The sequence below is a fragment of the Bubalus bubalis genome, chromosome 16 (assembly GCF_019923935.1).
Source record: "Bubalus bubalis isolate 160015118507 breed Murrah chromosome 16, NDDB_SH_1, whole genome shotgun sequence".
Lineage (NCBI taxonomy): Eukaryota > Metazoa > Chordata > Mammalia > Artiodactyla > Bovidae > Bubalus > Bubalus bubalis.
This window is the reverse complement of record NC_059172.1, coordinates 29,875,329-29,947,037: the sequence shown is the minus strand read 5'-3', so window position 1 is coordinate 29,947,037 and position 71,709 is coordinate 29,875,329. Positions and strand designations below refer to the sequence as shown.

Here is a 71,709-nt window from a genome sequence, read left to right as displayed (position 1 = left end):
GGCCAAGTTTATCACCAGAGAGCTGGAAGCACCTAGGGGTTCCTGCTCGGTTCACTCAGGAGGAGGCAGCTGACCTGCTCCAGTGGGGACGTTTTCAAAGCCTATAGTGGGGAATCCCTCCCGAGTGGCTGCTGGCAGAAGGCTTCACAGCCCTGCATTGTGGGCCTCTCCATCAGGCTGCCAAGTGATGCTCACCAGGATTCTCCAAAGCCAGTCACCAAGGAGAGAGAGAGAGCCTGAAAGGGAGCCCAAGAGAGAGAGAGAGAGGCACTACTACCTTCTAGTACCGAGACCTGAGTCACCGTCAAATCTGCCTTATTTTATCTGTTTGACGTGAGGCCCTGAGCCCAGTCCACTCTCCGTAGGAGGCTGTGACACCTGGAGATGAAGTCATTGCAGGCATCTTGCAGGCGCTACCATAGAGACAGCCATCGAGCCCTCAGAGAATGGACTGGGCAACCTCAACACTGTGGTGTTGCAGGAGGCTGTCTGCCTGGAGGACACAGGCTGAGATGCTCACACAGCAGGGCCCCAGGTAGGGCAAAGGTGTGAGCACAGGTCAGAGGTAGGAATCATGGCTGTGAGCCCAGGCCTGGCTGGGCTGCAGTACAAGGAGACCAACAGACTGAGCGCACCGGGATAGGGAACGGGGACAGACTGGCTGGACCAGAGGGAAGGAGATACCCCTCTGTCGCTGCAACCGTGGAGGCCACGCATTGAAGACCTCAGTCCAACAAGCTAAGAGCAGAGAGCCTGATCTGAGAGGAGGGCTGCCTACAGAGGTACCCTATTAGGAACATCCGCACTGGACTCTGTGTGGACAGAAGTTTCCTTTCATGCATTCAGCACTGACGCTGAGGTGTTTGTTAAGCAGATGGCCTCCCCAGGGAAACAGAGATCCAGGAGCTTCACAGCAAGGGTCCTGTACGACACAGCACCTGCTCCCTGACACCCCGTTATCACCCTATCCTGCCTGAGGGTCCTTGCCTTTGTGGGAAGATCTCCCACCAACACACAGGCCAACTCAGACAGCCCGAGGAGCGCAGGAGCTGTCTGCTGTGGTAGAGAGGCTCAGAGGTCCTCAGGAGTGTCCTCCTGAAATCAGGCTGCCCTTTGTTCTCAGACATCATTACTCACAGGGAACAAATGGCCTGTTGGGGCCCTGCCTGGTGACAGTGCTGGATGGTGACAACAAGTGGGGCAAAGGTCAGCCAGCAGCCACCTGGCCTGACCCAGCCTCACCCTCTCGGGGGGGACTGGGCTTTGCTAGAGATCAGGAGGAGGCAGAGGTGGGAACATGGGAGCTGCTAAGGGAGCCAAGGCAGAGAGGAGGGAGTGGGCAGAGCACATGTGGGAGAGAATTCCTGGTGAGGGTCAGGGTCAAGTGAGGTTTAGGGAACAGGAGGCTGAGGTTTAGGCCTTTGGGCAGCAAAGTTCTATTGAGATAGAGAGGGAGCAGGGCAGACAGGGTCCCTGAGGATGCCTGGCCTGCTGTCTGGTACCGGGGTCCAGCCCCGGTGGATCCAGGGAATTTGAAGTGGGGACGGCGTCGGCGAGGATCAGGAAACAACTGCTTAATTAAACTTTAATTAAGGATATAAAGAGTAATAGAATAAGGATAGCTCAGTGAGGAAATTCAGTGGCGAAAAGAGGCTGAATAATTCAGCCAGAAGGTGAGAGAAAGAACGACATGGGGAGACCAAGTTTCGGTGAACAAAGCCTGCACTTTATTTTCCAAAGTAGTTTTTATACCTTAAGTTATGCATAGAGGATAATGGGGGGGCGGGGGGGGGGGGGAGTCATGCAGCAAGCCAGGCTTTCTTCCTGCAAACTTATATGCAAAAGCTTAGGTGATTTGCATCATCTTCTGGCCCGGAGGCCTGTTAACATTTTAAGACCGTTTCTTCAGAAAACTTATTTTTCTCTAAAGGTGATTGGTCAGGAGCCACCCTCCAAAAACGTTAGATAAAGTTGCATTCCTACAGAGCAAAGGTGTGGTGGGCTATAACAAGAAAAAGAATTAACTCAAGGGTCCAAGGTTACAAACATTAAAGCTACTACTTACACCAATTATATTAATCAATACACTGCCAGGGACACAGCAGGTAAGGGATATGGAGACTTAGCAGCAAACATTGGCCCAACAAGTGAAAAACCCTTCACCAATACAATTTCTAATCAATCTTTTAACTGCTCAAAGGAATCTGTATTTAGACAGTTTAGAACATCTCATGCCTCTCACAGTTGGGAGGCTCTGAGCAATCACATGTGGCCGGAAACCTATTCAGGCAGGCTAGAGGACTTCCAAAGGAGTTTGTAGGTTGAAACACTGTCACACCCAGGAATTATTAACTGGAGCTGTAAGCTAACTCTTTTTTCAGAGAGAGGTAGTGGGGCACAGCCCCCCGTAAAGTCTGAGGTGTAGGTGAAAGCACAAAGCAGAAAGCAGGCAGACTCTGGTTTTGGGGGTAGATGCTCGAGAATTTCCAGGGGGACTCCTGAGGCTCGATCCCGCCTTTGTGTATGCCAAGCCTCCTTCCTCATGACCTTTGCCAAGGGCGGAGCTCACTCCCCGCAGTCTGGGGTCTGCCTCCAGTCCTGGGGTCAGGAATTCATCCCCAGGTTAGGAGGAGCCCTGGAAGGTGATTGAGCTGGAGCGGGTCATGGGCCAGGTATAAGGGCAGTGGATGCCTCAGGCTGGACTGAGCATCTGTCTTGGTGACTCCACGGGGGGGCAGAGTCAGCTCCCTGAGCAAACTGCTCAGTGATTACCTACTTTGTGCTGGCTCTGGGTGGATGCTATACATACAGTATCTCAGTGTAACTGACAGTGACTTCCTCATGCAGATGCGGTTGTATCAGAGGTTAAAGACCTTTCTAGAATCCTGGTCCCAATATAAAACCTGCTTGCACAGGTGTCCTGCTCTCACCTTGCCTACAGTGGCCTCAAACTTGGCCGAATTTTATCCTGAAGACATCAGTGGCATCAGTTGTAGCCGTGGACTCCCAACACACCAGCGCGGTGTGCACCCACACAGCCCACAGCCCCTCCATCTTCACCGAGAACCGAAGAGGGTCCAATCAGTGCCAGGGCTTCCTCATCCCTTCTGTTGATAAATGCCTGACAGTGCTTTTAAAGACCTGAGAGGGTTTGTGTCTGTCATGAGCTAGGTTTGGGCTTTTCTTAGATTCCATGCCTTCCTCTCACTCTCTGCCAGAGAGCTGACCTGAGTGTCTGCTTTTTAACGAGTTGAACAGGTGCCATGTCTATCAAGTTACGTGACTGAAAACAAATGGAAATGAGAGGAAGATTCCTTTTTCCAGCAGATTTAAACCTATGGCTGATTTATGTTGATGTTTGGTAGAAATCAATACAATATTGTAAAGCAATTATTCAGTTAAAATAAACAAATTAAAAAAAATAAAAGGGACCTTGAATAGAATAGAAACAGCATTGAGCTCTGGTCTTATCTGTAAATGTCAGGGTTGAGGATCAAATGGGACCTCCTCCCTCAAAACATGTTAAATATGTCTGAGATTGGTGTTGGAGTTGACCTAGATTAGTGTTTCTCAATATGTTGTGGTAAAGGACCAGGTTTTTGTATTATTCCTTCTTTTCTAATCTGTCATGGACTTATCTATTTGTAAATGTGATATAAATTATTTTAAAAATGAAGCAAGAAAACAAATAGTACAAATCCAATAATTAATTATTGGTTTCAATGCACATAGAACTACTCTGTCACATTGCTCTAAGGTTTCTGAGCAGTTACTCCCCACCTCCATACTTACCTTGTCTGGATCCAGTAACAGGCAGCTCGTGGACAAGGCAGGTCCTCAGACCACACAGGAGCTGCACTGCCCCAGGAAGTACGGTGCTGCCTTGTTGTTGGCCTGTAAAGGAGGGGGTGGGACTTCCCAGGGGCACTAGTGGTAAAGAACACGCCTGCCAATGCAGGAGATGTTAGAGATGCGGGTTTGATCTCTGGGTTGGGAAGATCCCCCAGAGGAGGGCATGGCAACCCATTCCGGTACTCTTGCCTGGAGAATCCCATGGACAGAGGAGCCTGGCAGGCTATAGTCCATAGGTTGGACTATAGGCTGCAAACAGTTGGACATGACTGAAGCTACTTAGCACACATGCATGCAAGGTTGTGAGGTGAGGGGCACAGAACCCTTGGTGGACTGCTGAGCACTGTACACTGGTCACTAGGGGCAGTCATCTTAGCCTCTAATACTTGGTGGGATGAGGGGCTCTGGGAAAAGAAGGACTTGCCTGAAGTCACATGGCTGGAAAGTGGCCAATGCAAGACTGGTCTCAGCTCTCATCTAGGGCTCTTCCAATCTGTCTTGAGGGAGGACCCTGGAAAATGCCTCCCAGATGCACCTTCAAGGAAGGAGGGGTGGTTTGAGCTGCAGAGCTGCCTGCACAGGGGCAACTGATCCTAAGATAGACCCAGGTAGGATGTCAGCCTCGGCCACTTTAGCCCAATTCAGGACCACTATGATGGGCCATTTTGGTTCACCATTGCCCACTGCCCAATTCCACTGTCTTCCCTCCTCATAAAGTTTTCACACAGAGGAAATGCAACAAATAAAGTCATGTTCATCATTCATGATAAGGAAATGGAAATCAAGACCCCAACTGGATATCTCTCTACACACCAGGAAATAAGTGTCTGAATTTACCAACAAGGAGAGAGGATCTGCATCCATGGGACACTGGTATATTTCAGGTGAGATGTAAACTGGTGCTGCTGTTTACGGAAAACCCTGGCACTACTCCTCCCCAGCTCGTGCAGTCACACACCTTTTGACCCAGCAGCCCCTCTGGCTGTTGAGTTTATGGGAGGGAGAAAGGGCACAGAGACAGAGACCAGTGAGAAGACCAACGTCAGAGTCGATGAAAGAGGCTGGCTGTAGGGGCGAAAACAAGCTTTCACATGCAAGTCATATTAAAATCTACAAAATAACCTGTGATAAAATAATATTCAAATGGCCATCAAAGTTTTTTTTTTTTTTTTTTGGCATGCTGGTCTTTTTTGCAGGAGGGCTTCTCTTTTGTGGATCACAGGCTATAGATCGTGAGGGCTCAGTAGATATGGCATGTGGGCTTAGTTGCCCTGCACATTTAGAATCTTAGTTCCTTGACCAGGGATCGAAATCATGTTCAGTGCATTGCAGGGTGGGTTCTTAAACACTGGACCACCAAGGAAGTCTGCACAGTAAACATTTTAAAATGTGCTTCACCACCTTTAGGCATGAGGAAACCGCTGTAAACACAGTGAAGAATCTGAGGAGCTCAGGCACTCAGACAGTGGAAGTCCTAACCTGTGAACCCCAAGGAATTCCTTGTGTAACCACTTTGGAAAGCTCTGACAAAATGTGGTCCACTGGAGAAGGGAATGGCAAACCACTTCAGTATTCTTGCCTTGAGAACCCCATGAACAGTATGAAAAGGCAAAAAAATAGGACACTAAAAGATGAACTCCCCAGGTTGGTAGGTGCCCAATATGCTACTGGAGATCAGTGGAGAAATAACTCCAGAAAGAATGAAGAGATGGAGCCAAAATAAAAACACCACCCAATTGTGGATGTGACTGGTGATAGAAGCAAGGTCCGATGCTGTAAAGAGCAATATTCCATAGGAACCTGGAATGTTAGGTCCATGAATCAAGGCAAATTGGGAATGTTCAAACAGGAGATGCCAAGAGTGAACGTTGACATTTTAGGAATCAGTGAAATTAAATGGACTGGAATGGGTGAATTTAACTCAGATGACCATTATATCTACTACTGTGGGCAGGAATCCCTCAGAAGAAATGAAGTAGCCATCACAGTGAACAAAAGAGTCTGAAATGCAGTACTTGGATGCAATCTCAAAAATGACAGAATGATCTCTGTTTGTTTCCAAGCCAAACCATTCAATATCACAGCAATCCAAGTCTATTCCCTAACCAGTAATGCTGAATAAGCTGAAGTTGAACAGTTCTATGAAGACCTACAAGACCTTTTAGAACTAACACCCAAAAAAGATGTCCTTTTCATTATAGAGGACTGGAATGAAAAGTAGGAAGTCAAGAAACACCTGGAGTAACAGGCAAATTTGGCCTTGGAGTACAGAATGAAGCTAGAGTTTTGTCAAGAGAACACGCTGGTCATAGCACACACCCTCTTCCAACAACACAAGAGAAGACTCTACACATGGACATCACCAGATGGTCAACACTGAAATCAGACTGATTATATTCTTTGCAGCCAAAGATAGAGAAGCTCTATACAGCCAGCAAAAACAAGACTGGGAGCTGACTGTGGCTCAGATCATGAGCTTCTTATTGCCAAATTCAGACTTAAATTGAAGAAAGTGGGAAAAACCACTAGACCATTCAGGTATGACCTAAATCCAATCCCTTATGATTATACTGTGCAAGTGAGAAATAGATTTAAGGGACTAGATCTGTTAGACAGAGTGCCCAATGAACTATGGACAGAGGTTCATGACATTGTACGGGAGACAGGGATCAAGACCATCCCCAAGAAAAAGAAATGCAAAAAAGCAAAATGGGTGTCTGAGGAGGCCTTACAAAAAGCTGTGAAAAGACGGGAAGTGAAAAGCAAAGGAGAAAAGGAAAGATATACCCATCTGAATGCAGAGTTCCAAAGAATAGCAAGGAGAGATAAGAAAGCCTTCCTCAGTGATCAGTGCAAAGAAATAGAGGAAAATAATAGAATGGGAAAGACTAGAGATCTCTTCAAGAAAATTAGAGATACCAGGGGAACATTTCATGCAAAGATAGGTTCAATAAAGGGCAGAAATGGTATGGACCTAACAGAAGCAGAAGATATTAAGAGGAGGTGGCAAAAATACACAGAAGAACTGTACAAAAAAGATCTTCACGACCCAGATAATCACAATGGTGTGATCACTCACCTAGAGCCAGACATCCTGGAATATGAAGTCAAGTGGGCCTTAAGAAGTATCACTATGAACAAAGCTAGTGGAGGTGATGGAATTCCAGTTGAGCTATTTCAAATCCTAAAAGATGATGCTGTGAAACTGCTGCACTCAAAATGCCAGTTAATTTGGAAAACTCAGGGATTACAGGCTACAGGACTGGAAAAGGTCAGTTTTTATTCCAATCCCCAAAAAAGGCAATGCTGAGGAATGCTCAAACTACCGCACAATTGCACTCATGTCACACGCTAGTAAAGTAATGCTCAAAATTCTCCAAGCCAGGCTTCAGCAATACGTGAACCGTGAACTTCCTGATGTTCAAGCTGGTTTTAGAAAATGCAGAGGAACCAGAGATCAAATTGCCAACATTCGCTGGATCATTAAAAAAGCAAGAGAGTTCCAGAAAAATATCTATTTCTGCTTTGTTGACTATGCCAAAGCCTTTGACTGTGTGGATCACAATAAACTGTGGAAAATTCTGAAAGAGATGGGGATACCAGACCACCTGACCTGGCTCTTGAGAAATCTGTATGCAGGTCAGGAAGCAACAGTTAGAACTGGACATGGAACAACAGACTGGTTCCAAATAGGAAAAGGAGTACGTCAAGGCTGTGTATTGTCACCCTGCTTATTTAACTTCTATGCAGAGTACATCATGAGAAAAGCTGGGCTGGATGAAGCACAAGCTGGAATCAAGATTGCCTGGAGAAATATCAATAACCTCAGATATGCAGATGACACCACCCTTATGCAGAAAGTGAAAAAGAACTAAAGAGGTTCTTGATGAAAGTGAAAGAGGAGAGTGAAAAAGTTGGCTTAAAGCTCAACATTCAGTAAACTAAGATCATGGCATCCAGCCCCATCACTTCATAGCAAATAGCTAGGGAAACAATGGAAACAGTGACAGGCTTTATTTTTGGGGGCTCCAAAGTCACCACTGCAGATGGTGATTGCAGCCATGAAATTAAAATACACTTACTCCCTGGAAGGAAAGTTATGACCAAGCTAGACAGCATATTAAAAAGCAGAGATATTACTTTGTCAATAAAGGTCTGTCTAGTCAAGGCTATGGTTTTTCCAGTAGTCATGTATGGACGTGAGAGTTGGACTGTGAAGCTGAGCACCGAAGAATTGATGGTTTTGAACTGTGGTGTTGGAGAAGACTCTTGAGAGTCCCTTGGACTGCAAGGAGATCCAACCAGTCCATCCTAAAGGAGATCAGTCCTGAGTGTTCATTGGAAGGACTGATGTTGAAGCTGAAACTGCAATACTTTGGCCACCTGATGTGAAGAGTTGACTCATTTGAGAAGACCCTGATGCTGGGAAAGATTGAGGGCAGGAGGAGAAGGGGATGACAGAGGATGATATGGTTGAAAGGCATCACCAACTCAGTGGACATGCTGCTGCTGCTGCTAAGTCGCTTCAGTTGTGTCAGACTCTGTGCGACCCCATAGATGGCAGCCCACCAGGCTCCGCTGTCCCTGGGATTCTCCAGGCTAGAACACTGGAGTGGGTTGCCATTGCCTTCTCCGCAATGGAAATGAGTTTGTATAAACTCTGGGAGTTGGTGATGATCAGGGATGCCTGGCATGCTACAGTCCATGGGGTTGCAAAGAGTCGAACATGACTGAGCAACTGAAGTGAACAGGGGTTAATAGCCAGCCGCCCATTGGTCTGGCTAAGCCATGAGAAAATCACCATGGGAAAAGAATAAAAGCAAAATGTAGCAATAAAGAATAACCCAAATAAAAATACATCAGGTTGATTAGTTGGGGTCAGCATACCCTGCTAAGCTAAGGAAAAACGTAATGTGGACCTTGGAACACTGGGTCAGCGCAAGTTCAGAACGCTGCTTGTGCACACACTAAGATGTTTTCCCAAGGCATATGTGGGTCTATGACCTCCAGCTAAGTGATGGCCCTTGTACAAGAAAATAACAAAGATAGTTAAGTAATCAGTAAAATGGGAGATGTGACTGGGGGCACAGGAGGCTGACTTCATCGTATCACAAGTTATTTTCTGCTTGCCAAGACACTAAATAAAAGTGATGTGGCTCTGAGGAACAGGGCTCTTGATCCAAGAGGTCTTGAGTCCCCTGGTTCCATCTTTCCAACTTTAATTCTGTCTCTAGTTACTTTAGCCCAAAATGTGTGTCGACCACTTTTGATCCCTACCTGCTGCTCTGGCTGCAGTGAGTGGTGCCCAACATGGGGCTCAATAGTGAAGGATCACCGAGAGCGAAGCTAAAGTTGAAATATCGGCACACGGTCTGAAGAAGAGTGGGGTGAGGCCTCCAAAAATTCCCCCTTGTGGTAAGTAATACTCTCTTAGGCACTGAAACCAGGGTTAAGCATGGGAAATTCAAAAAGCTCGAAACGATACCAGCCGTACATACGCCTCTTAAGGCAGCTTTTGAAAGCAAAGGGAACAAAAACAAGAGAGGGCCAGCTATTGGAGCTTTCAGAAACCATTGAGGAATATTGCTCATGGTTCCCTTCTCTTTAGATTTAGGAACATGGGAGAAGATAGGTAGTGAATTAGAGAAACCTCTTTGCAAGGGAATGAATGCCCTTGCCTGTATCTATCCGGTCAACTTGGACACTGATAAAATCCATTTTGGGAACTCTTCAGACCCCTGAAAGCTCAGAATGGAGTAAAGATGAATGTGAAACCCCATCAGAGGGAGGACCTAAATATGCAGAGCCCAAGGGGGTAGAACGAAAAACTCAGGAGGCTTTTAAAGCTGCAGTTCCTTCTGCACCTTTGTTTGGGGAAGATGAATTTCCTTTGCCTTCTCTTCCTCCCTCTCCTGGCTTAACCGCTGGAGAGGCTCAAGCTTTTCCTTCCTTACAACAAACAGCAGTTCTGTCACCCCTCCAGAAAGGTATTTGTTGGACACGACAGGAGGGTGACTTGGACTCTATGACTATGGCATTTCCAGTGATAATACATGAATGGATAGCTCCTGGGACAGATCCTAATAATCCTAATGGGGTATATGAGGCTGTACCCAAACAGATTCCCTTCAAAACACTAAAGGAACTTAAGCAAGCTGTTCAGAATTATGGAGTAAATTCTCCTTTTACCTTGGAAATAGTACAGGGACAACTGAGGGTTCCCATTTGATTACGGTAGCTCATGACCAAGCCAGGCAGGTCCCCATCTCTTTAGATCAATTGATAGGCAGTGGAAATTGGAGAACTCAAGATCAAGTGCTTATGGAAGATCAGGCTATAGAACAGGTGAGGCGATACTACAGAAGAGCTTGGGAGAAAATAGAGGTTAAAGGACAGACTTTCTTTACTTCTCACCTCCCCAGGGAGACGATCCCTGCTGGGAAAACATCTTACCAGTCAGGCTACCCCTGTCATCAGGGCCAATTTGAACCTTCTCTGGTTTTAATTTTTAGCTATAAAACTATGACTACAAAAAAGAGATGACATTTTTGACCCTGAATGGCCATGATATTCTTTAGACTCCGGAGAAAACTGGTTAAAATAAAATATTTTTTGAAATTGCAAAACCGGTTCTTCTTACACATGCAATTAAGAAAAAGTTGACTTGTTAAAATACTTATTTGGAGCTCCAGTTCTGCCTGAGAAACAAAAACAGGCCAGGAAAAAACCTGAAGTTAACTCTTATCACGGTCTTGGGATACACAGACCACTATCTGGGACTCCAGCCGTGAACAATTGGTAGAACTCAAACCAAGAAAAAAAAAAAGAAAAGACAAAGAGACATTTTAAATTTCAAGCGGAAAACTGTGAGATCTCTGTCTGTCTGTCTAAATTTATCTGGGTCTCAGTGTGAGTCTTTGTTTTTGGATAATATAAGGTTAATTTATAAATGAGCTCTATTTAAATTCAGGTTCACATGAACTGAAAAATATTCAAAATTAAATATCTGACTGTTTGCTAATCTAATTAAGAAATGTCTTAAGTCATCAACATTGTTCAATACTTTTATTGTGCCTAAGTTTAAGGTAAACTAAATTTGTCAACAAAGAAAGTAACTATATATATATATATATATATATATATAAAAGTAAATGAGATGAAAACTTTTAGATAAACTCTATTAAAAATAATTATATTTTAGAAATGTCTATCTAAAATAATCTCTGCGGATTGGGGTAACTTACATTTCTAGAGTTGTACTAAACTAAATGATAACATTTATCAAATAGCTAGGTCATTTCCAAATAAAGTAAGATTTGAAACATTAATTTCTGAACACTAATAGAGAAACTAAAGAGATTTTGGACTGTTAATAATATTTGGTGCCATCCTGAAATAATCTTTAAATAGATAAATGAAGTGATTACTACAAAAAATGTAAAAAAAAGTTTATGACAAGTGAAATAAGAGTTTTGCGCATGATACAAATTTCTTAAGACATTAAACTGCCTTTAAAGTCTTATTGTTACTTTGACTAAGTAAATAATTATTGTTTCACAGTGAATATAAGCTGGTACCACCTGGAATTTGGTTTTCTCTTCCTGTCAAAGAATAAAGTTTTCTTGAAATATGGCTTTTGATAACAGACTATGTAAATTTGTCTTTAAGTGATTCATACTTGCTTTTAAAATCTTTTGTTACTTTGATACAAATCAATGAGTGTTATTTCACAATGGTCTAAGGAAACTATGGCACACATAGACAAAGCTCATTCTGCATCTACAAAATTAACCCCTCATCAATGGCTATAAACCAAACAGTCAGGGCTATGGGAAGTCCAAGACGGCCTCTTGGCTTTTCCCGGCTCCCTGACAAACCTCACTTTTATTTGATAGGATAAAGCCTTTCCTGGAGAAGGAAATGGCAACCCACTCCAGTATCCTTGCCTGGAGAGTCCCAGGGACGGAGGAGCCTGGGTGGGCTGCCATCTATGGGGTTGCATAGAGTCGGACACGACTGAAGCGACTTAGCAGCAGGAGCAGCAGCAGCCTTTCCAGGCTGCAGGGTTAATATCTCACAATGGAAAAAATGGTTAAAATGCATTTTCTGCAGTGGTCAGGGCACCCACTTTGCTGGACAGGTCATACAGACAGTGGTAAAAACTTCATGAGCTTCTTGGAGACTATCACTTTTCACTGATGTCCTTTATTGTCAGACAAAGACCACAGAACAAAGGAATTGGTACATGAGACTAAACAGACTGCTAAATATAATACAATTTTCATGACTCTTTGTCTGACACATTAGTGGCTTCTAATATTTGTTTTCAGATATAAAAAAAACTCAAGTCACTGATGGCTTAAAACAATGTAGTGATTTATACCTGTGGGTAAAATTAAAACATTTTTCTTTTCTTCCAGCCTCATTCCTCCAGAAATTGGATACCTTAAGTTCTGAACAGCCTCATCAAGGTAAAAAAGACTGTCTTCAGACATACACAAAAATCTCAGAGTATACTGGAGAGCCCAAACTCATATAGATGAGATTAACAACCGGTTGGTGGATTTAGAAAATGCAATGCTACTCTTAGGAGAAGAAATACAAAATCTTAAATTACAAATACATTTAAAGAGTGACTGGAACATTACTACTTTCTGTGTAACTCCCCAGAAATATAACCAATCTAAACACATCTGGAAAAATGTTAGACGGCACTTGCAGGGCCATATGGCTGACAACCTTGCTCTAGATATTAAAAAGCTACAAACAAGAATCATTAGCAAGTAGTATGCTTCTCTTAGACTATGACCAGATACAGATACACTTCAAGGAATAGCAGAGGGCCTTAACTCATTGAGTCCTCTCCAGTGGATCCAAGATATCAGAGGTGGTCTCATTGAAACACTAGCTATGCTTTGCTGTTTCACTATAACCTTCTCTTCAGTCCTCAGATGCACGCAAAAAGCCCTCTGAGAACTAATGAAGAAAGCAGTTGCGAGGTCAACATATCTTCTGCTACAAAAACAAAAAGGGGGATATGCAGGGATTAATAGTCAGCCGCCCGTTGCTCTGGCTATGGCATGAGAAAAGCACCATGGGGAAAGAATAAAAGCAAAATATAGCAATAAAAATAACCCAAATAAAAGTACACCATGTTGATTAGTTGGGGTCAGCATATTCTGCTAAACTAAGGAAAAACGTAGTGTGGACATTGGAACACCAGGTCAGCGCAAGTTCAGAACACTGCTTGTGCACACACTAAGATGTTTTCCCAAGGCATATGTGGGTCTATGACCTCCAGCTAGGTGAAGGCCCTTGTACAAGAAAATAACAAAGATAGTTTAAAGTAATCAGTAAAATGGGAGACATGACTGGGGGCACAGGAGGCTGACTTCATAGCACAACGGTTATTTTCTGCTTGCCAAGACACTAAGGAAAAGTGATGGGCTCTGAGGAACAGGGCTCTTGATCCAAGAGGTCTTGAGTCCCCTGGTCCCATCTCTAAAACTTTAATTCTGTCTCTAGTTTCTTTTTCCCAAACTGTGAGTCGACCCCTTTCTATCCCTACCTGCTGTACTGGCTGCAGCAGATGCTGCTGCTGCTGCTAAGTCGCATCAGTCGGGTTCGACTCTGTCTGGCAGCCCAACAAGAGGGGAAGTCAAATTCAGTCTTAGACAGGCTGTGATGGAGGTTCTGAGCAGACTATCAGGGAGGATGTCAAGTACCCACCTACACAGTCAAGTCTGGAGCCCAGGGGGATGTTAAGCTGGAGATGCAGTTTGGAAGTGTGGTCCTATAGACAGACTCCGAGGCCATAAGCCTGGATGAGGTTTCTGCTGGAGAGAGAGTGGAGAGAAGCGAGAGGGTCCAGGGACTGAGGAGGCAGGAGGGACTCCAAACACTTAGCCTGGTAAAGGATAAGAGCTACCATGGAGACACAGGGGCTGCCAAAGAGGCAAGAGGGAAACCAGGAGATTGTGGTGTCCACAGACCAGCTGTGTCTGAGGCTGCTTGAGAGGTCAAGATGAGAGCTGAGAATTGACCACTGGATTCAGGAGCATGGAGGTCATTGGTGAACTTGTCAAAGGCAGTTCCATGAAACAGTGATGTTTGAAGTCTAGAAGAGGGAGAACAGAATGGGAGGGAAGGATGTGGAATGCAGACGGCTCTTGCAGTTGTGCTCTGCAGGTGAGGTGCAGAATAGGGCAAGAGGCGTAAGAAGTGGTGGGGCTGAGAGGTGTTTAGGTAGAAACTGGTACTGCACATTTGTGAAAAGAACAGTGGACCTGGCAGGTGAAAGGAAACAGTTATTGCAGCCAAGTAGTTGGGTGGGTGGGAAAAGAACGGGAATACCCTATAGTTGGTGCTTCACTTGCCAAGTAAGGGGCAAGATTTGAGCAAAGGTGATCTAGCAGATAAAGTATTGCCTGAGTAGTGAACTGTAATTATCTTCCTCCCTATTCAACTTGGTCCAGGGTAGGTGGTTGCAAAGGTTTCTCCTAAGAAATCAGTCCTTGCTGGATCAGGCACAGTGAGACCTTAGGGCTGGTCTGGATACCTACCCACACCCCTCGCAAATGCTTAGACAACCTCTGGCTGAAACAAAAACCAAAAGGTGTCTCAGAGCTCAGAGAAGCCTCCAGAGTCAGAAGAGGAACCAGGATGGTGGAATTTGCACCCTTGTTGGTGTCATGGGAGCACAGGTTTCAGACTTTTGGGGCCCTGCAGTGGATTCTCTCTTGCTTGATCTTGGGTAAGGTGAGCTGAGATGGGAATGGCCGACCATGGGCACCAGCCACTTCGGATGTACATGGTGCATTTTTAGGAGAAAGACACAGATATAAAGGGGCTGCTGATCTCATTGCCTGGGGATTACCTAGGATGGGGGACAACTTTCTCACCTGGCCTTGGGGGAGCTTTGCCAGAAGGAATGTGTCAGACTATCTGTGCCCACTTCCAGCCCAGCCCAGGACCTGGGAGTGTCAGAAACAGCACAGGTAGGTGAGTGTTTCTGGGCCTGGAGCTACAGCAGCTGAGAAATGGGATGTGAGCCTACTGGTGCCAGGAGCAAGAAATTATACCTTCTCCCTTATCCTGAGGGCAAAGGGGAGCCCCAGGAGGGCTTAGGTACCGGAGTGACACGGTCCAATCTGGGTGCAACAGGCTGCAATCCAGGAATCTACAGTGTTGGGGTGTCTGGGGAGATAGATGACAGGGAGCAGTTGTTGCCAAATCAAATTTGGGTCTGCTTGTGGGACCACAGTAAAGCCCATATACTGACACTGGGTTATGGTCAAAAGTGTAGCATTTATTGCAGGGCCAAGCAAGGAGTTTGGGTAGCTAAGACTCAAACTATAATTGAGTCCCCCATGATTTTCAGGGTACAGTGTTAGAGACTGGGTGAGGTAGAGTTGCTGGGTGCATGATCAGCACCAATCGTCTTGGTGTGAAAACTGGGAGACAACATCACCAACCTCTGATTCCGCATGGTCTGAGATCTACCGGCTGGTAAGCAAATTCTTCTACCTGCTCAGTATCTGCAAACAGCTCAAAGATCAGAGATCAGATCAGATCAGTCGCTCAGTCGTGTCCGACTCTTTGCGACCCCATGAATCGCAGCACGCCAGGCCTCCCTGTCCATCACCAACTCCCGGAGTTCACTCAGACTCACATCCATCGAGTCAGTGATGCCATCCAGCCATCTCATCCTCTGTCGTCCCCTTCTCCTCCTGCCCCCAATCCCTCCCAGCATCAGAGTCTTTTCCAATGAGTCAACTCTTCGCATCAGGTGGCCAAAGTACTGGAGTTTCAGCTTTAGCATCATTCCTTCCAAAGAAATCCCAGGGCTGATCTCCTTCAGAATGGACTGGTTGGATCTCCTTGCAGTCCAAGGGACTCGCAAGAGTCTTCTCCAACACCACACTTCAAAAGCATCAATTCTTCGGTGCTCAGCCTTCTTCACAGTCCAAGTCTCACATCCATACATGACCACAGGAAAAACCATAGCCTTGACTAGATGAACCTTTGTTGGTAAAGTAATGTCTCTGCTTTCCATATGCTATCTAGGTTGGTCATAACTTTCTTTCCAAGGAGTAAGTGTCTTTTAATTTCATGGCTGTAGTCACCATCTGTAGTGATTTTGTAGCCCAGAAAAATAAAGTCTGACACTGTTCCCACTGTTTCCCCATCTATTTCCCATGAAGTGATGGGACCAGATGCCATCATCTTCATTTTCTGAATGTTGAGCTTTAAGCCAACTTTTTCACTCTCCACTTTAACCTTCATCAGGAGGCTTTTTAGTTCCTCTTCACTTTCTGCCATAAGGGTGGTGTCATCTGCATGTCTGAGGTTATTGATACTTCTCCCGGCAATCTTGATTCCAGCTTGTGTTTCTTCCAGCCCAGCGTTTCTCATGATGTACTCTGCATATAAGTTAAATAAACAGGGTGACAATATACAGCCTTGATGTACTCCTTTTCCTATTTGGAACCAGTCTGTTGTTCCATGTCCAGTTCTAACTGTTGCTTCCTGACCTGCATACAAATTTCTCAAGAGGCAGATCGGTGGTCTGGTATTCCCATCTCTTTCAGAATTTTCCACAGTTTATTGTGATCCACACAGTCAAAGGCTTTGGCATAGTCAATAAAGCAGAAATAGATGTTTTTCTGGAACTCTCTTGCTTTTTCCATGATCCAGTGGATGTTGGCAATTTGATCTTTGGTTCCTCTGCCTTTTCTAAAACCAGCTTGAACATCAGGAAGTTCATGGTTCACATATTGCTGAAGCCTGGCTTGGAGAATTTTAAGCATTACTTTACTAGCGTATGAGATGAGTGCAATTGTGTGGTAGTTTGAGCATTCTTTGGCATTGCCTTTCTTTGGGATTGGAATGAAAACTGATCTTTTCCAGTCCTGTGGCCACTGCTGAGTTTCCAAATTTGCTGACATATTGAGTGCAGCACTTTCACAGCATCATCTTTCAGGATTTGGAATAGCGCAACTGGAATTCCATCACCTCCACTAGCTTTGTTCATAGTGATGCTTTCTAAGGCCCACTTGACTTCACATTCCAGGATGTCTGGCTCTAGGTCAGTGATCACACCATTGTGATTATCTGGGTCGTGAAGATCTTTTTTGTACAGTTCTTCTGTGTATTCTTGCCATCTCTTCTTAATATCTTCTGCTTCTGTTAGGTCCATACCATTTCTGTCCTTTATCGAGCCCATCTTTGCATGAAATGTTCCTTTAGTATCTCTGATTTTCTTGAAGAGATCTCTAGTCATTCCCATTCTGTTGTTTTCCTCTATTTCTTTTCATTGATCACTGAAGAAGGCTTTCTTATCTCTTCTTGCTATTCTTTGGAACTCTGCATTCAGATGTTTATATCTTTCCTTTTCTCCTTTGCTTTTCACTTCTCTTCTTTTCACAGCTATTTGTAAGGCCTCCCCAGACAGCCATTTTGCTCTTTTGCATTTCTTTTCCATGGGGATGGTCTTGAACCCTGTCTCCTGTACAATGTCACGAACCTCATTCCATATTTCATCAGGCACTCTATCTATCAGATCTAGGCCCTTAAATCTATTTCTCACTTCCACTGTATAATCATAAGGGATTTGATTTAGGTCATACCTGAATGGTCTAGTGGTTTTCCCTACTTTCTTCAATTTAAGTTTGAATTTGGCAATAAGGAGTTTATGGTCTGAGCCACAGTCAGCTTCTGGTCTTGTTTTTGCTGGCTGTATAGAGCTTCTCCATCTTTGGCTGCAAAGAATATAATCAATCTGATTTTGGTGTTGACCATCTGGTGATGTCCATGTATAAAGTCTTCTCTTGTGTTGTTGTGAAAGGGTGTTTGTTATGACTAGCGCATTTTCTTGGCAAAATTCTATTAGTCTTTGCCCTGCTTCATTCCGTATTCCAATGCCAAATTTGCCTGTTACTCCAGGTGTTTCTTGACTTCCTACTTTTGCATTCCAGTCTCCTATAATGAAAAGGACATCTTTTTTGGGTTTTAGTTCTAAAAGGTCTTGTAGGTCTTCATAGAACCGTTCAACTTCAGCTTCTTCAGCATTACTGGTTGGGGCATAGACTTGGATTACTGTGATATTGAATGGTTTGCCTTGGAAACGAACAGAGATCATTCCGCCGTTTTTGAGATTGCATCCAAGTACTGCATTTTGGACTCTTTTGTTGACCATGATGGCTACTCCATTTCTTCTGAGGTATTCCTGCCTGCAGTAGTAGATATAATGGTCATCTGAGTTAAATTCACCCATTCCAGTCCATTTCAGTTCGCTGATTCCTAGAGTGTCGACATTCACTCTTGCCATTTCTTGTTTGACCACTTCCAATTTGCCTTGATTCATGGACCTGACATTCCAGGTTCCTATGCAATATTGCTCTTTACTGCATAGGACCTTGCTTCTATCACCAGTCACATCCACAGCTGGGTATTGTTTTTGCTTTGGCTCCATCCCTTCATTCTTTCTGGAGTTATTTCTCCACTGATCTCCAGTAGCATATTGGGCACCTATTGACCTGGGGAGTTTCTCTTTCAGTATCCTATCATTTTGCCTTTTCATACTGTTCATGGGCGGGTCATGGTGGAGAAATCTGACAGAATGTGGTCCACTAGAGAAGGGAATGGCAAACCACTTCAGTATTCTTGCCTTGAGAACCCTATGAACAGTATGAAAAGGCAAAATGATAGGATACTGATCAGTATGAAAAAGCTCAAAGATAAGGCTCAGAATATTATCTATAGCCCTTAGAGATGAACTAAAGGTCCTTAACACTGTTGAATGGCTAAATGATTATTGTTTTGTCTTGCTTGACTGTTATCCTTTGTCTCTGTTGGGCTTCCCTGGTGGGTTAGATGGTAAAGAGTCTGCCTGCAATGCAGGAGACCCGGGTTTGATCCCTGGCTTGGGAAGATCCTGTGGAGAAGGAAACGGCAACCCACTCCAATACTCTTGAGTGGAAAATTCCATGGACAAAGGAGCCTTGTAGGCTACAGTCCATGGGGTCTCAAAGAGTCAGACATGACTGAACAACTTCACTTCACTTTTTCTCTGTATTTATTATTTCCCTGAATAATTAATTCTTTGACAAAGGTTAGGAGGTGAAGTGAAGTGAAGTCGCTCAGAAGGTCGCAGAGATCCTGCTCAATTACAAGGTTATAATCTACAAACGGGATTACTACATAAACCCATCACCACATAAACCACATAATCCGACCCCCTGATTTTTTTGTATCTGTATACCTCATGAGCCAAAAATGGTTTTTACATTTTAAAAGCTTGTATTTTAAATGATTTATTGCCTATGTAATATTCTCCAACTTGCCCTAAGGAGTCACAAGTCTGATTATTTACAATTTGGCTTTTTAAGGAAAGAAGACTTTCCTAAGTCTAGGGAGGCTGGTAGTGGGTAGAGAGAAGGGGACCTTTTCTAAGGATACTTAGGAGATGGTCCACAGGCAGAATGTACAGCCTGGCATGAAAGTAAGGGGTCCCAGTGGGCCAGTAAATGCTGCACATGTAGTGAAAGCTGGTTCACACTGGACATAGAGCAGGCATTTGGGGGAGATGGCAAAGAAGTGGCCAGAAAGGTCAATAAGGACCTGTCCCCAAGGACACAGGGCCCAGAAACAAATACTTTCTAGTGAGTTACTTGTTTGTTCTGTTTTCTTTTTTCCTCTCCTCTGTAGCTCAAATACTCACACAGTATTTAAAGCTCCTTTCAAATACTTGGTCTTGTTCTCAGCTGCATCTCCAACTCCTAGAAGAGTTGGTGTCCATTAACCTTTTTTTTTGATTGAATGAATGTTGGGAGACATACTAGTAGAATTGAATGCCTGGTTCCATCCTACTGGCTTGCTCTGTGAGCTTAGCCAACCTGCACACCCTTTCTGGGTAAAGTGGGGTTTTACATTTTTTCTTTGGTATTATGAGGGGAATGAAGGGGTTTTCCTTTCTCACGGACTGAAAATACTTCCAACTTAGGATCTGGCCAGCTCTCAGGAGTTAATGGGTGACCTGAGAGTGAGGAAGAGGTTGCGGTTGGGAGTATTCTTTCCAGTCAATTGGAAATGCCCCAATTTTCCTAAGCTTTTGTTTTCTCACTGAAACATGAATACCTGCTATTGTAATAGTTCCAAACACATTCTGTTCTAGAAGTGGAAAATTTCCCCAAATCTTACCCTCCAGGGAGTCACTATTAACAGCTAGGTTTTATTCTCTAGACATGGACATGGGAATTTTTGTTTCATGGGTATAGAAGTTCAGTCTATGAAGATGAGAGAGTTCTGGAGATGAACGATGGTGATTATTAGACCACAACGTGAATGAATTTAATGCTGTTGAACAGTACACTTAAAAGTCATTTTGGGTATACGACCAGGAGTGGGTATGCTGCATCCCATGGTAGCTCTATTTTTAGTTTTATGAGGTATATCCATACTGTTCTCCATAGTGCCTTTGTCAAGAAAAGAATAATTTGAAAAGATATGTGCCCCACAATGCTTATTGCTGCACTGTTTACAACGGCTAGGATGTGAAGGCAACCTAAATGTCCATAAACAGAGAAATGGATAAAGAAGATGCGGTACATATACACACTGGAATAGTAGTCAACCATAAAAAATGAAAAACCATGTCTTTTGCAGCAACCTGGATGGACCTAGGGATTGTTACACTTGAGTGAAGTAAGTCAGACACATAAAGACAGAAATTATATAATATTGCTTATATGCAGAATAGAAAAAAAGAATACAAATTAACTTATTTAAAACAGAACTTAAGAGTCACAGATGTAGAAAACAAACTTATGGTTACAAGTGGGTAATGGGGGAGAGATAAACAGGGAGACTGAGATTGACATAGGCACACTACTATATACGAAACAGATAACTAATAGGAACCTGCTACAAAGCATAAGGAAGTACTCAAAACTCTGTAATGGTCTATATGAGAAATGAATTAAAAAAAAAGAGTGTATGTGTGTATATAACTGATTTACTTTGTTGAACACCCAAAACTAACACAATACTAAAATGAATTATACTCTAATGAAAATTTTAAAAAATAATGAAATTTTAAAAATTATTTTGATGATAAGTATTATGTTAAATATATTTTGGGTGATCAGGCACTCAGTCATCTCTGACTCTTTGTGGCCGTATGGCCTGTAGAATGCCAGGTTCCTCTGTCCATGGGATTTTCCTGGCAAGAATACTGGAATGGGTTGCCATTTCCTCCTTCAGGGTATCTTCCCCAGCCAGGGATGGAACCCACATCTCCTGCATTGGCAGGCAGATTCTTTACCACTGAGCCACCTGGGAAGCCCATAAACAATGAAAAGACAAAACAAAGTGCCCAAAACAAAACACTGAAGTCAGCACCATGAGGGCAGCAATATCTGTGCTTTGTGCATGGCTGTCCCACACCTGGCAGCCAGCCTACTTTGGCTTCTGCATTTTACTACTGTTCAGACTGGGAGAATCCCAGGGACGGGGGAGCCTGGTGGGCTGCCGTCTATGGGGTCGCACAGAGTTGGACACGACTGAAGCGACTTAGCAGCAGCAGACTGGGTCAAAACTCTCTTCCTCCTGGAAGTCAGCCATGAACGTCAGGCTGTTTACCCTACTTTTAACTGGAATACAAGTGAAGGCTGATCTTTAAGAGTTTGAGTGCATGGTGTCAAATGGAGGCAATGGAATGTAGAGACACGATATTTTCTAAGAATGAGGCTCCTTTGGCATCAGATTAAAGACAGCCCCACAGATCACCTGACTCTGAGTTGAAGCCAGGATTAGCCTGTGAAAGGGACTCAGAATCCTAAATCTGGGAGAAATTCTTCACTGAGTCTGCTCCTGGTCCTGTTGCACTCCTGACGGACAGGCCAGGCATGAGATCTCCTCTTCCTCTCTCCCTCCTTCAGCAGGACAGGGCCTGGCAGTGGAGGAAAGAGCTGAGCAAAAACTAAAGAGCTCAGGGAGTTGTATCAACACTGAGCAGCTTAGTGTAGCCAGAATTTGGGGTGCATGTGGGTGGGTGAGGCTGGAGCAAGAAGGGGATCAAGTTAGCAGTGGGGAGCTTGAAGTCAGGCTGAGCTGCTTGAGCTGAGCCTCAAAGTTATAAGAAGTCATGTGAGGACTTGAGATGAAGGGGGAGATCTATCTATGGAATATAGGATTTATCTATGGAAAGATGGGCTGGGGGTAGACAGGAAGTGGGCCGGATTGAACAAATATCTCTTTTCTCTGGGGTCTCATAGAATGGATACTAGAAAGAGTTCATCCTGTCACATTCCACCAGGCATTTATTGAGCACCTGGTGAATACAGACAGAGAGGGAAGTGGAGGGGAAGACCCAAGTGAGAAAGCAGTCTGGGGCAGTGGGAAAAAGTGAGTTTGGACTTAGGCCTACCTGGCTTCAAATTCAGGTTCTCAGTGTGATACAACAGGTGTTGACTGCATTCCTGTCTCCTTGAAGTCTTGGGAAGCTGACCTCTTCCTCCTGGGGTAAGGGCTGGACAGGACAGTGCTGCTATTGCTGTGTAAATGGGAAGAGCTCATTCCTTCACATCACTGACCACTAATGCTCCTGCTTCCCTTCCCAGCCATTCTCTGCAGTGTGGTCTTCATAGCCCTCTTGTTAACAAGATTCTGAATCATCAGTATCCTGTAGATGATTGAGCCAAGCTGTGGCAGGGGGCAGGCACAGTGAAATGGTAAGGCGCTGAGTCATGAGGAAGTACATGAAGGACTATTTCCCCATCTCGGTGAGTAAAGGGGTGGCTAGGGTCCCACATGTCCATGGGGAAGTGTGATCCTGTGTGCAGTGAGCAGAATACTGGGCTTGGAGACAAGAGCCAGGCTTCCAGCATTATGTGGCCTGGGGAACAGTCAGCTTCTCTCTGGTGATGGTTTCCCACCTACAGGGATGTTGGGTCAATATAAGGACTGATGAATGAACAGGATTTGAAGGAGCTCTGTAGTGTATGTAGCTCTGTAGCAGGTGTATGTATCTTACAGGTGTAAAGCCTTCAGTAGCCTAAGTTTGGGGTGAGGGAATCCATACAAATGTAAGATTTTAAGAGACCAACTAGTCCACACTTTATCAGATGATGAGACTGACACCCCAAGAGGGAGGAAGGTGTGACCAAGGACATAGAGACAGGGTTTTTGTTTTGTTTTTATACTGTTTTTAAAGTTTGTACATTAGCTCTGAGAATAGAAGCAGAACAGAGAGCCCTCAGGATCTATCCTGCCCAAACTCTGATAAACTGGGTCTCCTTGGACAGAGCTTTGTCCATCCATCCATCCATTTCCCCGTGGATCCACTAAGCAATCTGATGACTCCTCTTCTGAGTGCCACTGACCCTCTAACCCAGGGTACCTCATGCCCATTTGGACACTTGATCCTGGACCCAAAGCTCAGTCCTTAGTGATGCAGTCCCCTGAATTTGAGTGAGCTGAACTTTGACTCCTTTCCTGAATCCCAGACAGACTATACCCTTGGATGTAAGCACCTGTGATGGTTAATTATCTAGTGGGGATAGGAAGAGGAAGGCAGTAAACAGAGAGGAGGCAGGCAGGGACAGGTGGCCCTCTCTGGAAACAGGAGAGAAGAATGTATATGGTGTCACCTCTGAGGGTGGACATCATAGGTTCTAATACAGGTTCTGCAACATACCAGCTGAATGGCCTTGGGTTAGTTACACATGCTCTCTGAGCCTCGATTTCACGTGTTAAGTGGAAATGTTGCCACATACATAATTGGGTTGTGTGGATTCCATGAGACATCACATCATTCTCGGGCCTTCTGCAGACAGCATCTTGGTCTCTTTTCACACCTGGAGGTGCTGTCAATCGCACATTTGGCAGAAAAACAGTGCTGAGCGTCTCTGTGACTGTCTCATCTACGTCTGTTTTGTCCTTCCTCTAGCTAGGCATCTCTCGCAGAGGGTTTCAAAACTCAGGCACTATTGACACTGTGGTACATGAAGTTGATTTGCAGAAATTCCATGTGCACAGTGTTCAGGATTGTAGGCCACTGCAGGCCTGTGGCACCATCTGCAGAAGGCAGGCAGTACCACCAAGTGGCCAGCAGAGGCAGAGATGACAGGCACTTTGAGTCCCCAGTCCTGGGCTCAGGCCTCCAGAGGGGGCTGTAGTAGGCAGATTTCTGGGCTCCCTTACCTCCCAGGGGAACTTTCAAGTCATCCACAGAGCATCACAGAGCAGTCCCTGCAGGGATCTTAGGGTGGCAGGAAGTAGCGGGGCCAGAGATTCTCTGCTGTCTACTGAAAAAAAATGCACAAACTAAAAATTGTCAGGTGTTTTGTTCTAAGACCTTACTGAGGACTGTAGCTGGGAGATAGCCTCTCAGAAATCTCTGAGGAGCTGTTCTAAAAGGTAACGGAGGGTCAGGACTTCTGAGTTTTGCTGAGGGGGAAAAGAAAACCAGAAAGTTATGTAGAGAAACATCAAAAGATTTCTGCCAGTCACAAAAAGCAGACATCTCCAGTTAATGATTTTCATGCTTTTCTACATGTGGGGAGATGCAAAATCTGGGCTCACTGCAATCATTCCTGTGATGTGCATCCTCACTCTCTGTGACCAGTATCCTGTTTTCTTCCAACCTGAATTCCTTTCAAGGCCCATTGTCAGTGGCGGCTACAGTGGCTGCTGGCTTGAAGGCAGGCAAGCAACACTCCTTGCCCTAACAACTCTGCTGGGCCTACTCCACATTACAAGCCTTTGCGCTGTGATTCTATGAGCCACTGCCTAGTGGTAGAGTTTCTAGGGAAATTAGGAGATTAATTCTGAGCACTGGAGTTTTCTAAACACACCCTATAGGCTTCCTAAAGAGCTAATGGTGGAGAATCAAGCAATCTTTCCCCAAGAACAATCTGTTTCCACCTCATGCTGAAGGTCAGTCCAGGAGCCGGGTTTCTCTGTGAAGATTTCATTATCCTGGAGCAGCAGTGTCTACACAGGCCAAGGCCTGATCAGGGGTGCAGTGCTGTGGGCAGGCTGTGACCTGGTGTCAGGAAGTGCTGCAGACTTGTCAGGACACCTCCCTGGCCCCTCTCCACCCACACCTGTGGGTATCACCGGACTTCATGCCCCTCCTCCTGGCACCCTCTTCCCTGCACCCTGGGGTCTCTTACACTGAGTCACAGGAACTCAGGGGTCAGCCCTGACCCGGGACAGAACTCCAGCTGCCACAGTCCTTGAAGAGATGCTCACTCCCTCCTGTGATGGCTCCTTCATTCTGGGCGGGCTCTGCCTGGGATAAGGTTTCCCTTCACGTAGGACAGGGGCTTGTGTCCCTGTCACCCTCCTAAGAGTCCTACCTCTGCCTTGGGCAGAGGCCTCCCGTCCCTGGTTGGCTGTATCAGCTTCATCCATTCGTGGGTCCGTTCTCTCCCTCTTCATTCATCCACAGTCTCCCAGAGCATCTCCTCTGCTCCAGTCCTGTACTGGGGACAAGGATCCTCAGACAGTCTCTAATCTCAGGACACTCACATGAGGGTGTGATAGCACTTGGGGACACATAGAAGAGGTCAGCATGGAAATTCAGCAGGAAGACTGGGTTGGGGGGTACGAGATGCAGCGCCAGTTCACCAGCTTGCTGTCCCTGCAGCTGGTCAAGACCACCGAGCTGGACCCCTCCAGGAACTACCTTGCTGGTGCCCATCCCCCTGGCATACTGGCCTTTGGAGCTTTTACCAACCTGTGTACCCATAGCACAGGCTTCTCATTTTTTCCCGTCATTTGCTCACATTTAACCGTGTTGAATTAGACTTTCCTGGTTCCCTTCCTCAGGGATTACATCATGTCAGGGGCTGAATCTTCCCACACCTGGGAACCCAGGAAGACCAGGGCTGGAGGCCTGAAGGAGGGATCTTAGGGAGGGTTTCTAAGAATGTATTTCCTCTAAGAGCACGTATAGTAGAGAAGGAGACTAGACACAGGGAAGCACTTCCCACATCTGTGCTCAGCAGTGAGCTTGGTGAGGGTTTGGGAAGAGGGGAATGACTCAGTCCTAGTCCTCAGGGAACTCCCAGTTGCAGTGATAGAGTGTGTAGGGATTCACCACACCCTCCCCTCGAAGCAGTTCCTGGCCTCTCAGCCCATACCTAACCACCTTCCTCTCTTCCCAGAGATGGTCTCACCAGACGAGGAGAGTGCTGCTCACATTCTGAGCAGAGAGGGAGGTGGCAACCTTCTGGGCATCATTGTTGGCAGTGCCAAGGAGGCTCTGATAGCCAGGCCTGGATTCTATAAGCTGGTGTGGTGGAACCACAAGGGTTTCATCAGGCTTGCTCTGATGCACGGTGTAAGGCCAGTGTGGAAAAAAGAGAGTGAGCCAGGCATTCAGGCAGAGAAAGATTTATTGTAGGAAGAGAGAAAGAAAGTGACTGGCTTTAGAGAAATACCAGTACCCTTCCTTTACAGCCAACCCTTCCTATACCCTATAGATGGGAAATTGTGCTCCGGAGGGAGGGGGCCTCAGTTTATCTTTAGCCGGCAGCTGGGGTCTTGTCAGGTCTAGTTGAAGGGGTCTCACGGCCGGGTGGTCACATAGTCTTGAGAAACTGGCACCAGCAGAGAAAAACAGGATATTGTCTTAAGGAAAAACAGGATGCCCGCTAGGGCAATGTGGCCACTGTGACTTCATCCCTTGTTTGTCAGGTCACCACAATGCGCCATATTTTCACTATATACCATGAGCCTCTTGTGAACCCTAACAATTTTCACCAAATATAAACAAATTAATACTTGCTTGAGAAATAGGTCTGGTCTCAATAAAAGTGGGCTGATGATTTATATAACCATAACTGACCGTAAACTTTTTTTTGCTTTACTGAAACTTTTATAGAGTCTCAGACTGAACTTTGAAAATAAAACGTTTCAGGGATAGGAAAGTTATGTCAAAGGGTTATCACAGGTTTTGCCTAACAGATCTAAGTGAATTCCTAAACCTAAAAGTTTCCAATCTCTGGAGGAGTCAGAGAGAGAGGAAAGATAAATGTTTCAATTTGTTTACAAAGTATAATTTTACTAAATTACTATCATAATTAGTTTAAGGGGAAGGTTTTCCCTACTCCTGGAAAACACAGATTCAAACTTATAATTGTTCAGATAGAAAGCATAAAAGTTATAAGCATATTTGCCAGTTCTTTCAGTCCTTTTGTTAACTTGTGAAGTCATCAGATTTCCCATTCAGTTCAGTCACTCAGTCATGTCTGACTCTTTGCAGCCCCATGGACCGCAGCACGCCAGGCCTCCCTGTCCACCACCAACTCCTAGAGCTTGCTCAAACTCATGTCCATCGAGTCGGTGATGCCATCCAACCATCTCATCCTTTGTTGTCCCCTTCTCCTCCCGCCTTCAATCTTTCCCAGCGTCAAGGTCTTTTCCAATGAGTCAGTTCTTCGCATCAGGTGGCCAAAGTATCAGAGCTTCAGCTTCAGTTCAGAAACTAGTATTTATCCAAAAGTCTTCCCCAGTGACTCAGCTGGTAAAGATTCTGCCTAATGATACAGGAGACAGAGGAGATATGGGTTCGATTCCTGGGTTGGGGAGATTCCCTAGAGAAGGAAATGGTAACCCACTCCAGTATTCTTGCCTGGAAAATTCCATGGACAGAGAAGCCTGGCTGACTACAGTCCATGAAGTTGCAGAGTCAGACATGACTGAGCACACATGCCTTTCTGTAAATCTTGAGGAGTAAACATTTTTTGTGAAACTTGGTTAGCGCTATGACAATATTTTAAGATAGTAACTAGAATTATGACTGATAACATTTTACTCAGACATATCAGAATCTTAGGAATGCCATATAGTTTCTAGGATACCTATATTAGTAAGATTTACCATACAATATAAGTTATTACTCATGTGATAATACTTCCCACATAATTCTGCATACAAATGAACCTAATTAGTTTAATATCTCTTTGAGATGTTTCAGGGGACCTCTGAAGCATCCCAAAGTTAGGGAAGGGGAAGTCGCTCAGTCGTGTCCGACTCTTTGTGACCCCATGGACTGTAGCCTACCAGCCTCCTCTGTCCATGGGATTTTCCAGGCAATAGTACTGGAGTGGATTGCCATTTCCTTCTCCAATCCCAAAGTTAGCTAGAAGTCAAAATTGCTTCATTAGAATGATTTAAGAAGTTTTGTCAACAAATATCAAAAAGGTTTAGAACACTCAGATAGGATTATAGCTCATTGTGAAACAATAGCTATCCATTTAGCCACACTATAAAGGATTTCAGAACAGATCATTTAAGAGATAAAGAAACTTAAATCTCTCATCAAGGCAGTTCAACATCTGAAGAAAGGGTGTCTCTCTTAACAGAGAGAAAAGCCAAAGTTTTGCGCCAGCTTACTTTTGAATTTATTTAAAAGTAAACTTAATTTATTTTAAACTTAGTCAGTCCTAACCATGCTCCAGGAGTTGGTGATGGACAGGGAAGCCTGGCGTGCTGCAGTCCATGGGATCTCAAAGAGTCGGACAAGACTGAGTGACTGAACTGAACTAAACTGAACCATGCACAAAACACTTTTCTCAGGGTCCACTTTCTACAAAAGTTCTTACCACTTTCTGTACCCAATACTTTGTTCTCCCATCCTGAAATGGCCACCTGTAAGTCGGGCCTACTTCCTTTTCCCTTCATAAAATGCAGTTCCTTTCCTCATACCTTCTTTACCGAAAACACACTTCCTACTTTCCTTAAGCAACCAAGAATGGATGTTTATATTAGTATCCTATAGACTGGTGACCATAGGTACCAGTGATAATTTCTGAAAGCTTTTGTTTTCTTATAGAAAACATTTCAGGATGGCACCTAATATTATTTATTAATAGTCAAAAATCTCTTTAGTTTCTCTGTAAGAGGAATTTAGTTTTAAGTAATCAGTGTTTCAGAATTTTATTTCATTTGGAAATGACCTAGCCATTTAATAAATTTTATTACTTAGTATAGCCCAACTCTAGAAATTTAAGTTACCCAAATTTGGAGAGACTATTTTAGACAGGCACACCTAAATTATAATTATTTTTAATAGAATTTATCTAAAAGTTCCTATTTCATTAAAAATTTTTTTTTCACTTGAGTTGCATTCTTTGTTGACAAACTTGTAACAGATATTATAATATTTAACACTGGCACAATGAAAATATTACCCCTTAATGTTAATGACTCTTAGACATGTCTGTTATAGGAGGGAAAGGGGCAGGGCACAACTTTTGAAAGAATGACATAGCCCAAGGACACAATTGGAGAAGGCGATGGCACCCCACTCCAGTACTCTTGCTTGGAGAATCCCATGGTTGGAGGAGCCTGGTGGGCTGCAGTCCATGGGGTCACAAAGAGTTGGACACGACTGAGCGACTTCATTTTCACTTTTCACTTTCATGCATTGGAGAAGGAAATGGCAACCCACTCCAGTGTTCTTGCCTGGAGAATCCCAGGGACGGGGGAGCCTGGTGGGTTGCCGTCTATGGGGTTGCAGAGAGTCGGACACGACTGAAGCAACTTAGCAGTAGCAGCAAGAACACAATATGAACTGATTAGAGTCAAATGGGACTAAGATGGCGGACAAGACGAGACCTTGATCCTGAATCAGCAGGTGAAACGACACACCCAGAGGTGCCATGACAGTTCCAAGGCACTGTTAAAAGACCAAGGAGTGGGTGGTGGCCCAAGTCCAGGGAATCTCTGCCTTTTCCCCCAAATAGCTGGAATAGTCCTCTCGCTCATTAGCATATGAAATTACCCAGCCTATAAAAACTAACCATGCTACATTTCATGGCTGCTGCAATCGCCTCTGCGATGGCCCACACTGTTGGTGGAGTGTTCTCTCTGTATCTGAATAAATCTACTTCTTACCTATCACTTTGTCTCTCCTGAATTCTTTCTGTGATGAGATATCAAGGACCCAAACTTCATTAGGATCTGAAACCAGGTACTGTGGGTTTTGCCCGGGTTCAAGTCCCAGCCATGTGGGTTCAAGTCTCAAGCAGGATTTTGGCTGGCCTCAAGTCCCAACACATGGGTTCAAGTCTCAATCTGTGGTAAATGGTTTTATGTCTACATTAGTTAAATCAACAAATAAACACTAATACCAGGTATTTAATACTGAATATTTTCCAGTTCACGTGAACCTGAAAATCATTTAGGTTAATTTCTCTTGTATTTAGAATTGTTTGATTTATAAGCACTTACTTTTCTTTAGGCCAATTATATTAGCGCTCATTTACAAACTAGTTTCTGCAATTAGTAATATTATCCAAAGACAAAGACATATACCGAGACATACATATATCCAAATAGATACAAGGGATTTTGTAGCTTTGTTTTTCAAACTTAGCTATAAATCAGATATCATAATATAAAACTCAAATTGTAAACAAGAGTTGGAATAAGAAACTTTTAAAAAGGCATTGTTCCTTTCTTCCTTTTTTTTTTTTTGTGCATGCAAAAATATCAATTTTGAAATATCAAAAGAACCCCATTAACTAGGTACTTGCAAGTATGAGCCTCCTATGTATTGAATGTGAATCTGGCTTGAGTGTTAGAGGTTGGCTTTCTGACACCCCTCATTCTGTTTTTAAGACTTTGTTTTTCTTTTCTCTTTTTTAAGACCTTGTCTTTCTTGTCTCTCCATGGCCACCATGGAGATGAGCAGGACAAGGAGGGCCAGGAGGAGAAAGCTTCAGGGGCACTGCATTCTTGCTCACAACCCCCCACCCCCACCCCCACTGTTGCTTCACTCCCTTCCCTGATCTACCTCTTACCTAACCACTCAGCAAGACCACCCAGGCTTTTATAACTGAGTAACCCCCAGAATTTTGTGTGTGTGTCTTTTTTGAACCCTCAGCATCCTCCCAATGGATGATCCAGGGGAATGTCACAGGAGAATCCTTACCTCCCCTTTTCTGTGGTTCCCTAGGCCTAGAACATTTTTGACCTGTCCCTGTGTCTGAGTTTTCCTGTACACTCAACCACTCCCACTGGAGGTTTCTTTTATATCCTGAGAATCTCTTCGTCCACTTCTGGTTGCTTCCCTCACAAGAGAAACTGCAGATTGGGTTCCCCTTCTCGCTTGGAGCCTAGGACACAACTCACTCACACGCACTTGGTCACTGAAAATGCCCAAGCACCAAGGAAGTACTTGTAGTCCAATTTTCCCTACCTTGGCTTGTGCATGAGGTTGCCTGGTTGCCTTAGTGCCAGCTTTCTCTCTCCCACGTAGCTCCCGCTGTCCTCCAAACAGGTCTCAGGTCTTTCTATGGTTTCTGTAGAGAGCCAGGCTCCAGTGTAGCAGGCTACCCATAGTGGGGTGGGACACGTCTTCCCTACTATCAAAGTCCCACCTCCACGCAGGCACAGAGAACCTGGAGGAGCCCCCCAAATTGTGGGAAATAAGGCCCATCAGCCCAAACCCAAAGAATGGACTTGGAGACACGAGGTGCAGTGGGAAGCAGGGCTTTAAGACCTAAAAGCAAGGTTTTGCAAGGAGCATAGGAGTTGTCAGATATGGCAGAAAGTCTCAGAGGCTCGCAGGGTTGGGCAGAGCTGGAGCCCCCTCCTGATATCAGGCTGCTCTTTGACGTGGAAGAAGTTCTCAGACATCATTCCTTACAGGGGACAAAGGACCTGCTGGGGCCCAGCCTGGTGACACTGATTGATGGTGACAACAAGTGCGACAGGAGTCAGTCAGCACAGCTCTGCCAGCATCCACCTGGCCTGACCCAGCCTCACCCTCTCAGGAGTGGGTTTTGCTAGGGATCCAAAGAGATGGCAACATAGGAGCTACTGAGGGAGCCAAGGCAGAGAGGAGGGAGCAGTCAGAGCACAAGTGGGAGGGACTTCCTGGTGAAGGTCAGGGTCAAGGTGAGCTTTCGGGAACCTAAGGCTGAGGTTTAGGCCTTTGTGCAGCAAAGTTCTATTGAGATAGAGAGGGAGCAGGGCAGACAGGGTCCCTGAGGATGCCTGGCCTGCTGTCTGGGGGACTACTGTCCAGTCCAGAGGTCAGAATTGATCCCCCAGGTAGGGAGGAGCTCTGGGAGATGCTTGAGCTGGAGTGGGTCATGGACCAGGTAAGAGAGGCAGTGGATGCCTCAGGATGGACTGAGCCTCTGTCTCAGTGACCCCACAGCAGGGCAGAGTCAGCTGTGTGAGCAACCTGCTAGTGAGAACCTACTACCTGCTGGGCTCTGGGTGGATGCTGCACATACACTAAGAACCACTTTCTCAGAACCTACTATGTGCTGGGCTGCCTGGGAGGATGATTCAGGTGTGGAATCTCAGTGTAACTAACAGTGACCTCCTCATACAAATGAGGTTCATATCAGAGAGGTTAAAAGCCTTTCTAAAATCCTGGTACCAGTATGAAAGCCACCTGCCCAAGTGTCCTGCTCTCACCTTGCCTACTGTGGCCTCAAATTCAGCCCAGTTGTACATTGAGAAGATCAATGGCACCAGCTATGCCTGTGGCCTCCCAATGCCACCTGCACTGTGTGCCCATACAGCTCACATCCTCTCCCATCTTCACCTGTAAATGGTTCAGCCATAAATGAGGGGTCAATCAATGCCAGTTCTTCCTTACCCCTCCCATTTATAAATGCCTGGAAGTGGTTTTAAAGACTTGGGAGAGTTTGTGTGAATCATGAACTAGGTTTGGATTTTTCTTAGATTCTATGTCTTCCTCTCACTCCCTGCCAGAGAGCTGACCTGAGTGTTTCCTTCTTCAGCAAGTTGAACTGATGCCATGTTGGTCAAGTTACATCCTTAGTGGAAGAATGGATAGAAATAGATGTGTTGGAAGATTCCTTCTTTCAGCTGCTTCAAAAGAGGTTCTGAACAGAAAACAACAGCATCAAACCTTGGTCTTATCTGTAAATGTCAATGATGAAGGGTCAAAAGAGTCTTCCTGCCTCAAAAAATGTTAAAAATGTCAGAAGTTACTGTTGGAATTGCCGTAGATTATGCTTCTCAATTAATTGTGGTTAAACATCAGGTTTTTGTATTTTTTCTTTTTTCTAAGATACCATGGACTTATCTATTTGTAAAATAAAATATAAATTACCCAAGAAAAGAAGAAAACAAAGATAAACAGTTCAAACCTAACTTTTAATTTTTAGTTTCAATTCACATTGAACTACTGTGCCACATTGCTCTAAGGTTTCTGAGCACTTACTCTTATACTCTGTACTTACCTTGTCAGGAACCAGTAACAGGCAGCTGGTGGACACAGGCAGGTCCTCAGACCACACAGGAGCCACACTGCCCCAGGAAGTATGGTGCTGCCTGGCTGTTGGCCTGCAAGGGGGTTGTGAGGTGAGGTGCACAGAACCCCTGGTGGATTGCTGAGCGCTGTACATGGGTCAGTAGGGGCTGTCGTCTCAGCACCTAATACCTGGTAGGATGAGGGGCTCTGGGAAGGGAAGGACTTGTCTGAGGTCTCACAGCTGGCAAGTGGCCAACGCAGGACTGGTCTCAGCCCTCTTCCAATCTGCCTTGGCCACTTTAGCGCAATTCAGGACCACTCTGATGGGCCATTTTGGCTCAGCTTCTCTCTCTGCCCAATTCCACTACCCTCCTTCCTCATAAACTTTTCACAGAGAGGAAATGCAATGAATAAAGTCATGTCCATTCATGATGAGGAATTGGAAATCAGGACCCCAACTTGCTATCTCTCTACACAACAGGAAATACGACGTCTGAGTTTACCAAGAAGGAGAGAGGATCTGTATCCATGGGACACCGATATATTCCAGGTGAGTTGTAAATTGGTGCCGTTATTTTGCGAAAGCCTGACACCACTACTCTGCAGCTGGTGCAATCACATGCCTTAGATCCAGCTGTCCCTCCGACCTTTGAGAGTGTGGGAGGGAGAAGGGACACAGAGACAGAGACCACTGAGAACGCTGGTGTCAGAGTTGACCAGAGGTTGGCTGTGGGAGTGAAAAGCAGCTTTCACATGCAAGAGATATTTAATCAATATTTATTGAATCAACAAAAGACTAGAACACGAACATATCATAAAATGATATTCAAATGAATAGTGAACATTATTTTTCACAGAGACATTTTTAATTACACTACTCTTTGCATTATGTATGGGAACAGTATGTTTAATTAAGTCCAAGAGAAAAGATAATTCATGGACACAATGAAACATCCAAACATCCAAATATCTTCATTTAAAATTTAACAGTACTTTAACTATAGACAGTATCAGGTAGAGCAGAATTCTAATCCAGATCCTCCCAAATTAAGTTTCTATCTTTCAGAAAGTCTCCTCTTGACAGAATTGTTTTTCCTGTAAGCTTAGTAGGTTCAGGAAAGGATTACCACAGTGCTTGCTCAACCCCAACAATTGCCCATGACCAGCTAAGTGAAGGATGACCATACCACGAAGCCTCCAGCACCATCATACACCTGTGCAGGGGATCTTTCAGCACATGATTTCTGATTCTAATGAGACAGCTATTACTGAGAATGGCAGCAATTTCTTCATCAGCCACTGACTGAAGCTTATTTGGGAAAATGGTATTCTTCCTGAGAGAATTGATCCATAGCCTACTTATAGGCCTTTTTCTTCTCTTCTGAAGATGCATCTTTTCCAGTCTATATATTAACTTCAAACTTGGCCTGAAGCTGATGAAAGAACAACTTACCAGACAATCCACAAAACAGAGCCAAGGATGGAGGCTGCATGTTGTCCTGCCCCATTAGATATTTTTAAATGCGATCTCCATTAAGCGTTGAGAAAACACTGTTAAGCACAATCAAGTATACAAGGAATCCCAGATCTGAGCAGTGAAAGTGCAGAGTCCTAACCAGTTGACCACCGGTGTAATGTGTAATGACTTTGGAAAACTCTATAGCTATGTGGAGACTGTAGAAAGGGTAGGTGAGGGAGCTCAAGTTCAGTTCTAGATAGGCTGTCCTGGAGGTGCCAAGGAGACTAGCAGAGAGGATGTCAAGTACCCACCTACAAAGTCAAGTCTGGAGCCCGGGGGAGGTCAGGCAGGAGATGCAATTTGGAAATGTTCATCCTGTAGACAGATTCCAAGGCCATGAGCCTGGATGAAGTCTCTGCAGGACAGAGAGTGGAGAGAAGAGGGAAGGTCCAGGGACTGAGGGGACCGGAGGACCCTCAAACACTTAGCCTGGTGAAGGATAAGCACCACTGTGGAGACCCAGGGGCAGCCAGTGCGGCAGGAGGCAAACCAGGAGAGGGTAGTGTCCATAGGCCAAGTGGTTTCAAGGAGGAGGGAGGGACCAACTGTGTCTGAGGCTGCTGAGAGGTCAAGACAAGAGCTGAGAATTGATCGCTGGATTCAGCAGTGTGGAGACCACTGGTGAACTTGTCAAGGGCAGTTTCATGGAAGAGTGATGTCTGAAGTCTGGAGAAGGGCGGACAGAATGGGAGGGGAGGGTGTTTAATGCAGATGGCTCTTTCTTGAATTGTGCTGTGCAGGTGAGCTGAGGAATAGGGCAGGAGATGGAGGAGACGGTGGGACCAAGAGATATTTATATGGCAACTGTGATGCGAAGATATGTGAAGAGGAACCACTGACCTAGTAGGTGAAAGGAGACAATTACTGTGGCTAAGTAGTTGGGTAAGTGAAAAGAGGACAGGATTGCCCTATACTTGCTGCTTCACTTGCCAAATAATGGGTAGGATGAGAGCAAAGGTGATCTGGCAGACAATGTATTGTCTGAGGAGTAAACTGTACTTCTCTTCCTCCATACTCAGCTAGGCTCAGGCCAGGTGTCCTTACAGATTTCTCCTAGGAAACCAGTTCCTGCTGGGGCAGGTGCAATGAGATCTTAGGGCTGACTGGACACCCACCCCCAGGCCCCATAAATGCTTAGATAAATGCTGGCAACAATGAAAACCAGCAGGTGTCACAGAGCTCAGAGAAGCCTCCAGAGCCAGCAGAATAACCATTATGGTGGAGTTCGCGCCCTTGTGTGTGCCATGGAAACGCAGGCTGCAGACATTGGTGGTACTGCAGTGGGTCAGCTGTTTGGTGTCCATGGGTAAGGCAAGCTGGGTTGGAAACGGGCAATCTAGGGCACCTGTCACATCTGGTACACACTGTGCACTGATGGGGGAATAATCCCCAGCTCAGAGCCTGATCACTGGGAATTAGGAACATCTTGCTCAGCTGGTCTTGAAGGAGCTTTGGGAGCTGTGTCTGACTAGTTGCACCAACCCCCAGCCCAGCCTGGGATCTGGGAGTGTCAGGAACAGCACAGGGAGGTGAGGTAGCCTTGGGCCTGGAGCTAGAGGGAGGGCAGCTGAGAAAAGGTATCTGGGCTCACTGGTGCCAGGAGCAGGAGCTTGTACTTTTCCCTTATTGAGGACAAAGGGGAGACCCAGGTGGGCTTTAGTTATAGAAGTAACATGGTCCAATCTGTGTGTGATAGGTTGCAATTCAGGGATCTTCTGTGTTGAGGTGTCTGGGGAAGACAGATCACAGGGAGCAGTTGTTACCAAATCAAATTTGCACCAGCTTGCCCAAGCACAGGAAAGCTCCCATGCTGACACTGGGTTGTGGTGAAAGAAAGTGCAGTATTTATTGCAGGGACCAAGCAAGGAGTCCAGATAGTTTGGGCTCAAAACACTTGACACCCTCCCCCTCCCTCTCTTGAATTTCAGGGAATGGCTTCTAGAGACTGGGTGGGGTAGAGTTGCTTGGGCACATGATCAGCCCCTAGACAGTTGTCTGATTGCTTGGTTAAGGTAACTGGGAGCCAACATCACCAACCTTCTGGTTTCCCCTGGTTTGAAGTCTATGGGCTGGTGAGCAACTTCCTCTACCTGGTGGTGGCTCAGTATCTGCAAAGAAGCTCAAAGATAAGGCTCAGAATACTATCTATAGCACTAGTTTTTGTTCAGTCACTCACTCATGTCCACCTCTTTGTGACCCCATGGACTGCAGTACGCCAGGCTTTCCTGTTCTTCACTACCTCCCAGAGTTGGCTCAAACTCATGTCCATTGAGTCAATGATGCCATCCAATCATCTCATGCTCTGTTGTCCCCTTCTTCTCCTACCTTCAATCATTCCTAGCATCAGGGTCTTTTCCAATGCAAAGAGTTAGCTCTTTGCATCAGGTGGCCTAAGTATTGTAGCTTCAACTTCAGCATCAGTCCTTCCAATGAATATTCAGGATTGATTTCCTTTAGGATTGACTAGTTTAATCTTTCTGTCCAAGGGACTCTCAGGAGTATTCTACAGCACCACAGCACTCAGCCTTCTTTATGGTCCAACTCTCACATCCATACATGACTACTGGAAAAACCATAGCTTTGACTAGATGGACTTATGTTGGCAAAGTGGTCTCTGCTTTTTAATATGCTGCCTAGATTTGTCATAGCTTTTTTTCCCAAGAAGCAAGTGTCTTTTAATTTCATGACTTGCAGTCACCATCTGCAATGATTTTGGAGTCCAAGAAAATATAGCCTGTCACTATTTCTATTTTTTCCCCACTTACTTGCCATGAAGTGATGGGACTAGATGGCATGATCTTTGCTGAGTCTTAGTTATGACATGTGGGATCTAGTTCCCTGACCAGGGATGGAACCCTGGCCCCCTGCATTGGGAGCTCAGAATTTTAGCCACTGGTCCACCAAGAAAGTCCCATGATCTTAGTTTTCTGAATGTTGAGTTTTAAGCCAGCTTTTTCATGCTTCTCTTTCACCTACATCAAGAGGCTCTTTTGTTCTTCTTTGCTTTCTGCCGTGGGCTTTCCTGGTAGCTCAGTTGGTAAAGAATCTGCCTGCAGTGTAGAAGACCCCAGTTTGATTCTTTGGTCAGGAAGATCTGCTGGAGAAGGGAACAGCTACCCACTTCAGTATTCTGGCCTGGAGAATTCCATGGACAGAGGAGACTGGCAGGCTACAGTCCATGGACTCACAAAGAGTTGGACACAGCTGAGTGATTTTCACTTTCTTTTTTTGCCATAGTATTAACTGTGTATCTGAAGTTATTGATATTTTTCCTGGAAATCTCTATTCCAGCTTGAGTTTCATCCAGCCCTGCATTTGGCATGATGTACTCTGCATATAATTTAAATAAGCAGGGGGACAATATACAGCCTTGACATATTCCTTTCCTAATTGAACCAGTTCGTTGTTCCTTGTTTGGTTCTAACTGTTGCATCTTGACCTGCATACAGGTTTTTCAGGAGGCAGGTAAGGTGGTCTGGTATCCCCATCTCTTTAAGAATTTTCCACAGTTTGTTGTGATCCACACAGTCAAAGGTTTTAGCATAGTCAATAGGGCCAAATCCAGCCTCCTGATTGTATTTTTGTAGAGCCAGAGAGCCAAGAATGGTTTTTACAATTTAAATGCTTATATTAGAAATTATCTTATACCTAGGCAATATCCTCCAAATTGCCTCTTGAACCTCACATTCTGAATTACAGCTCTGAATTCTGAAAAGATTCCTTACCCTGGTCTATGGAGGCTAGCAGTGGGCAGAGAGATGGGGCCCCTTTTCAAAGATACTTAAGAGGTTGTCCACAGACAGAATGTACAGACTGGCAGGAAAGTAAGGGTTTCCAGTGGGCCAGTAAATGCTGCACATGTAGTGAACAGCTGGCTCACGCTGGACATAGAGCCGGCATTTGGGGGAGGGGCAAAGAAGTGGCTGGAAAGGTCAACAGGGACCTGTCATCAAGGTCTCAAGTCCCAGAAACATGGGTTACTTGTTTACTCTGTTCTTTTTTCTTTAATGCACACACTCTCACAGGAAGGTAAGCTCCTTTCAAACAGGTGGTCTTCTTCTCATCTGTGTCTCCAGCTCCTTGAAGAGTTGAGGCTGATAACCGTTGAATGAATGAATGTTGGGAGCATGATGGAGCAAGTGAACAGTAGAACTGAATGTCAGGTCCTATCCTACTAGCTTGCTGTGTGACCTTAACCAACCTGCCTATCTTCTTGGTAAAGTGTGGTTTTACATTTTTCCTTCTGGGTATTGTGAGGGGAAAGAAGGGATCTTCCTTTCTCAGGGACTGGAAATACTCCCAAGTTTGGCATTGCCTGCTGACAGGAGTTAAAAGGTGAGTCCAGGGTGAGGTATACTGTGGGGTGAGGAGAGTTCTTTTGGTCAAGTGGAAATGCAAGCATTTTTAAAATCTTTTTTTTTTTCTGAGTGAAAAGTGAATCCATGTTATTGTAACTCATCCAAACAGAATATGTATTCTAAAAGTGAATCCTATCCCGCAGGGAGCCACTATGAACAACTTGGGTTTTATTCTCTAGACTAGACATGGGAGTTCTCATTTCATGGGTACAGAGGTTCAGTTTGGGAAGATGAAAAGAGTTCCAGAGATGAAGGATAGTGATTGTTACACAACAATATGAGTGAATTAATGCCATCGACAATACACTAAAAATCATTTCAGGTATATGCCCAAAAATGGGAATGCTGGGTCTTACAGTAGCTCTATCTTTGGTTTCATAGGGTATCTCCATATAGCTCTCCACATGCCTTTGTCAAGAAAACCATAATTTGAAAAAATCCAAGCACCACAATATTCACTGCAGCACTATTTACAATAACTAAGACATGGAAACAATCTAAATGTCCATTGACAGAGGAATGGATCAAGAAGATGTAGAACATATAGAGAATGGAATATTACTCAGCTATTAAACAGAACAAAATAATGCCATTTGCAGCAACATGGATGGACCTAGAGATTGCTATGCTGAGTGAAGTAAGTCAGATACAAAAAGACAAATATTGTATGATGTCACTTATATGCAGAATCAATTAAAAGGGTACAAATATTTTTATTTATTTATATATCATAAATGCACTCATGGATGTAGAAAACAAACCTATGGTTGCCAGGGGAACCAAGTGGGGAAGGAAATTTTGGGGGATTTGGATTGACATATACACACTACTATCTATAAAATAGATTAGATCTAATAGATAGAGAGCCTGATGAACTATGGACGGAGGTTTGTGACATTGTACAGGAGACAGGGATCAAGACCATCCCTAAGAAAAAGAAATGCAAACAAGTGCCGGGGTCCAGCCCCGGTGGATCCAGGGAATTCGAAGCAGGGATGGCGTCGGCGAGGATCAGGAAACAATTGCTTAATTAAATGTTAATTAAGGATATAAAGAGTAATAGAATAAGGATAGCTCAGTAAGGAAATTGAGTGGAGAAAAGAGGCTGAATAATTCAGCCAGAGGGTGAGAGAAAGAACGACATGGGGAGACCAAGCTTCAGTGAACAAGGCCCGCACTTTATTTTCCAAAGTAGTATTTATACCTTAAGTTATGCATAGAGGATAATGGGGGAAGGGGGGGGAGTCATGCAGCAAGCCAGGCTTTCTTCCTGCAAACTTATCATATGCAAAAGTTTAGGTGATTTGCATCATCTTCTGGCCCGGAGGCCTGTTAACATTTTAAAACCCTTTCTTCAGAAAACTTATTTTTCTCTAAAGGTGATTAGTTAGGCGCCACCCTCCAAAAGCATTAGATAAAGTTGCATTCCTACAGAGCAAAGGTGTGGTGGGCTATAACAAGAAAAAGAATTAACTCAAGGGTCCAAGGTTACAAACATTAAAGCTACTACTTACACCAATTATATTAATCAATACACTGCCAGGGACACAGCAGGTAAGGGATATGGAGACTTAGCAGCAAACATTGGCCCAACAAGTGAAAAACCCTTCACCAATACAATTTCTAATCAATCTTTTAACTGCTCAAAGGAATCTGTATTTAGACAGTTTAGAACATCTCATTCCTCTCACAGTTGGGAGGCTCTGAGCAATCACATGTGGCCGGAAAAACCTATTCAGGCAGGCTAGAGGACTTCCAAAAGAGTTTGTAGGTTGAAATACTGTCACACCCAGGAATTATTAACTGGAGCTGTAAGCTAACTCTTTTTTCAGAGAGAGGTAGTGGGGCACAGCCCCCAGTAAAGTCTGAGGTGTAGGTGAGAGTACAAAGCAGAAAGTAGGCAGACTCTGGTTTTGGGGATAGATGCTTGAGAATTTCCAGGGGGACTCCTGAGGCTCGATCCCGCCTTTGTGTATGCCGAGCCTCCTTTCTCATGACCTTTGCCACGGGCAGAGCTCCTCATGCCAGCTCCCGGCAAACAAGCAAAATGGGTTTCTGAGGAGGCTTTACAAATAACTGTGAAAAGAAGAGAAGCAAAAAGCAAAGGAGAAAAGGAAAGATATACCCATCTGAATGCAGAGTTCCGAAGAATAGCAAGGAAAGATAAGAAAGCCTTCCTCAGTGATCAGTGCAAAGAAATAGAGGAAAATAATAGAATGGGAAAGACTAGAGAGCTCTTCAAGGAAATTAGAGATACCAAGGGAACATTTCATGCAAAGATGGGCTCGATAAAGGACAGAAATGGTATGGACCTAACAGAAGCAGAAGATATTAAGAAGAGGTGGCAAGAATACACAGAAGAACTGTACAAAGAAGAGCTTCATAACCAAGATAATCACGATGGTGTGATCACTCACCTAGAGCCAAACATCCTGGAATGCCAAGTCAAGTGGGCCTTAGGAAGCATCACTATGAACAAAGCTAGTGGAGGAGATGGAATTCCAGTTGTGCTATTTCAAATCCTAAAAGATTATGCTGTAAAAGTGCTGCACTCAATATGCACTGAACTGAATAAGCAAATTTGGAAACTCAGCAGTGGCCACAGGACTGGAAAAGGTCAGTTTTCATACCAATCCCAAAGAAAGTCAATGCCAAAGAATGCCCAAACTACCGCACAATTGCACTCATCTCAAATGCTAGTAAAGTAACGCTCAAAATTCTCTAAGCCAGGCTTCAGCAATATGTGAACCGTGAACTTCCAGATGTTCAAGGTGGTTTTAGAGAAAGCAGAAGAACCAGAGATCAAATTGCCAACATTTGCTGGATCATTGAAAAAGCAAGAGAATTCCAGAAAAACATCTATTTCTGCTTTATTGACTATGCCAAAGCCTTTGACTGTGTGGATCACAGTTAACTGTGGAAAATTCTGAAAGAAATGGGAATACCAGACCACTTGACCTGCCTCTTGAGAAATCCATATGCATGTCAAGCAACAGTTAGAACTGGACATGGAACAACAGACTGGTTCCAAATAGGGAAAGGAGTACGTCAAGGCTGTATGTTGTCACCCTGTTTATTTAACTTATATGCAGAGTACATCATGAGAAATGCTGGACTGGAGGAAGCACAAGCTGGAATCCAGATTGCTGGGAGAAATATCAATAACTTCAGATATGCAGATGATACCACCCTTATGGCAGAAAGTGAAGAAGAACTAAAGAGCCTCTTGATGATAGTGAAAGAGGAGAGTGAAAAATTTGGCTTAAAGCTCAACATTCAGAAAACTAAGATCATGGCATCCGGTCCCATCACTTCATGGCAAATAGATGGGGAAACAGTGGAAACAGTGTCAGACTTTATTTTTTGGGGCTCCAAAGTCACTGTAGGTGGTGATTGCAGCCATGAAATTTAAAGACTCTTACTCCTTTGAAGGAAAGTTATTTAATATGCTAGACAGCATATTCAAAAGCAGAGACATTACTTAGCCAACAAAGGTCTGTCTAGTCAAGGCTATGGTTTTTCCAGTAGTCACGTATGAATGTGAGAGTTTGACTATAAAAAAAGCTGAGCACTGAAGAATTGATGCTTTTGAACTGTGATGTTGGAGAAGACTCTTGAGAGTCCCTTGGACTGCAAGGAGATCCAACCAGTCCATCCTAAAGGAGATCAGTCCTAAGTGTTCATTGGAAGGAGGGATGTTGAAGCTGAAACTCCAATACTTTGGCTACCTCATGCCAAGAGCTGACTCATTTGAGAAAACCCTGATGCTGGGAAAGATTGAGGGCAAGAGGAGAAGGGGACAACAGAGGATGAGATGGTTGGATGGCATCACCGACTCAAGGGACATGAGTTTTGGTGAACTCCAGGAGTTGGTGATGGACAGGGAGGCCTGGCATGCTGTGGTCCATGGGATCGCAAAGAGTCGGACATGACTGAGCAACTGAAGTGAAGTGAACTGAACTGAACTAATCTATAAAATGGATAACTAATAAGAACCTCTATAGAGCACATAGAGCATTGCTTATATGGGAAAAGAATTTTTTTTAAGTGTGGATATATGTATATGTATAACTCATTTACTTTCTTGTACACCTAAAATGAACACAACATTGTGAATTAACTATACTCTAATAAAAATTTTATAAAAAAATACTAAAATACAAAAAATTATTTTGATGATAAGTGTTATGTTTAATCTATATTTTACTACCATAAAAAATTGAATAAACATTACAAACTGCCCCAGACACAACACTGAATTCCCGAGCACGACAGCAAGAATATCTGTGTGTTGTTCACAGGTGTATCACCAGCATCTGACACAGTGTAGGTGCTCTGAATAAAGTGAGCCTCTGTGAGCCCCAACCTACTTAGCTTAGGCATTTTACTACTATTCAGACTGGATCAAAATCTCACCTCCTGGAAGTCGGCCATGAATGACAGGCCCAGCCTACCCTACTTTCATTTGGAGTACAAGTGGATGTTGACCTTCTTAAAGAGTTTGAGAGCATGGTGTTAATATTTTCTAAGAATGAGGTCCATTGGCATCAGGTTAAAGACAGCCCCACAGACCACCTGACCCTGAGTTAAAGTTGGGATTAGCCTGTGAAAGGAACTCAGAAAATCCCGAGTCTGGGATGAATTCCTCACTGCGCTACTCCTAGCCCTGTTGCACTCCTGATGGGCAGGACAGGCCTGGGTTGCCCTCTTCTCTCCCTCTTTCAGTAGGATAGCGTATAGCAGTGGAGAAAAGAGCTGAGCAAAAGCTAAAGAGCACCGGGAGTTGTATCAACATTGAACAGCTTAGTGTGGCCGGAACATGGGGTGCAGTGAGGCTGGAGCAATCGAGAGCAAGACAGGCCACCAGTGGGGAGCTTGAAATCAGGCTGAGCTGCTTGAGCTGAGCCTCAAAGTTGTGATAAATCATGGGATCATTGGAGGACTTTAGCTAAAGGGAGGATCTATCTACGGAATACAAGATTATGGAAAGGTGTGCTGGGGGTAAACAGGAAGTAGAGACTGGGTAGAAATAATCTCTATTGTCTCTGGGGTCTCATAGAATGGACACTAGAAAGAGGTCATCCTGTCACATTTCCACCAGGCATCTATCGGTGAATATAGACAGAGAGGGAGGTGGAGGGGAAAGACCCAAGTGAGAAAAGTGTCTGGTGCTGTGGGAAAAAGTGAGTTAGGACTTAGTCTTACCTGGTTTCAAATCCAGGCTCGGGGTGACACTAATTGTGTTGCTTGTATTCCCTCTTCCTTGAAGGCTTGGGAAGCTGATTCCTTCCTCCCGGGGTGAGGACAGGACAGAAGAGTGCTGCTAGCACTGGGCAAATGGGGAGAGCGTGCTCCTTCACACTGCTGACCACTACAGCTTCTGCTTCCCTTCCCAGCCATTCTCAGCTACGTGGTCTTCATAGGCCTCCTGTTCACAAGATTCTGGATCATCAGTATCTTGTATGCAGTCTGGTGGTACTTGGATCGAGCTAAGCCTTGGCAGGGGAGCAGGCACATTGATGTGCTAAGGCGCTGGTCTGTATGGAAGTACATGAAGGACTATTTCCCCATCTCGGTAAGTATGGGGCTGGCTAGGGAGTGGTCCAGAGAAGGCAATGGCACCCCACTCCAGTACTCTTGCCTGGAAAATCCCATGGACGGAGGAGCCTGGTGGGCTGCAGTCCATGGGGTCGCTGGGAGTCAGACACGACTGAGCGACTTCACTTTCACTTTTCACTTTCATGCATTGGAGAAGGAAATGGCAACCCACTCCAGTGTTCTTGCCTGGAGAATCCCAGGGACAGGGGAGCCTGGTGGGCTGCTGTCTATGGGGTCGCACAGAGTCAGACACGACTGAAGCGACTTAGCAGCAGCAGGGAGTGGTCAGGACCATAGTCCCCATGTGTCCATGGGGAAGTGTAATGTGTTCAGTGAGCAGAATACTCGCTTGGAGGCATGACAGAGGCTTCTACCACCATGTGGCCTGAGAAGAGTCAGTTTCTGTCTGGCTATGTTTTCTTATGTGTGGAGATGTGGAGCCAATATGAGGATTGATGTATGAATGAGATTTGAAGGGCTCTGTGGGGCAGTTGGTGAGGCACACATATGTATCTTAACACACAGGTATAAAGTCCTTAGAGTGTAAGTTTTGGGGTGAAGGACTCAATGATAAATACAAGGCATCAAAAGAGCATCTAGCCCACACTTTATCAGAAGATGAAATTCACACCCAGAGAAGGAGGAAGGTGTGATCAAGGACACACAGCAAGTTCGTTTTCTGATTTTAAAGTGTGTGTTTAGCTCTGAGGATAGAAGCAGAGCAGAGAGAACTCAGGATGGATCCTGCCCACACTTCAGTGTGCTGTGTCCTGGGACAGAGCTTTGCCCCATTCTGAATCCTAGTTTCCACACAAAATTGATCCCTTGTATTTCATGTCCCTTAGTCTCTTACTCAGGGTACTTCATGTCCATTTTAGACACGGGACTCTGTACCCCCAAATCAGATGTTAGTAATGGAGGACCCTGAATTTGAGTGAACTGACCTTTTGCCCCATTCCTGAATCCCAGACAGACTAAACCCTTGGATGTAAGCAGCTGTGATGGTTGATTATCTAGTGGGGATAGGAAGAGGAAGGCAGTGAGGACCCAGAGAGGTGCCAGGCAGGGACAGGCGGCCCCTTCTGGACACAGGAGAGAAGACTGTATATGGTGTCTCCTCTGAGGGTGGACATCATAGATTCCACCACCAGGTCTGCGACATGCCAGCTGTGTGACCTGGGGTGAGTTACACATGCTCTCTGAGCCTCGGTTTCTCCACTGTAAACTGGAGATGCTGTCACACACATCATTGGGTTGTGTGGAGTCCATAAGACATCAGGTCGTCCTGGGACCTTCTGAGGACAGCATGTGGCTCTCCTTTCACACCTGGAGCTGCTGTCGTTTGCACATCTGGCAGAAAAATGGTGCTGAGCTGTTCTGTGCCTGTCTTATCTATGTCTGTTCTGTCCCTCCTCTAGCCAGGTATCTCCCCCGGAGGATTTTTCAAATAAGGCACTGTTGACAGTGTCTGAAACTGAAATTGCAGAAATTCCACGTGTGCAGTGTTCAGGATTGTAGGCCGCTTGCAGTCCTGTGGCATCAACACCTGCAGAGGGCGGGCAGTACCACCAAGTGGCCAGCAGAGGGAGAGATGACATGCACTTTGACCTCCCTGTCCTGGACTGAGGCCTGCAGGGGTCGCTGTGGAGCGCAGATTCTGGACTCTTGTCACCTCCCAGGAGAACTTTCAAGTCATCCACACAGCTTTACAGAGCAGGCCCTGCAGGGATCTTAGGAGGTCAGGAAGCGGAGGGGCCAGGGAGTCTCTGTTGTCTACTGAAAACAAATGCACAACTCAAAAGTTGTGAGGGGTTTTGTTCTGGGACCTTACTGAGGACTGTAGTAAGACTCTTTGCAACTCCATGGACTGCAGCCTACCAGGCTCCTCCGTCCATGGGATTTTCCAGGAAAGAGTACTAGAGTGGGGTGCCATCACCTTCTCCGAGTAAGGCGATAGCCTCTCAGTAATCTCTGGGGAGCTGTTCCAAAAGGTAAGGGAGGAGTCAGAACTTACAGATTTTGCTGGAAAAAACAAAAAACCCCAAAAACCTATGTAGCCAAACTTCAAAAGATTACTTGCCAGTCACAAAAAGCAGATGTCTCAAGTTAGTAATTTTTGTCCGTTTCTAGTAAGGGAAGATGGGCAACTTTGGGCTCACTGCAATTATTCCTGTGATGTGCATCCTCACTCTCTGTGACTAGTATCCTGTTTCCTCCATCCTGAATTCCTTTCAAGGCCCATTGTCAGTGGCAGCTACAGAGGCTGCTGGCTTGAAGGCAGGCAAGCCACACTCCTTGTCCTAACAACTCTGCTGGGCCTACTTCACATCACAAGCCTTTGCCCTGTGATTCTATGAGCTAGGGCCTAATGGTACAGTTTTTAGTGAAATTAGGAGACTACTTCTGAGCACTGGAGCTTTCTAAATGCACCCTATGGGCTTCCTAAAGAGGTGATGGTAGAGAATCAGGCAGTGTTTCCCCAGGACAAGCTGCCTTCACCTCATGCTGAAGATCAGTCCCGGAGCTGGGTTTCTATATGAAGATTTCATTATCCCAGAGCAGCAGGGGTGCAGTGCTGTGGGCAGGCTGTGACCTAGTGTCAGGGAGTGTTGCAGACTTGGCAGGACACCTCCTTGACCCCTTTCCACCCACACCTGTGGGCATCACCAGGACTTCATGCCCCTTATCCTGGCACCCACTTCCCTGCACCCTGGGGTCTATTACACTGAGTCACAGGGGCTCGGGGGTCAGCCCCAACCTGGGACAGGCCTCCAGCTGCCATAGTCCTTGGAGAGATGCTCCTCCTGTGATGGCTCCTTCATTTTGGGCAGGCTCTGTCTGGGATTAGGTCTCCCTTCACATAGGACAGAGGCTTGTGTCCCTGTCATCCTGCCAGGAGTCCTTCCTCTGCCTTGGGCAAGGGTTTTCCTTCCCAGGTGGGCGGCATGGCCTTATCCATTCATGGGTCCATTCTGTCCCTCTTCATTTCATGGTCTCCCAGAGCATCTCCTCTGCTCCAGGCCTGCACCAGGGACAAGGATCCTCAGATAGGCATCTCCAATCTCAGGACACTCACATGGGGGTGTGATAGCACTTAGGCACAGGGGAGACATAGAAGAGGTCAGCCCAGAAAGTCATCAGGGAGACCAGGGTGGTCACAAGGTGCAGCCCCGATTCACCAGGCTGCTGTCCCTGCAGCTGGTCAAGACTGCCAACCTGGACCCTTCCCGGAACTACCTTGCTGGCTACCACCCTCATGGGATTGCAACTGTTGGAGCTTTTACCAACTTTTGCACGGATGGCACTGGTTTTTCCTCACTGTTCCCTGGGATCCGCTCACATCTGATGGTGCTGAACTTGTGGTTCTGGGCCCCTGTCTTCAGGGATTATATCATAATAGGCGGTGAGTCTTCCCAACCCTGGGTAGCCCAGGTAGATGAGGTCTGCTGGCATGGGGGAGGGATTTTAAGGAGGGCTGCCAACTGTTCTGTACTTCTTGCAAGTGAATGTGTAGTGGAGAAGGAAGCTAGACTCAAGGAAGCACTTCCCACAGCACTGCTCAGCGATCTGCTTGACTAGGGGTTGGCAAGACCTGAAAGACTCGGTCTCAGTCCTCAGAGAACTCCCAGCTGGGAACTAGAGTGGAGCCCAGCCCACATCCTCACCCACCATCCTGGCCCCCTTAAAACCATACTTCATCTTTTTCTTCCCTTCAGGGATGGTTGCTGCAGACAAGGAGAGTGTTTCTCACATTCTGAGCAGGGAAGGAGGTGGCAACCTGCTGGCCATCATTGTTGGGGGCGTCCAGGAGGCACTGGATGCCAGGCGTGGAGGCTACAAGCTGGTGCTGCGGAACCGCAAGGGCTTCATCAGGCTTGCCCTGATGCATGGGTATTGGGAAGAGGGCTCTGGGTTCAACTGGAGATTGGCAAGGATTGTGTTTTGGTGGGAAGACAGCACAGATGAATACACATCCTATTTTGGCAGGGAGAGTCTCAATCCACTGACAGTGAAGATTCTGTGTTGGTGATCCATGTACTGTCTCATGCACAAATACCCAGAGAATGTTCTAGAAGGAATATCTTGTGAAGGGATTAAGTCTCAAAGGTCATATTGCTGAAAGTTTGCATTATATCTGAGACCTAGGGAATCTGGGACAATGGAGCTTGGGACATAGCTTAGAACTATTCTCCTATCTTTAAACATCTATGAAGAATACAAAACTAGCTGGGCTGGAAGAAGTTTTTCCAGAAAGTTTGGTATTGTTTTATATCTGCAGCATTCTGGATTCACTAGCATGTTACAACTGTCAGACAGTGGCCCTGAGACAAGCCAGGTCCCGCTTACAGTCACAAAGCAAGGCCGTGGCAGATCTGGGACACACCCGAGGCCTCCTACTTTTGTCCCAGGGCTCTGTCCTCTCCTCCAGTTCCTGCTCACTGGGTCCCTTCAGGAAGCTAGGTGACCAGCTTGTGCCTTCTTGCCCCTCCACGTGCCCTCTCTCCTGTCTCCCTCTAGGGCAGATCTGGTGCCGATCTTCTCCTTTGGGGAGAATGACATCTATGACCAGGTTGAGAACTCTCCTGGCACCTGGTTGCGCTGGTTCCAGGACAGACTTCAGAAGGTCACGGGAGGCTCCATCCCGCTCTTCTATGGCAGCTTTGGTCTTATGCCCTACCGCCGGCCCATCACCACTGTGGGTGAGCCTAGACCCAGGCTGAGAGCAGGGAAAGGGCTACAGAGCAAAGGTGGGCTTATGCTGCAAGGGAATATGGACATAGACCAGTACACACTTGACTTTGTGGAGCACACTTTCTAGAGTGCTAAACAGATACACAGGCAAGTAACCCTGATGAAGGCAGTCTAGAATGAGCAGAGTAACAGGGGCACGAAGACCGGTAGCCACTACTGATCACTGAGCCCCTGCAGTGTGTCAGGCACTGCCCTGGCTCCTCACATGCAGTGGCTCAGTTTTCACACAACTTTTGAAGTGGGACACGCATCTCCATTATATTGATTGCAACTTGAGACATAGAGAAGATAAATCACTTCCAAAAGATCACCCTGGCCTTTGTAATAAAGTTGAGGTTTGATCAGGGTGTTTGACTTCTTATTACACCAGAGAAGGAGAGTTTAATTCTGACCACAGGGTCTTATAAGGCTTATTGGAGAAGGTGAATACTAGGGAAGGGCATTCCAAGTCTGTTAGAATTATGTGTAAAGTAGCAATTAGCAAGCTATGAAGGAGCATCTGAGGAATTTCTCTGTTAAAAAATGGGCATGGACTTAACACCATCTTTTCAGCTATTTGATCATCTCATTTGCTTTCTTCCTGAACTCCAACTAGGTTCCAATGGCAAAGGTGTGCTCTTCTGCACTTACCCAGCCATTTCTTGAGTACAGGCAACCCCTCTACCAAACTTTCTTTGTGTTGTGTGGTAATATTCTCATGAACGTTTATAGTGTTGCTGCCTCCAGACCATTCCCAAGAGAATAAGACATGACAGCTGCTTTCTGAGCCGAGTAGAGCCAGAGGTGGGCCACCTCCTCCTAGCCATACAGGCACTTCCGACATGGCATCTGAGACTCCCAGACCCACCTGTTCCTGAGGCTAAGAGCACATCCCCAGAGCTACATACAACCTGGCACTGATTGTTCCTGGCTATGTGACCTTGAACAAGTTACTTAACCTCCCTGAGCCTCATTGCCTGAAAGGAATAATAGCAGGTTCTTTCACCATAGGATTGGTAGGATGATATAGGAGATATGACATACAAATGCCAGCTGGTGGTATTGTTAACATAACAGAATCTTGGAGTTGCCCTAACATTTTTGAATCTATGACCCAAAATAGAATTGAAAGAGAGGGGGAAAGAGTGCTTACTTGCTCAGATGACCATACTAGTGGGAACCCCAAGGGTCCCTGTGCCTTCAGGGGTTCCTGCTCTGGGCCACCACTCACATCTGTGTCTTGCAGTGGGGAAGCCCATCGAGGTTCAGAAGACACCTCATCCCTCCCAGGAGGAGGTGGACAGGCTGCACCAGCGCTACATGAAGGAGCTGGAAAACCTCTTCGAAGCCCACAAGCTCAAGTACAACGTCCCCAGAGACCAACACTTGGAGTTCTACTGAGCACCTCCCCAGAGAAGGGGCTGCCCCAAAGGGCAGGGCTGGCATTAGGGAGGATGGAGGGAGGTGCTGCGATCCCAGAAGGCTTCCTGGAGGTGTCAGTTGAAGTCATCTCCAGAGCCTTCACTGACTTGCATCTCCACCCCATGCCAGGCCCTGGGTCATAGCTAGCTTCTGGCAGAGGAGACCAGACTCTGGCATCAGTGATTTGCTCTCCTGCTATGACTCTTCTGCAAGGAACCCTCTCCTTGATCTGCCCACCTGAGAAGTGGAAGAGGTGCTTGGAGAGATTTATGTCTGTGTCTCTGTCCTCTGTGGCCCTGTCACTCAATGGGCAGGACAAGGGCAGCTCTAGTTATCAGCTTTCTCTTCCTCTGCCTTGAGTGACAGCACAGAGGCAGCCCCCAGCTGCAGCCCTTTCTCCTACAAGCTCCATCATCGTGCATCCTGCCTGTCCTATCTCCTCCCTTCCTGAGCTGAAAAGGAGGACAAAGCCACAACCCCTGACTCATCCTGGCACCTTTGAGTTTCTGAGTCGTCTGAGCCCTGCACTGGCAGCCAGAGGGGCCCACGAGATGGGGAAAGAGACTTCAGCTGTCACTGGCTGAATGCCCAAGGGCAGACCTCTTCACCCTCCCTCTGAGTCTCAATTTCTCTGAGGGACTAAGGTGATGTCTGACCTCAGCTCTGATGTCACACAAGCTGAGAGCTCCATGATGTAGCCCCTACTCCTCCTCTGTAACTTCAGCCTTGACCTTGATACAGAAGGGAGCTCCATAAATGTCAATTCATCAATGAAAGAATTCTGTTTCAGCCTTCTCTTCCTCCACCTTTCTCCCCAGCTGGGAGCCTCCCATGTAATCCCAGCCTAGCCCTGCAGCCCTGCTGCTCTGTGGCCCCTTCCCAGATGGTGGATCCGATGGGCCAGAGAATCGCATGTTACTCCTTCTTCCCTGACCATTCAGCTCCAACTTACACCTCTGCCCTGTTCTGTGGGAGACAAGGGGGAGGCTATGTGCAGACACAGGGCAGACCAGCCAGAGAAGGAACATGAGGAGTGAATGGTCAGTGTCTGCAAGCAGGGCAGACCGGGACAAGCCTCTTATGAGAAGAATTCTGGGTCACTGGGTCTGTGACACATGTCATGAATGAGGGACAGGATGGCAGCATAGGGGCTATATTGTAAACCCTCACACCTGTTGTGGGAAAATAGCTTTTCTTCCTCCAGAAGCTAATCAACCAATAATTATAAATGTGGGGCATTTCAAGAATGTAAATTTGAGTCTAAATCTGGCTCAACCCTTTTCAGTGGCTCTGGGCAAGTCACATCCCCTCCAAACCTCAGTTTTGCTATCAGAGAAACAAGTATCGCAACATGCACCTTACATCTTGGAGTGAAATAGATATAATGTGATAATTAGCCATTCTGCGGAGAAGGCAATGGCACCCCACTCCAGTACTCTTGCCTGAAAACTCCCATGGACAGAGGAGCCTGGTAGGCTGCAGTCCATGGGGTCGCCAAGAGTCGGACACGACTGAGCGACTTCACTTTCACTTTTCACTTTCATGCGTTGGAGAAGGAAATGGCAACCCGCTCCAGTGTTCTTGCCTGGAGAATCCCAGGGATGGGGGAGCCTGGTGGGCTGCCGTCTATGGGGTCACACAGAGTTGGACACGACTGAAGTGACTTAGTAGCAGCAGCAGCCATTCTGCATCTTGTGAGGAATGGTCATAAATGTGCCCAACCTCTCACGATGGCCTGTTTTGACGGATGACATGAGTGCTCTAGGGTCCCAAGAGAAGGGGGGAATCAAGAGCAGTGGGATTGAGAAGGGGAAGTGATAGCTTCCACCCAGGAAGAGGGAGATAGTGGCAGGTGGGTGGGGCAATGAAGGAAGGCCAGGTTTCTCATGGAGAGAAGCTCCCATCCCCTGCAGGTTTCCTTTGCTGGCAATGAACCACTGCAGACCTTAGTGTCTGAAGGCAGCAAGGATTTATTAGGTCCACACTTTTGTGGGCATCTGGGTGGTCCTTCTAGGAGTTCCTGCCCTCCCACTTGCTTTGTCCTAGGACCTGCTGATCTCTTTCTCAGGATGCTCTGTCTCCTCAATTTAGTCAATCAAGGTAATCACCTTCTTTGTCACATCAGCTCTGTCCCTCCCTCCATCCTGAATCCCTCCCTTCCAACTCATTGTCCTGATCACTGTCAGCTACTCACGTTGTGGGTTAGCTTAGGGTGAAAGGGCCATAAGCATTAATGGATGAGTCAACTATGTCCCAAGGGGGCTGGGAGTGACTGAGGGCTCCTGCTCAGTTCACTCATGAGGAGGTAGTCAACCTGTTCTACTGTAGAGGGATAGTCTCAGAGCCTTGAGTAGGGCTGGACAACACACTCCCAAGCTTACCCACGAAACTTCTGGCAGAAAGCTTTAGAGCCCTGCTTGTGGGCTTGTCCACTAGCTTGGCCATTGCCACTTACCAGACTTCTCCAGAGTAAGCCAGTCACGAAAGAAAGAGAGAAACTGAGACAGAGACAGAGAGAGACAGACAGAGAGATGGAGAGAGAGCCATATATCTTCTGCTACCTAAACGCTGAGTCACTCACCACCAATTCTGCCTTATTCAATCAGTTGGATGCAAGGCCCTAAGTCCAAGTCACACTCAGTAGGAGGATGTGACACCTGGAGGTGATCGCTGGAGGCATCTTGCAGGTGCTCCCACAGCGACAGCCTATGAGCCCTCAGAGACTGAACTTGGCAACCTCTGTGCTGTGGCTGCTGCAGGAGGCAGTCTACCTGGAGGACACAGGCTGAGATGCCCACACAGCAGGGCCCCAGGTGGGGCAAAGGTGTGAGCCCAGGTCAGAGTTGGGAATCATGGCTGTGAGCCCAGGCCTTGCTGGGATGGAGTACAAGGTGCCATCAGACTGAGGGCAACTGGATGGGGGATAGGGGGTGAGAAGAGACTGGTAGAGCCAGAGGGAAAGGGATCCCATTCATTTACTACAACCTTGGAGCCACACAAAGAGGGAGCAGAAGGCATGATCTTAGAGGAGGGCTGCCTAGATATGTTCCTGAATAGGAATATTTTCTCTGGACTTTGTGTGACTGGAAGTGCCCTTTTGTGTGTTAAGGACTGATACTGGGCTGTTTGTTAAGCAGTTGAGCTCCCCATGAATACAGAGAGCCAGAAGCTGCACAGCAAGGGTCCAATACTACACAGTACCTGCTCCCTGACACCCTCTCAGGGCCCCAGCCTGCCCAAAGTGACTTGCCCTTGTGAGAAGATCTCCCACCAGCACACAGGCTGACTCACACAGCCCGAGGAGCTCAGGAGCTGTCAGATGTGGTAGAGAGACTCAGAGGCTGTCAGGGTTGGACAGAGCTAGGGTCTCTTCCTGAAATCAGGCTGCCCTTTGACCTGGAACAAGTTTTCAGACATCATTTCTCACAAAAGATAAAGGGCCTACTGGGACCTAGCCTGGTGATGACAAGGGCCTAGCCTAGCCAGAATGCTGGATGGTGACAACAAGTGGGACAGAGGTCAGCCAGCACAGCTCTGCCAGCAGCCACGTGGTCCAGCCAAGCTTCACCCTTTCAGGGGGACTGGGCTTTGCTAGGGATCAGGAGGAGGCAGAGATGGGAACATGGGAGCTGCTGAGGGAGTAAAGGAGGGAGAGGACAGAGCACATGTAGGTGAGACTTCCTGGTGAAGGTCAGGGTCAAGGTGAGGTTTAGGGAACAAGAGGCTGAGGTTTAGGCCTTTGTGCAGCAAAGTTCTATTGAGATAGAGGGGGGCAGGGCAGGCAGGGACCCTGAGGATGCCTGGCCTGCTGTCTGGGGAGCTATTGTCAGGTTCAGGGGTTAGGAATTGACTCCCACCCCCCATGTAGGGAGGAGCCCTGGGAGGTGCTTAAGCTGGAGCGGGTCATGGACCAGATGGAGAGGCAGTGGATGCCTCAGGCTGGGCTGAGCATCTGTCTTAGTGACCCCACAGCAGGGCAGAGTCAGCTCCCTGAGCCACTGTCTAGGAACCCGCTACATGCTGGGCTCTGGATGGATGCTACACACCCAGTATCTCAGTGTAACTGCAGTGACCTCTTCATGCAGATGAAGTTCATGTCTAGAATCCTGGTCCCAGTGTGAAAGCTGCCTGCGCAGGCGTCCTGCTCTCACCTTGCCTACTGTGGCCTCAAATTCGGGAGAGCTGTACATTGAAAACAGCAATGGCACCAGCTGTAGCCACGGGCTAAATGAGGCGAAATCCCTAAATGAGGGCACAACCAGTGCCAGGTCTTCCATATCCCTTCTGTTTGTAAAAGCCTGGAGATGGATTTAAAAGGCCTGAGAAGGTTTGTGTCAATCACAAACTTAGTTTGGACTTTTCTTAGATTTATGTCTTCCCCTCACTGTCTGCCAGAGAGCTAACCTGAGTGTTTCCTTCTTCAACAAGTTGAACAGGTGCCACGAAAGTCATGTTATATCCCCAGTGAGAGAATGGATAGAAATAGATGGACAGGAAAATTCCTTCTCTCAGCTATTTTAAAAGGTTCCCTGAATAGAACAAAACACCATCAAACCCTGGTCTTATCAGTAAATATCAGTATGAAGGATCAAAAGGGCCACCTCCCTCAAATAGTGTTAAAAATGTCGGGTGATCTTGTTGGAGTTGCCCTAGGTAGTGGGCATATCACCTCAATATGCTGTGGTACAGGTCCAGATTTTTGTATTATTTCTTTTTTCTAACCCACCATCACCTTCTCTTTGTTGTTGTTTAGTCACTAAGTCATGTCCAACTCTTTGCAATGTAGCCCACCAGGCTCCTTTGTCCATGGGATTCCCCAGGCCGAGATACTGAACTTGATTGCCATTTCCTTCTGCAGAGGATCTTCTTGACCCAGGGCTCAATCTTGTGTCTTCTGCATTGGCCAGTGGAATATTTACCCCTGAGTCATCAGGAAGCCATCTATTTGAAAAATACAACATAAATTACCCAGAAATGAAGAAAACAAAGAAAACGAGTTCAATCCAATTTTAATTTATTAGTTTAATTACACACAGAACTACAGTGCCATGTTGCTCTAAGGTTTCTGAGCAGCCCTCTCCAGCTCTGTACTTACCTTGTCAGGAACCAGTAACAGGCAGCTGGTGGACACAGGCAGGTCCTCAGACCACACAGGAGCTGCACTGCCCCAGGAAGTATGGTGCTGCCTGGCTGTTGGCCTGTAAGGGGATTGTGAGGTGAGGGGCACAGAAACCCCGGTGGACTGCTGAGCGCTGTACACAGGTCACTAGGGGCTGTATCTCAGCCCCTGATACCTGGTAGGATGAGGGGCTCTGGGAAGGGAAGGACTTTTCTGAAGTATCACAGCTGGCAAGTGGCCAATGCAGGACTGGTCTCGGCTCTCATCAGGGCTCTTCCAATCTGCCTTGAGGGAGGACCCTGGAAAATGCCTCCCAGATGCACCTTCAAGGAAGGAGGGGTGGTCCCAGCTGCAGAGCTGCCTGCACAGGGGCAACTGATCCTAAGACAGATCCAGGCAGGATGTCAGCCTCGGCCACTTTAGCCCAATTCAGGACCACTCTGATGGGCCATTTTGGTTTGCCCTTGCCCTCTGCCCAATTCCACTGTCTTTCTTCTTCATAAACTTTTCACACAGTGGGAATGCAATGAATAAAGTCATGGTCACCATTTGTGATGTTAAATGGAAATCAAGACCCCCAACTTGATATCTGTCTAACACCAGGAAATAAGATGTCTGAATTTACCCAGGAGGAGACACGGTCTGCATCCAGGGGACACTGATATATTCTGGGTGAGATGTAAGTTGGTGCTGCTGTTTTGGGAAAGCCTGACACCACTAGTCTGTAGCTGGTGCAGTCATGTAGCCTCAGACCCAGCCATCCCTCTGGCTGTTGAGACTGTGGCAGGGAGAAAGGACACAGAGGCTTAGACCAGTGAGAGCACGGGTGTCAGCGATAATCAGAGAGGCTGGCTGTGGGGACGGGAAGCAGCTTTCCCATGCAAGAAATACTTAAATCAACAAAGACCAGAACACGAACTTATCATAAAATGATATTCAATTGAACAGTGAACAATTTCTTTTTCACAGAAACTTTTTAATGCTCAACACTAGGCACTATGCATGGGAACAGTATGTTTATTAAGTCCAAGAGAAAAGATAATTCACTGGCAGAATGAAACATTCAAATATCTTCTTTTAAAATTTAGAAGTACTTTAATTGTAGACAGATTCAGGTAGAGCAGAATTCTAATCCAGATCCTCCCAAATTAAGTTCCTATCTTTCAGAAAAGTCTCTTCTTGACAGAATTGCTTTTCCTGTAATCTTAGTAGGTTCTGGAGTGACTCGCTACAGTGTTCGCTCAACCCCAACAATTACCCACAACCAGCTAAGTGGACAACCATACCACGAAGCCTCCAGCGTCACTTTACACCTGTGCAGGGAACCTCTCAACACATGATTTCTGATTGTAATGAGACAGCTATCCCTGAGAAGGGCAGCAATTTCATCAGACACTGACTGAAGCTTATTTGGGAGAATGGTGGTCTCCCTGAGAGAACTGATCCATAGCCTCTCTACTCATAGGCCTTTTTCTTCTATTCTGAAGATGTGTGTTTTCCAGTCCATATAGTAACTTCAAACTTGGCCTGAAGCTGATGAAGGAACAACCTGCTGGACAATCCCCAGCAGAGAGCCAAGGATGGGGGCTGCCATGTTGTCCCGGCCCATTAGATATTTTTAAATGTTCTCAACCTCCGTTAAGCATTAAGAAACCACTGTTAAACCCATGGAAGTACACGAGGAACCCCAGACAGAGCACTGAAAGTGCAGAGTCCTAACCAGTTGACTACCAGCGTAATTTATAATGACCTTGGAAAACTCTATGGCTATGTGGAGACTGCAGCAAGGGCAGGTGAGAGGAAGTCAAGTTCAATTTTAGACAGGTTGTGCTGGAGGTGCTGAGGAGACAGAGAGGATGTCAAGTACCCACCTACAAAGTTAAGTCTTGAGCTCGGGGGAGGTCAGGCTGGAGAAGCAGTTTGGAAGATTCCAAGGCCATTAACCTGGATAAGGTCTCTGCGGGAGAGAGGGTGGAGAGAAGAGGGAGGGTCCAGGGACTGAGGGGGCAGGAGGACCTTCAAACACTTAGTCTGGTGAAGGATAAGTGCCACCATGGAGACCCATGAGTAGCCAGAGGGGCAGGAGGCAAACCAGGAGAGGGTGGTGCCCACAGGCTAAGTGGTTTCAAGGAGGAGGGAGGGAACAGCTGTGTCTGAGGCTGCTGAGAGGTCAAGATGAGAGCTGAGAATTAACCACTGGAGTCAGCAGTGTGGAGGCCACTGGTGAACTTGTCAAGGGCACTTCCACAGGACAGTGATGTCTGAAGCCTGGAGGAGGGAGGACAGAATGGGAGGGGAGGGTGTTTAATGCAGATGGTTCTTTCTTGAGTTGTGCTATGCAGGTGAGCTGAGGAACAGGGCCAGTGATGGAGGAGATGTTGGGGCTGATGGATATTTATATGGGAGCCGGTATTGCTTATTTGTAAAGGGGAACAGTGGACCTGGCAAGTGAAAGGAGGCAATTACTGCAGCCAAGTAGTTGTGTAAGTGAAAAGAGGGCAGGATTGCCCCATACTTGCTGCTTCACTTGCTAAGTAATGGGCAAGATTTGAGCAAAGGTCATCTGGCAGATAATGTATTGCCTGAGGAGTAAACTGTACTTCTCTTCTCCCATATTCAGCTAGGTTCCGACCAGGTGCTTTTAAAGATTTCTCCTAAGAATCTCGTTCCTGCAATGACACCTTACGGCTGGCTGGTAACCCACCCGCATCCCCTACAAGTGCTTAGAAAACTGCTGGCAGCAATGAACCAGAGGTGTCTCAGACCACAGCAGAGCTCAGAGAAGCTTCCTGAGACAGCAGATCAAACAGCACGGTGGAGTTCGCCCCCTTGTTTGTGCCTTGGGAACGCAGGCTGCAAACATTCGCGGTCCTGTAGCGGGTCAGCTGTTTCCTGGCCATGGGTAAGGCGAGCTGGTTTGGAAACTGGTAACCTTGAGCACCACAGTGCGTTGATGGGAAGAAAATACAGATCCTAAACTGTTTGCTGGCTCAGCATCCTGCTCAGATGGCCACTGAGAGCTTTGCCAGAAGGAGTGTGTATGGCTATCTGTGCCCACCCCTAGCCCAGCCTGGTCCCTGGGACCATCAGAAACAGCACAGGGAGGTCTAGTGGCCCTGAGCCTGGAGCTACAGTAAGGGCAGCTGAGAGATGGAAGATGAGTCCACCAGTGTCAGAAATAAGAGATTGTACTTTGTCCCTTATCCCGAGGGCAAAGGGCAGCCCCAGGAGGGCTTTACATACTGGAAGGACAAGGTCCAATCTGTGTGTGACAGGCTGCAATTAAGGAATCTCAATTGTGTTGTGGTGTCTGGGGGAGGCAGATGACAGGGAGAAGTTGTTACTAAATCAGATTTGGGCCTGCTTTCCCGAGCACAGTAAAGCTCATATACTGATACTTGGTTGAGATAAAAATTTTTAGAAAGTGCAGTGTTCATTGCAGGAGCCAAGAGAGGAGTCTGAGTATGTACGGCTCAAAATTACAGAAACGCCGCCCCCGCCTCATGAATTTCAGGGAATTGTGTCTAGATACTGGGTGAGGTAGAGTTTCTGGGCACATGACCAGCTCCTAGACAACTGTCTGATTGCTTGGTGGTGAGGTAACTGGGAGCCAACATCACCAACCTTCTGGTTTCCCCCGGTCTGAGGTCTACAGGCTGGTGAGCAACTTCCTCTACCTGGTGGGGGTTCAGTATCTGCAAAACAGCTCAAAGATGAGGCTCAGAATGTTATCTATAGCCCTTGAGGAGTTACTAAAGTTTCTTGATTTATTGAATAAGTAAAACTATTATTATTAATATTTTCTCTTGACTGTTTTCCTTTCTTTCTGTGTTTATCATTTCTCTGGTTCATTTTATCCTTTAGAAATTGGAGAAAGCTTATGAGGCCACAGTATTTCTACAAATAAGGGGCAGACCGAGGATATGAGAGGTCTTTTCTAGGAAGGCTGCATAGGCCCTGCTCAGGTACAAAGTCACGGTTTGCAACAGGGGTCACAACGCAGGTCTGTGGGCCACATACAGCCCCCTGACTGTTTCTGTATTTCTACAGCCCAAAAGCCAAGAATGGTTTTTACAGTTTAAATGCTTGAAATGATTTTGTATCTATGCAATATCCTCCTAGTTGCCTCTTGAGCCTCACATTCTGAATTATGGCTCTGAATTCTGAAAAGACTCCTTACCCTGATCTAGGGAGGCTAGCGGTAGGTAGAGGGATGGGACCACTTTTCAAAGATACTTAAGAGATTGTCCATGGGCAAAATGTACAGACTGGCAAGAAAGTAAGGGCTTGCCGTGGGCCATACATGCTGTACATGTAGTGAACAGCTGGCTCATGCTGGCCATACAGCAGGCATTTGGGGGAGGGGCAAAGAAGTGACCAGAAAGGTCAACAGGGACCCATCACCACGGACTCAGGTCCCAGACAAATACTTTCTAGTAGGTTACTTGTTTACTCTGTTCTTTTTTCTTTAATTCACACACTTACACAGAAAGGTAAGCTCCTTTCAAACAGGTGGTCTTGTTCTCATCTGCATCTCTAGCTCCTTGAAGAGTTGATGTTGGTATATGTTTGTTAAATGAAAGAATGTTGGGAGCATAATGAGCCAAAATAGTAGAACTGAATGCCAGGTCCCATCCTCCTAGCTTTCTGGGTGACCTAGCCAACCTGGCTACACTCTCCAGGTCTCAGTAAAATGGGGTTTTGCATTTTTCTTTCTGGGTGTTATAAGGGGAAAGAAGAGATCTTCCTTTCTCAGGGACTGGAAATACTCCCAAGTTTGGCATTGCCTGATGACAGGAGCTAAAAGGTGAGCCCAGGGTGCAGTATACTGTGGGGTAAGGAGAATTCTTTTGGTCAAGTGGAAATGCAAGCATTTAAAAAATCTTTTATTTTATTTTTCTGAGTGAAAAATGAATCCATGCTATTGTTACTCATTCAAAGAGAATATGTATTCTAAAAATGAATCCAGGAAAAAGTGAATCCTACCCCGCAGGGAGCTACTATGAACAACTTGGGTTTTATTCTCTAGACCGGACATGGGAGTTCTCATTTCATGGGTACAGAGGTTCAGTTTGGGAAGATGAAAAGAGTTCCAGAGATGAAGGATGGTGATTGTTACACAGAAATATGATGAACTAATGCCATCAACAATACACTAAAAATCATTTTAGGTATATGCCCAAGAGTAGGAATGCTGGGTCTTATGGTAGCTCTATTTTTGGTTTCATAAGGTATCTCCATTTAGTTCTCTATAGTGTCTTTGTCAAGAAAACCATAATATGAAAAGATCCATGCATCACAATGTTCATTGCAGCCCTATTTACAATAACTAATACATGGAAACAATCTAAATGTCCAATGACAGAGGAATGGATATAAATGGAATATTTACTCAGTCATTAAAAAGAACAAATGATGCCATTGTAACAATATGGATGGACCTAGAAATTGTCATGGCGAATGAAGTAAGTCAGACACAGAAACACAAATATTGTATGATATCACTTATATGCAATATCAAAAAAGGGTACAAATAAATTTATTTATTTACATAGCATGTGGACATTGAAACAAATTTATGGTTACCAGAGGACCAGGAAGGAAGGAAAAACTGGGGGGTTTGGATTGACATATACATGCTACTTCTTGCCTGGAAAATTCCATGGACAGAGGAGCCTTGTAGGCTACAGTCCATGGGGTTGCAAAGTGTCGGACACGACTGAGCGACTTCACTTCATACACACTACTATCATAAAATAGATAACTAATAAAAATCTCTAGAGAGCATAGGAAACTCCACTCAAGATGCTGTAATGGTTTACATGGAAAAAGAACGAAAAAAAAGTGTGGATATATGTATATGTATAACTCATTTAATTTCCTGTACACCTGAAATGAACATAATATTGTGAATTAACTATAATATAAATTTTATAAAAGATAATACAATTAAAAAATTATTTTGATACATGTTATGTTTAACATAGGTTTTACTGCCATAAAACTTGAAAAGACAATACAAAGAGCATCAAACACAGCACTGAAATCAGCACTATGAGGGCAGGTACATCTGTGCGTTGTTCACGGTTGTAGCTCCAGCACCTGGCACGTTGCATGTGCTCTGAATAAGTGAGGCTCTGTGAGCCCTAACCTACTTTGGCTTATGCATTTTATTACTATTCAGACTGGGTCAAAAGTCCCCTCCCCCGGGTAGTCAGCCATGAATGACAGGCCCAGTTTACCCAACTTTCAAATGCAATACAAGTGGAAGCTGACCTTTAAGAGTTTGAGCACATGGTTTCATGGAGGGAATAGAATGGAGAGGACACAATATTTTCTAAGAATAAAGGCCATTGGCATCAGATTAAAGACAGCCCTACAGACCACCTGAACCTGAGTCAAAGCCGGGATTAGCCTGGGAAAAGGAACTCAGAATCCTAAGACTGGAAGGAATTGCTCATGAACCTGTCCTAGCCCTTCTGCACTCCTGACGGACAGGCCAGGCATAGATTGCCCTCTTCCTTCCTCCCTTCTTCAGCAGGAAATGGCCTGGCAGCAGAGCAAAGAACTGAACAAAAGCTAAAGAGCTCAGGGAGTTGTATCCACACTGAGCAGCTTGGTGTGGCCAGAACAAGAGGTGCATGTGGTAAGTGAGGCTGGAGCAAGAGGGACATCAAGTTAGCAGTGGGGAGGTTGAAGTCAGGCTAAGCTGTTTGAGCTGAGCCTCAAAGTTATGAGAAGTCATGTGGGGACTTCAGCTAAAGGGGAGACATATCTATGGAATATAGGATTTATCTATGGAAAGATGGGCTGAGGTAAACAGAAGGTGGGCTAGGTAGAAAGCTTCTTCATTCATAGAATGCATACTAGAAAGATTTCATCCTGTCATATCTCTACCCGGCATTTATTGAGCACCTGGTGAATACAGACTATTGAATAGGGCAGAGATGGCAGTAGAGGGAGAAGACTGAAAGGAACGAGGTGTCTGGGAAAAAGCGTAGTGGGGAAAAAGTCAGTTTGAAGTTAGGTCTACCTGGCTTCAAACCCAATCTCCCAGTGTGACACAGGACAGGCTCATTTCTTCTTCCTTTAAGGCAGAGAAGGCTGACCCCTTCCTCTTGGGGCGAGGCCGGGACAGGACTGTGCTGCTAGTGCTGGGCACATGGGGAGAGCTTGTGCTTTATACGTCTCATCACTAATGCTCCTGCCTGCCTCCCCAGGCATTGTCTGCTATGTGGTCTTCATAGGCCTCCTGTTCACAAGATTCTGCATCTTCAGTGTCCTGTATGCGATCTGGTGGTATGTGGATCGAGCCAAGCCTTGGCAGGGGGGCAGGCAGAGTGATGTACTAAGGCAGTGGGTCATATGGAGGTACATGAAGGACTATTTCCCCATCTTGGTGAATAATGGCGGTGGTTGTGTTGTGGTCCAAGTGTCCATGGGAAAACGTGTTCCTGTGTGCAGTGAGCAGAATACTGGGCTGGGAGGCAGGAGACAGACTTTTACCACTCTGTGACCTGAGAATAGTTGGTTTCTCTCTGGGTATGGTGTCCCATGTATAGAGATGCAGAGCCAATATGAGGATTGATGTTTGAAAGAGATTTGAAGGTTCTCTGGGTCGTGTAGTATGGCACGTATACGTATCTTAGCACAGAGGTGTACAGCCTTTAGTAGTGCAAGGCAGGGACAGGCCCTCATCTGGAGGCAGGCACTCTTCTGGATACAGAAGAGAAGCGTGTATAGAGTGTAACCTCTGAAGGTGAACATCATAGATTCTCATACAGGGTCTGCAACATGCCAGCTGTATGACCTTGGATGAGTTACACATGCTTGCTGAGCCTCGACGTCTTCATATGTACAGTAGAGATGCTGCCACATACCTCCTTGAGTTATGTGGATTCCAGGACCAGCAGGTCATCCTGGGGCCTTCTAAGAACAACATCTGGCTCTCTTTTCACACCTGGAGCTGCTATCAATTGCACATCTGAAAGAAAAGTGGTGCTGAGTTGCTCTGTGCCTGTCTTATCTACATCTATTCTGTCCCTCCTCTAACGCGCTATCTCCCCCAGAGTATTTCTCAACTTGGGCACTGTTGATAATATTGTGAGAAACTGAACCTGATTTCCAGAAATTCCATGCACAGTGTTCAGAATTGTAGGCCACTGTAGTCCTGTGGCATCAACACCTGCAGAGGGCGGGCAGTACCCCCGTGTCCAGTAGAGGCAGAGATGACGTGCACTTTGACCTCCCTGTCCTGGACTGAGGCCTGAAAGGGGGCTATGGTAGCCAGATTCTGGACTCTGTCACCCCTCAGGAGAACTTCCAAGTCATCCACACCCCCTTACAGAGCAGGCCGTGCAGGAATTTTAGCATGGCAGGAGGTAGGGCAGCCAGGGAGAGTCTGCTGTCTACTGAAAACAAGTGCACAACCTTAAAGTTGTGAGGGGTTTTGTCCTAAGATGTTCCTGAGGACTGTAGTCAGCAGATAGCCTCTCAGCAACCTCGGAGGAGCTGTTCTGAAAGTAACGGACGGGTCAGGACTTATGGGTTTCGCTGGGGGAAAAAAAAAACCACCTATGTAGACAAACATAAAAATATTACTGCCAGTCACAAAAAGCAGACACCTCAAGTTATTGATTTTCCTGTTTTTCTGTATATGGGGAGATGCAAAATCTGGGCTCACTGCAATCATTCCTTTGATGTGCGTCCTCACTCACTGTGACCAGTATCCTTTTTTCCTCCATCCTGACTTCCTTTCAAGAACCATTGTCAGTGGCAGCTACAGCGGCTGCTGGCTTGAAGGCAGGCAAGCAACACTCCTTGTCTTAACCACTCTGCTGGGCCTACTCCACACCACAAACCTTTGCACTGTGATTCTATGAAATCACAGTGAAATTAGGAGAGTTTCTAGTGAAATTAGGAGACTACGTCTGAGCACTAGAACTTCCTAAACACATCCTATGGGCTTCCTGAGGAGCTAATGGTAGAAAATCAGGCAGTGTTTCCTCTAGGACAAGCTGCCTCCACCTTATGCTGAAGATCAGTCCAGGATCTGGGTTTCTCTGTGAAGATTTCATTATCCCGGAGCAGCAGTGTCGACACAGACCAAGCCCTGAGCAGGGGTGCAGTGCTGTGGGCAGGCTGTGACCTGGTGTCAGGGAGTGCTGCAGACTTGGAAGGACACCTCCCTGACCCCTTCCCACCCACACTTGTGGGCATCACCAGGACTTCATGTCCCTCCTCCTGGCCCCCACATCCCTGCGCCCTAGGGTCTCTTACACTGAGTCACAGGGGCTCAGTGGTCAGCTCTGACCTGGGACAGAACTCCAGATGCCACAGCCCTTGGAGAGATGCTCACTCTCTCCTGCAATGGCTCCTTCATTTTGGGCGGGCTCTGCCTGGGATAAGGTTTCCCTTCACGTAGGACAGGGGCTTGTGTCCCAGTCACCCTCCTAGGAGTCCTACCTCTGCCTTGGGTAGGGGCCTTCCTTATCTGGTGGGCTGTTTCAGCTTCATCCATTCATGGGTCTGTTCTCTCCCTCTTTATCCAATGGTCTCCCAGAGCATCTCCTCTGCTCCAGGCCTGCACCAGGGACGAGTATCCTCAGATAGGCTTCTCTAATTTCAGGACACTCACATGGGGGTGTGATAGCACTTGGGAACACATAGAAGAGGTCAGCACAGACAGTTAGCAGAGACTGGGGAGGGCATGAGGTGCAGCCCCGATTCACCAGGCTGCTGTCCCTGCAGCTGGTCAAGACTGCCGACCTGGACCCCTCCCGGAACTACCTCGCTGGCTTCGACCCTCATGGGATCGGGGTGATTGGAGCTTTTACCAACCTGTGCACTGAGGGCACTGGGTTCTCCTCAGTTTTCCTAGGCATCCGCTCACATCTGATGATGCTAAACTTGTGGTTCTGGGTCCCTGTCTTCAAGGGATTACATCACGTCCGTGGGTGAGTCTTCCCAACTCTAGCCAGCATGAGAAGGTGAGGGCTGGAGACATGGAGGAAGGATTTCAGGGAGGGCTTCTAAGATTTCTATACTTCCTGCAAGAGCATGTGCAGTGGAGAATGAGGCTGGACACAAGAAAGCATTTCCCACATCTCTGTGCCCAGCAATGACCTTAGTGAGGGATTGGGAAGAAGGGAATGATTTAGTCCCAGCCCTCAGGGAACTCCCAGCTGCAGGAGGAGGGTGAGTGGAGACCTGCCATACGTACCCCATGGTCTCTCCCTGTAACCCCAAACCTATCCACCTTCCTCTTTCCCCAGGGCTGGTCTCAGCAGACAAGGAGAGTGCTGCTGACATTCTGAGCAGGAAAGAAAGCATCAATCTGCTGTCCATCCTTGTTGGGGGCATCCAGGAGGCACTGAATGCCAGGCCTGGAGCCTACAAGCTGGTGCTGTGGAATTGCAAGGACTTCATCAGGCTTGACCTGATGCATGGGTATTGTGGAGAGGGCTCTGGGTTCAACTGTAGGTTGATAAGGATTGTGTTTTTGTGGGATACACCAGAGATTAAGGCAGATTCTATTTTGGCAGGTAGATTCCCAATCCATTGACATTGAAGAGTCTATCTTGGTGATCGATGTTTTGTCTCATTTGCAAATACCCGGAGAAGATTCTAGAAGGGAGTTTGGTGATTAAAGGGAATAAGTGTCAAAGGTCATATTGTTGAAAGCTTGCATTACATCTGACTCGAAGGGACTTGGACTATAAAGTTTGAGACATAGCATAGAAGCTGTTCTCCTAAAGCATCTGTGAAGAATACAAGGTAGCTGGCGCAGAAGAGATTTTTCAGAAAATTTGCAGATATTTTCTATGTAGGAGGACTCTCTGCAGCATTCTGGACTCCCTGTCATGTTACAACAGCCTGACAGTGGCCCTGAGACAGGCCAGGTCCCAAGGCTGTGGCAGGTCTGGGACACACCTGAGGCCTCCTACTTTTGTCCCAGGGCTCTGTCCTCTGTTCCAGTTCCTGCTCACTAGGTCCCTTCAGTAGGCTAGGGTACCAGCTTGTGCCTTCTTGCCCCTCCACACGCCCTCTCTCCTGTCTCCCTCTAGGGCAGATCTGGTGCTGATCTTCTCCTTTGGGGAGAATGACATCTATGACAAGGTTGAGAACTCTCCTGGTTTCTGGTTGCGGTGGTTTCAGGACCGACTTCACAAGAGCACTAGAGGCTCCATCCTGCTCTTCTATAGCTGTGGAGTCTTCCAGTACAGCTTTGGTCTTATGCCCTGCCACTGACCCATCACCACTGTGGGTGAGCCTAGACCCGGGCTGGGAGGGGAAGGGCTATTGTGTAAGAGGCCTGGGCTTGTGCTGCAAGGAGACCTGGACATAGAGCAGTACACCCTTGACTTTGTGGAGCACAAGTTCTAGAGTGTGAAACAGACACACAGGCAAGTAACCCTATGAAAGGCAGTCTAGAATGAGAAGAGTAACAGGGGCATGAAGACCAGTAGCCACTACTGATTACTGAGTCCCTGCAGTGTGTCAGGCACTGCCCTGGCTCCTTACATGCAGCAGCTTAGTTTTCCCAACAACTTGTGAGGAGGGACTCTCATCCCCATTTTATTGATTGCAAACACAGGCCCACAGAAGGTAAATCACTTTCAAGAGATCAGCCTGCCCTTGGTAACAAAATTGAGGTTTGATAAGGGTATTTGCCTTTTTATTATGCAAGACAAATCTGACCACAGGGTCTAATGACAGTAATTGGAGAAGGTGGACACAAGACCATGGCAGCTCTGTTAGATCTGTGTGTAAAGGAGCAATCAGCAGTCTCTGAAGGAGAGCCAGAGGGATTGCCTGGTAAATAATGGACATGGGCTTTAGTCCATAGACTTAGCACCATCTTTCAACTATTTGCTTTCTTCTTGAATTTCAACTAGGTTCCAAAGGCAGTACTAATAGAGCTGTTCATCTTCACTCACCCAGTCATTTCTTAGTTGAATACAAGCAAACCCTTCTACCAAACTTTCTTTGCATTATGGGGTGATGATGAAAGTGAAAGTGGAGAGTGAAAAAGTTGGCTTAAAGCTCAACATTCAGAAAATGAAGATCATGGCATCCGGTCCCATCACTTCATGGGAAATAGATAGGGAAACAGTGGAAACAGTGGCAGACTTTATTTTTCTGGGCTCCAAAATCACTGCAGATGGTGACTGCAGCCATGAAATTAAAAGACGCTTACTCCTTGGAAGGAAAGTTATGACCAACCTAGATAGCATATTCAAAAGCAGAGACATTACTTTGCCAACAAAGGTCCACCTAGTCAAGGCTATGGTTTTTCCTGTGGTCATGTATGGATGTGAGAGTTGGACTGTGAAGAAGGCTGAGCGCCGGAGAATTGATGCTTTTGAACTGTGGTGTTGGAGAAGACTCTTGAGAGTCCCTTGGACTGCAAGGAGATCCAACCAGTCCATTCTGAAGGAGATCAGCCCTGGGTGTTCTTTGGAAGGAATGATGCTAAAGCTGAAACTCCAGTACTTTGGCCACCTCATGCGAAGAGTTGACTCATTGGAAAAGACTCTGATGCTGGGAGGGACTGGGGGCAGGAGGAGAAGGGGACGACAGAGGATAAGATGGCTGGACGGCATCACTGACTCAATGGATGTGAGTCTGAGTGAACTCTGGGAGTTGGTGATGGACAGGGAGGCCTGGCGTGCTGCGATTCATGGGGTTGCAAAGAGTCGGACAGGACTGAGTGACTGAACTGAACTGATTCTCATGAATGTTTACAGTGCTGCTGCCTCAGGACCATTCTCAAGAGAAGAAGACATGGCAGCTGCTTTCTAATCCACCTCGTCCCACAAACACAGTCTCTTCCAATCATGGCATCTGAGACTCCCAGATCCACCTTTCCCTGAGGTTAATAGCCCATCCTTAGGGCTTACACCCTGGTACTGATTTTTTCCTGGCTATATGACCTTGAACAAGTTATTTAACCTCCCTGGGGCTCATTTCCTCGGCAGTCAAACAGGAATAGAACCAAGTTATATCCCTACATAATTGTTAGGATAACATAAGAGATAATGCATGAAAATGCCTGCTGGCTGTACTGTTGATATACAGATTGTTGAATTTGACCTAATATCTCAGAATCTATAATGCAAAATAGAATTGAACGGGAGGGATTTGGAGTGCTTATCTACTCAGATGACCACTGTAGTGGGAATACCAAGGTCCCTGCACTTTCAGTGGTTCCTGCTCTGAGCCACCACTCACCTCTGAGTCTTGCAGTGGGGAAGCCCATCGAGGTGCAGAAGACACTGCATCCCTCCCAGGAGGAGGTGGACAGGCTGCACTGTGCTACATGAAGGAGTTGGAAAATCTCTTCGAAGCCCACAAGCTCAAGTACAATGCCCCCAGAGACCAACACTTGGAGATCTGCTAAATGCCACCCAGAGGAGAGGCTCCTCCAAAAGGCAGGGCTGGCATTAGGGAGGATGGAGGGAGGTGCTGTGGCCCCAGAAGGCTTCCTGCAGGTGTCTGTTGAACACATCTCCAGAGACTTCACTGACCCCATGCCAGTCCTTGGGTCACAGCTGGCTCCTGGGAGAGAAGACCAGACTCTGGCATCAGTGATTTGCTCTCTTGCTGTGACTCCTCTGTAATGGGTCCTCTTCATGTCTGCCCACCTAAGAAATGGGAGAGATGCTGGGAGAGAATGATGTCTTTGTCTGTGTCCTTTGTGATCCTGTCACTCAATGAGCAGGACGAAGAGCTGCTTCAGTGAGCAGGTTTCTCTTCCTCTGCCTTGAGTGACAGCGGAGAAGCCACCAGCAAGTACAAGGCTTTGTCCAGAAGCTCCTCCAGCCAAAACTTCCTGATTCAACCAGGCATTTTTGAGTTTCTGAGTCATCTGAGCCCCAGGCTGGCAGTCACAGAGGCCCACAGGTGGGGAAGGAGACTTCAGCTCTGTCACTGGCTAAAGGACCATGAGTATACCTCTTTAACCTTCTTCTGAGTCTCTGTTTTCCTGAGTGACTAAGGTGACCTCTGACCTCAGGTCTGATGTCACTTGAGTTGAGAGCTCCATGAATTAGCCCTTACATGCTTTGTAAATTCAGCCTCGAGCTTGACACAAAGGGAGGTCCATAAATGTCAGTTTACCAATGAAAGGATTCTGTTTCAGCCTCATTCTCTTCCTCCACCCTACTCCCCAACTGGGAACACTGGTCAAAGCCTCCCATTTAATCCCAGTCTGGCCCTGCAGCCCTGCTGCCATGGTTCCCCTTCCCACATGGTGGATCCTGTGGGCCACAGAATAGCATATTGCCTCTTCCTCCCTGACCAGTCAGCTCCAGCTACCATCTCTGCCCTGTTCTGTGGGAGACAAGGGGGAGGCTATGTACAGACACAGGGCAGACTAGGGAGAGAAGGAACACGAGGAGTGAATGGTCAGTGTCTGCAAGCAGGGCAGATGACATGCCTCTTATGAGAGGTATTCTGAGCCACTGGTTAGCAACACACATCATAAGGGAGGGGACAGGATGGGAGCATAGGGCCAGTATTGTGAGCCTAACAGCTATGTGCAAAAATAGCTTTTCTTCCAACAGAAGCTAATAACACCAATAAGTATGAATGTGGTCCATCTCAAGATGCAAATATGCATCCAAGCCTGACCTAACCCTTATCAGTGACCATGTGCAAGTCACATCCCCTCCAAACCTCACTTTTGTTATCAGAGAAAGAAGCATCACAAAGTGCACCTCAAATCTTAGGAGTGGAATAGAGTTAATGAAATAATTAACCATTCTACATCTTGTGAGGAAGGGTGGGAAAGTGAAAGGCACTCGGTCATGTCCAAATCACTGGGACCCCATGGACTGTAGCCTGTCAGGTTCCTCTGTCCATGGACTTCTCCAGGCCAGAATACTGGAGTGGGTAGCTGTTCCTTCTCCAGAGGATTGTACCAACCCAGGGAATGAACCCAGGTCTCCTCCATTGCTGGTGGATTCTTTACCATCTGAGCCACTAGGGAATGTTGGGGAGCAGGTGTAATTAGAAGTCAGGTTGTATATGCTCACAGCATCTCATGATGGCCTGTTCTGACCTGATCAGGTGGGTGCGATAGGTTCCCAAGAGAAGTGGGAATCAAGAGCAATAGGTTTGGGAGGGGGAATGATGGTTTCCACCAGGGAAGACCGAGGAGGTGGCAGGTGGGCACGACCATAAAGGTAAGGCAAGATTTGCCAAGGAGATAAATTTCTGCCCACTGCAATTTTCCATTCTTGGGTAATAAACCACTGCAGACCTTAGTGTCTGAACGCAGGAAGGAGTTATTATGCCTTCACTGTTGTGGGTGGCTGGGTGGCTCTATGAGTTCCTGCACTCTCACCTAGTGTGTTCTGGGACCTGCTGACCTCTTTCCTTAGATACCTCATCTCCTCCAATTGGTCATTGAATGTCACCTCCATTGTCACATCAGCTCCACACCCCCTCTCAATCCCAATCCCTTGCCCTCCCAACTCACTCTCCTGATCACAGTCAGTTACTTCTGTTGTGGGCTTGCTTGGGGTGAAGGGCCATGAACACTAAGAGATGAATGGACAATTATGTACCCTGGGCACTGGGAGCAACTGAGGCTTCCCACTCAGTTCATTCATGAGAAGGCAGCCAACCTGTTCTGGTGTGAGGGGACAAGAGCCTTGATTTGGGCTGGAGGGCCCACTCTCAAGTTCACTCACAAAGCTTCTGGCAGAAGGCTTCATAGCCCTGCTTGTGGGCTTGTCAATTACCTGGTAGTTGCCACTCACCAGACTTCTCCAGAGCAAGCCTGTCATGAAGGAGAGACAGAGGGTGAGAGAAAGAGAGTTAGAGAGCACCACAGACCTTCTATTACCTACCT

General features: G+C 46.3%; 1 protein-coding gene and 2 pseudogenes across 1 annotated transcript; all 3 read left to right on the top strand.

The window, feature by feature from the left end:
• Positions 1 to 14,514: 14,514 nt before the first annotated feature.
• LOC112579324 lies at positions 14,515 to 26,263 on the top strand (annotated as a pseudogene).
• A 5,147-nt stretch (positions 26,264 to 31,410) lies between these two features.
• On the top strand, positions 31,411 to 51,494 carry LOC102415643 (2-acylglycerol O-acyltransferase 2-like). Its single transcript, XM_044929009.2, has 7 exons — positions 31,411 to 31,585; positions 33,101 to 33,213; positions 44,349 to 44,555; positions 47,777 to 47,981; positions 48,295 to 48,469; positions 49,097 to 49,278; positions 50,556 to 51,494. The coding sequence occupies exons 1-7, from the start codon at positions 31,411 to 31,413 to the stop codon at positions 50,708 to 50,710; spliced, it is 1,212 nt and encodes a 403-aa protein (XP_044784944.2). The 3' UTR covers positions 50,711 to 51,494.
• A 2,089-nt stretch (positions 51,495 to 53,583) lies between these two features.
• LOC102415982 lies at positions 53,584 to 69,252 on the top strand (annotated as a pseudogene).
• Positions 69,253 to 71,709: the final 2,457 nt, after the last annotated feature.

What these genes read in the sequence shown, in the direction of transcription:
- LOC102415643 (XM_044929009.2), top strand. Translation starts at nt 31,411, where the DNA reads ATGGCAGAAAGTCTCAGAGGCTCGCAGGGTTGGGCAGAGCTGGAGCCC. An exon ending in TGACAACAAGTGCGACAGGA is followed by an intron (nt 31,586 to 33,100) that starts GTCAGTCAGCAC and finishes TTACCTTGTCAG; the next exon opens with GAACCAGTAACAGGCAGCTG. An exon ending in GGATTATATCATAATAGGCG is followed by an intron (nt 47,982 to 48,294) that starts GTGAGTCTTCCC and finishes TCTTCCCTTCAG; the next exon opens with GGATGGTTGCTGCAGACAAG.